Here is a 62,038-nt window from a genome sequence, read left to right on the forward strand (position 1 = left end):
TACTTGAATGATTATATTTGCTGTGATTGCAAACAATAATAAATCTGAAGAAGAATAACGGTATGACCTTTGGTGAATCAATGACTCAGGCCATTTGATAAGTTCCCTCAGGTGTAGTCCTATTATCGGGAGCCAAGCAGCGGGTCTGGGGAACAGAATACCAATTTGCCCGGTTCCCACAATAGACCATGTCAGATGAAGCAAACTTGAGAAAGTTGTCTCAAAACCACTTTGCTTAGAAGTCACAACTAGGAAACATAGGACCCTTTGTCATGTTCAATCACGTGTCATATATATCATCTGGCCATAGGACCGCAGGGAACAAGGGCTCTTTGTCATGTTCCATCACATGTCAAAAATATCATGGGGACATAGGACCATAGGAAACATCGGACCATAGGAAACCCAGGACAGATAGGACCCTTTGTCATGCTCCATCACATGTCATATGAGCCTCCTCAGACAACAGCAGCCTGCGATGAGGAGCCACTAGCGAGGACCAATCCCGGACTTGGACAAGGAACTGTTTAGAATGGTATAGGCTGGCTATTGGCAGGCTAGTTGTTGGGTATGTTGGCAATAAAATCAAGAGAATAACGCTAGGCTTTGTTCTTATTGAGGCAATAATAAAATTGTATAAGATTGGTTTGTTCAGATTTCAAACTATCTCACTATCTAACATTAACATGATACAAATATATACAATTCAACAGTAGAAACTGGTGAGCTGAACTCACAATAGAGAGGTAGCAATGCATTGATGCCTATGAGTATGCCTGATTTGTGGATGTGTCTATTTTATTCTTGGGACACTTTCTAGTTAAATGGAGTTAATATCTGCAGTAGCAAAAGTGACATAGTGCAGGTTTAGATATAACAGATAAAGAATTTGACTGAGTGGAATAAGTTAAAGGAACCAAACTGAAACAATGCAGTGGTCTCTTTAAAGAAAGACATGAGAACCTAAATGTGAGATCTTTACGCCGAAACGTGAATCAAATAAGGTGCATCACGGTCTCTGAGGTTCAGAGAAGACGTGTTGCTGAGTGTGGTCTACAGGCATTACTTTGCAAAACTCGCATGACCACAATGTTCCCGTCAGACTCATCTGTAAGGTCCAACGTCATCTTCACAAGAGGCCGTATATGTTAACATCTTGGTTATATAAAGAGCATCTCAACCACCTTGTGACACATCACTTTTCAGCGTGCTGCGTGCCATCGTGATGTTTCCCTTACACACAGTCCTCTTTATTGTGCTGGCATGTTCCGTGCAAAAAGGTGAGAACATTTTATAACAATATATATACAGTAATGATCAAATAGATATAACTTTATTTTCTGATTCAGAAAAAACATTAACTCTTTGCTTTGTTTTCATTTTAAGCACTTGGAGAGGAAATTATTAACGGAAAAGAAGTCCCACCAAAATCAATGCAGTACATGGTATCTGTGCAAAACAACGGGAAACATTTCTGCGGCGGATTTCTCATCAGAAAAGACATTGTACTTACTGCTGCCCACTGCGACCTCAAGTAGGTGAAATGTAGAAATGATCAGACAACTACAAGATGTTATTAAATGAGGAGGGGAATATTAAAATATTTGCATTTTGAGAAGTCTTGTAAATTAATGGCTGCTTTCATGATTGTATTCAGAAAGAACACCAATGTGACAGTAGTTCTCGGAACCAATGACCTCCGCAATGTCAACGAGAGAACAATGAGATACAAGGTCGAAAAATGTAAACATCCTGACTTTACAAACCTTTTGTCTGGGAATGACATAATGATATTCAAAGTGAGAACAAACTTTTTCTACTTTATCCAAAATCTTATATTAGTTATTTTGTGTGGATAGGTAGATAGTATACAAAATACTTTGGAATAAATATCTTTCGTATATTTTTTTCTTCCGTACCCTTGAAATTAATAAATGAAATGCTTGTTTGTTTGTTTTTAGCTGTCAAGACCATCAAAAATTAAACCAATTAAACTTCCAAAAAATAATATGAAGATCAAAAATAACACCCTATGCCGTGTAGCCGGTTGGGGTTATACCCAAACCGGTGGCTCTACTGTTGATAAACTTAGAGAGGTCGATGTGGCTTCCATAGACCAGAGGAAATGTCAGCTTAAATGGGCCGAGGTTAAAAAAACTCTCCCAGCAAACATTATCTGTGCAGGTGGATCTACGACAAAGGGTGCTTGTAAGGTAGGCCCATATGTGCAATCATATTTTTACTGAATTCATCTTTTCTATTGAGTGGATGATTCAAGCTCACCTCATGCGTCACGTCTGGACTGGAAACGGAAAAATGGATAGTGCCTATGGAAGTTAACGGAGCTTGATTTTGAAAGTTTTGATTACAATCAGAATCTTTGCCAGAAACCTTTCACGGAGATTCTGATTGAAAACAAAACTTTATCAATTTATCCGACTCACACAAGTGTGTGCGTTTCTGAGGTCCAGGCGTGACGCATGAGGTAGGCGTGACTTAGCCACGCTCTAAGATTTGAATGATTGAATTAATTATTATTTTTGATTTTACAGGAGGACTCTGGAGGACCTCTGGTGTGCAACAAGATGGCTGATGGAATTGTGTCGTTTAACTGGAATAGAAACTGTGACTACCCAGATGTACCTAATGTCTACACTGACATAAAAGAGTTCCTGCCATGGATTAGTGACCCCAACAGAAAATGCAAGAACGATTAGTGTGTATTTTTATATATTCAAGCTAAATGTGCAATGTTGTGTTTTCCAGATTTATTAAAGATGTAGACCGTAGGCTATATAGTTGCATTATATTCCAGTTGTATCAGGCAGTGCTTCTTAACAATATACAATAAAACTTCCTCCGCAGCAAACCCTTTTATTTTCTGACTCAGCATCATCATAGAACACCATTAAAAAGTTCTCAAATAAATGGTTAATGCAATCCATATAAATACATCAGTCAGGGCAAAAATAATCTCAGGCATGGATCTTGTTGTCAAAATAACCAACCCACTTTGCATTGGACTAGGCAGCAAGCCTGTGGAAGCACCAAAACCATTGCTGCCGCGCGTTAACATTATCCAACATCTCCATCTGCTGGATTATCCGGTAAAACTCCATTGTTATGTGTTCCAGAACCACAGTCATATATTCCAATCACCTAGAGTTGCTGGAGCATCACATAAAGTTCAGAGAAATATTCAAGGAAAGATGGACAGTTAAACTTGAGAAATGTTATCCAAAGTCCAAGTCTACATACTGTGGTGATATTTGGCTGCTGGCTATCAGCGAAAGACAAAAATATGAATGCTAAAAGATAGTCTCCGTTCAGGCTACGCATTGTGAATGGAGCGTCGCCGAGTCTAATGGCAGAATACCCTTTTTCTCACTAAGGGCAGAGTACTTTTTTGTCACTCCTGTCAGAATACTCTTTTGTCACTTTGGGCAGAGTACTTTTGTGTCACTAATGGCAGGATACTCTTTTCTCATGGTGCATACGTCTTCACCACACTGGTAAAGTAGCCAACACAAAGAAGGCCTTGTGACATCGTCAACATTAATGACAAAATATAAATTAGTTATATTTTTTTACTTTGTCTTTTTAGGGAGTTCAAACAGTATTTGACTCATAGCTAAATACTTGAATAATTATATTTGTTGTAATTGCAAACAATAATAAATCGGAAGAAGAACAACGGTATGACCTTTGGTGATTCAATGACTCCGGCCATTTGATAAGTTCCCTCAGGTGTAGTCCTATGATTGGGAGCCAAGCAGCGGGTCTGGGGAACAGAATACCAATTTGACCGGTTCCCAAAATAGACCATGTCATATGAAGCAAACTTGAGAAACTTGTCTCAAAACCACTTTGCTTAATAGTCACAACTAGGAAACATAGGACCCTTTGTCATGTTCCATCACGTGTCATATATATCATCTGGCCATAGGACCGCAGGGAACAAGGGCCCTTTGTCATGTTCCATCACATGTCAAAAATATCATGGGGACATAGGACCATAGGAAACATCGGACCATAGGAAACCCAGGACACATAGGACCCTTTGTCATGTTCCATCATGTGTCATATGAGCCTCCTCAGACAACAGCAGCCTGCTATGAGGAGCCACTAGCGAGGACCAATCCCAGACCTTGGACAAGGAACTGTTTAGAATGGTATAGGCAGGCTATTGGCAGGCTAGTTGTTGGGTATGTTGGCAATAAAATCAAGAGAATAACACTAGGCGTTGTTCTTATTGAGGCAATAATAAAATTGTATAAGATTGGTTTGTTCAGATTTCAAACTATCTCTAACATTAACATGATACAAATATATACAATTCAACAGTAGAAACTGGTGAGCTGAACTCATAATAGAGGGGGACAACATGTAGCAATGCATTGATGCCTATGAGTATGCCTGATTTGTGGATGTGTCTATTTTATTCTTGGGACACTTTCTAGTTAAATGGAGTAAATATCTGCAGTAGCAAAAGTTACATACTGCAGGTTTAGATATAACAGAAAATAGAATAAAGAAAAAAGAATTAAAGAATATAAAGAATTAGACTGAGTGGAATAAGTTAAAGGAACCAAACTGAAACAATGCAGTGGTCTCTTTAAAGGAAGACATGAGATCCTAAATGTGAGATCTTCACGCCGACACGTGAATCAGATAAGGTGCATCACGTTCTCTGAGGTTCAGAGAAGACATGTTGCTGAGTGTGGTCTACAGGCATTACTTTGCAAAACTCACATGACCACAATGTTCCCGTCAGACTCATCTGTAAGGTCCAACGTCATCTTCACAAGAGGCCGTATATGTTAACATCTAGGGTATATTAAGAGCATCTCAACCACCTTGTGACACATCACTTTTCAGCGTGCTGCGTGCCATCGTGATGTTTCCCTTACACACACTCCTCTTTATTGTGCTGGCATGTTCCATGCAAAAAGGTAAGAACATTTTATAACAATATATATACAGTAATGATCAAATAGATATAACTTTATTTTCTGATTCAGAAAAAACATTAACTCTGTTTTCATTTTAAGCACTTGGAGGGGAAATTATTAACGGAAAAGAAGTCCTGCCAAACTCAATGCAGTACATGGTATCTGTGCAAAACAACAGGAATCATATCTGTGGCGGATTTCTTATCAGAAAAGACATTGTACTTACTGCTGCCCACTGTGACAACAAGTAGGTGAAATGTAGAAATGTTCCGACGTATGCAATTAATGCTCGGAGGGAAATATTTGAATCACACATATTTGTATGGGAATGTATGTGTATCCAAGATATTAATAATTTGATATTTAATTTGTTATTCAGGGATTTGACAGTTGTTCTGGGAACGAATGATCTACGCAAGGTCAAGAAAACAATGAGATACAACGTTGAAAAATGCAAACACGCAGACTTTGACAACATTTCATTGGCGAATGACATAATGACGCTCAAAGTGAGAACATACTTTTCCTACTTTTATCCAAAATCTTATATTTGTTATTTTGTGTAGATATGTAGATGTATACAAAATATTTTGCTTGTACAACTAAATGTTTTATTATTTCTTCTTTTCCTCCGTACCCTTGAAATCAATAATTGTAATGCTTGTTTGTTGGTTTTTAGCTGTCCAGACCATCAGAAATGGAACCAATTCAACTTCCAGATGACAAAATGGATTTAAAAAAAAACACCCAATGCCATGTAGCCGGATGGGGTTCTATCAAAACTAAGGGCCCTAATGTTGATAAACTTAGAAAGGTCAAAGTGGATACTATTGACTGGACGACTTGTCAGCTGAAATGGGGTGGAATACTCCCAGCCAAAACTATCTGTGCAGGTGGATACAGAACGGAGAAAGGTTTTTGCCAGGTATGTGGATTCCATTAAGCATAAGTCCACCCTGCTAACAGATTCTTTGGGTGAATTATTTAGTGTTTTTCAGCAGGATTCTTGTTGTTGGAATAGTATAATTTGAAAACAAGCATACCATAGATTGAAACAAAACCTTTCAATTGATCTTGACTCTCATACAAGTGTGTGCGTTTCTAAGGTCCAGCCGTGATGCATGAGGTTGGCGGGACTTAGCCATTCTAAGATTCTCAGGGTGACTATGATTCATTATTTCACAGGGTGATTCCGGAGGACCTCTGGTGTGCAACAAGATGGCTTTTGGAATTGTATCGTTTAATAACAACGGTACCTGTGACTTGCCAGACATACCTAACATCTACACTGACATAACAAAGTTTCTGCCATGGATTAATAACCCAAAGGGAAAATGCACAATTAATTAGCGTGTATTTGTATATATTAATTAATCTAAATGTGCAATGCTGTGTTTTGTAGATTGTTTGAAGATGTAGACTGTAGGCTATAGAGTTGCATTATATTCCAGTTGTATCAGGCAGTGCTTCTTAACAATATTCAATAAACTTCCTCCACAGCAAACCCTTTTATTTTATGACACAGCATCATCATAGAACACCATTAAAAAGTTCTCAAATAAATGAATAATGCGATCAATATCAGTCACGGCAAAAATTAATCTCAGGAATGGGTCTTGTTGTCAGAATAACCAACCCACTCAACCAACGGCTGAATGGGTTGGTTTGCATTGGACTAGGCAGCAAGCCTGTGGAAGCACCAAAACCATTGCTGCCGTGCGTTAACATTATCCAACATCTCCATCTGATGGATTATCCGGTAAAGCTCCATCGTTGTGTGTTCCAGAACCACAGTGATATATTCCAATCACCTAGAGTTGCTGGAGCATCAAATAAAGTTCAGAGAAATATTCAAGAAAAGATGGACAGTTGAACTTGAGAAATATGTTATCCAAAGTCCTAGTCTACATTCTGTGGTGATCTTTGGCTGCTGGCTATCAGAGAAAGACAGAAGTATTAATGCTAAAGGAAAGTTTCCCTTCAGGCTACACTGTGTGTATGGAGCGTCGCTCAGTCTAATGGCAGAATACCCTTTTTCTCACTAAGGGCAGAGTACTTTTTGTTACTCCTAACAGAATACTCTTTTGCAGTATTATGTGTCACTCCTGTCGGAATACTCTTTTGTCACTAAGAGCAGAGTACTTTTATGTCACTAATGGCAGGATGTTATTTTTTCATGGTGCATACGTCTTAACCACACTGGTGGTAAAGTAGCCATCACAAGGAAGGCCTTGTGACATCATCAACATTAATGTCCAAATTTAAATGAGTTATATTTTTTCACTTTGTCTTTTTAGGGAGTTCAAACAGTAGTTGGCTTATAGCTAAAGACGTGAATAATTATATTTGTTGTTATTGCAAACAATGATAAATCTGAAGAAGAATAAAGCTATAAACTTTGGTGATTCAATGACTCCGGCCATTTGATAAGTTCCCTCAGGTGTAGTCCTATGATTGAGAGCCAAGCAGCGGGTCTGGGGAACAGAATACCAATTTGACTGGCTCCCACAATAGACCATGTCATATTAAAGAAACTTGAGAAACTTATCTCAAATGGTTTAACATGAGGTATGAGGTCTAGCAGGAAGTGGAAGGAAGTGAAACTAGAGCAGACTTCCTGATGTCTAGAAGGTTTATAATTTGTAGGTTTTATAACGTTGAGCAAAGGTCCACATCTGGGGTACACAAAGAGCATCTCGACATCCTCACGCTGTTGTTTATCACCGTGATGTATCGCTTACTCAAACTCCTCTTTATTGTGCTGGCATATTCAGCGGTACAAGGTAGGAATATTTTAAAACAATTTGAATCATTCTTTAATAAATAATAGATTACAGTGTATTTTTGACCGTCAAATGACTTAATTAATATTTTTAATGGATTCAATAATTAACTGAATTTGGTCGAATTATGAAATGTATGTTTGGTTTATTTTCTGGCTTAACAATACAAGTGACAATTGTTTTTGTTTTTCCGTATAAGCACTTGGAGGTTCAATTATTAACGGGAAAGAAGTTTCAGAAAATTTATTGCCATACATGGCTTATGTGGAAGACATTGGGGGACATTACTGTGGTGGATTTCTAATTAAAAAGGACATTGTACTTACTGCTGCCCACTGTGACTTCAAGTAGGTGAAATCTAAAAATCATCCGACATGCAAGTGGTAATTATTGCTGGGAGGGAAATATTTGAATCACACATATTTGTATGGGAATGTATGTGTATGGACTCCAAGATTTAATACATTTATATTTAATTTGTTATTAAGGGAGTTGACGGTTGTTCTGGGAACCAATGACCACCGCAAGGTCAACAAGAGAACAATGAGATACAACGTCGAAAAATGTAAACATCCTGGCTTTATAAACGTTTTGTCTGGAAATGACATAATGATGCTCAAAGTGAGAATTCATTTTAAAGTTTCTTATCATGTATATGATGCAACATGTCCAACAAACATTCATTGGTATATTAATATGCTCCACACAGTACCTTGAAATCAATTCATTGTTTGAATGTTCCTAGCTTTCAAGACCCACCAAGATTCAACCAATTCGCCTTCCAAATAAGAGGACCAAGAGAATCAAAGACAATGCGGAGTGTTTTGTAGCCGGTTGGGGCATCACTGGACGCCGTGCTAGGAACTCTAAACTGAGAGAGGTCGATGTGTCTACTATCAAACGGAAAACCTGTGAGAAGGCATGGCGTAATAAACTGCCAGCCGATATTATCTGTGCAGGTGGATACAGAACAAAGAAAGGTTTTTGCCAGGTATGTGAATTCTATTAAGCATAAGTCCACTTTGCTAATTGATTCTTGGGGTGAATTATTTTGTGGTTTTGATTTTTTTCAGGGGGATTCTGGTGGACCTCTTGAATGCAACAAGATGGCTGTTGGAATAGCATCATTTAACAACCATACCTGTGACTATCCGGATTTACCTAACGTCTACACTGACATAGCAAAGTTTCTGCCATGGATTAATAACCCAAAGAGAAAATGCAAGAATGATTAGTGTGTATTTTTATATATATTCAAGCTAAATGTGCAATGCTGTGTTTTGTAGATTGTTTGAAGATGTAGACCGTAGGCTATATAGCTGCATTATATTCCAGTTGTATCAGGCAGTGCTTCTTAACAATATTTAATAAACTTCCTCCACAGCAAACTCTTTTATTATCTGACTCAGCATCATCATAGAACACCATTAAAAAGTTCTCAAATAAATGGTCAATACGATCAATATAAATACAGTCAGGGCAAAAATAATCTCAGGCAAGGATCTTGTTGTCATAATAACCAACCCACTCAACCAACGGCTGAATGGGTTGGTTTGCATTGGACTAGGCAGCAAGTACGTGGAAGCACCAAAACCATTGCTGCTGGCGTTAACATTATCCAACATCTCCATCTGCTGGATTATCCGGTAAAGCTCCATCGTTATGTGTTCCAGAACCACAGTCATATATTCCAATCACCTAGAGTTGGTGGAGCATCAAATAATGTTCAGAGAAAGATTCATGATCAGATGTAAAGCTGAACTTGGAAAATTTGTCTACATTCTGTGGGTATCTTTGGCGGCTGGCTATTAGCAAAGATCAAAGTATGAATGCTAAAGGATAGTTTCCCATCAGGCTACGCTTTGTGTATGGAGTGTCCCAGAGTTAATGGCAGAATTAGATGGCTACACTACCCCACTGGTGGTAAAGTAGCCAACACATGGAAGGGCTATTAACTTTGTCAACATCAGGCGCGGTTCTAGGTTCTGACTTTTGGGGGGGCTCAGCGCCCAGGAAGCCACAGGGTTAGCTGAATCTCTGAAGCTAAGCAGGTGTGGGCTTGGTTAGCACTGGATGGGAGACCAACTGGGAGCACTGGGTTGCTGCTGGAAGTGGTGTTTGGTGTTGGCCAGTAGGTGGCACTCTTCCCTCTGGCCGAAAACATCATTCCCCGATGCCCCAGTGCAGTGACGGGGACACTGTGCTGTGGAAGGTGCCGTCCTTCGGAGGAGACGTAAAACCGAGGCCCTGACTCACTGAGGTCATAAAAGATCCAAGGGCACTTATCACAAAGAGTAGGGGATTCCCCGGTGTCCTGGCTAAAACTGCCCCTACCAGGCTCATTCAATCTGGCCCCCTAATCATCCCCCTGAATAATTGGCTTATTCATTAATTCCCTCACTCTCCACCTCAAGCTGGTGCATGATGAGCGTTCTGGCGCTGATTGGCTGCCGTGCATCCCCCAAGTGGGTGCTACACACTGGTGGTGGTGAGTGAGGTCCCCCCTTTCACTGTTAAGCGTCTTTGAGTTTCCAGAAAAAAAGAGGCGCTATATATATATTTCTCTGAACTTTATTTGATACTCCATCAACTCCAGGTGATTGGAATATATGACTGTGGTTCTGGAACACATAAAGATGGAGTTATTTCTGGATAATCAAGCAGATGGAGATGTTGGATAATGTTAACGGGCGGCAGCAATGGTTTTAGGCTATATCAATTCAATTAATTATTATTGTTATTATTATTATTATTATTATTATTATTATTATTATTATTATTATTATTATTATTATTATAATCGTAGATGTGATTTCCTGCATTGTGCTGCATTTTAGAGTGACATGGTGGAGATCCTAAATTTATTCTGGTGGGGGGTAAATCTATCTAGGGTCTATCGATCCAACATATTGTACATTTTTTAACAGTCTCAGTTAAACTCATTCCAGAGGAAAGGATTAAACACATTTTGGCTAGTCTCTAGCTCTTAAAGGATAAATAAATTGTTTATAACTCAACCTTTTTATCTGAGTTATAGACAACACTGTTGTAAATGTAGTATTATGTATTATCCATGATTTAACTTTTTTGTCCTGTCCAAGATTATGTGACCTTTATTTTCTTTGTTACTATGCTGTTGCATGTTTAAGCCAATAGATGGCAGTTTGAGCTAAATAATGCAGTTCTAAAGGGATGAAAAGAAAAAAAGATGTGAACTATGATAACAAATTTGAGCTATATTCAATTTCCTTTGGGTAATTTTCACTAAAAAATGACCATATTTTCCCCTTTTTTGTGTACTTGCACATTTACTGAAACATGTTGTGTTTTGAGCCCACCAAAAGAAGGTCTCGCTTCGCCACTGGTCAACATTAATGTCCAAATATAAATGAGTTATATTTTCTTTTTGTATTTTTAGGGAGTTGAAACTGTATTTGCCTAATAGCCAAAGACTTTAATAATTATAATTGTTCTTATTGCAAACAATAATAAATCTGAAGAAGAATAAAGCTATGAACTTTGGTGATTCAATGACTCCGGCCATTTGATAAGTTTCTTCAGTAGTCCTATGATTTGAACCCGAGCAGCGGGTCTGGGGAACAGAATACCAATTTGAACGGTTCCTACAATAGACCATGTCATATTAAGCAAACTTGAGAAACTTGTCTCAAAACCACTATTCTTAATAGTCACAACTAGGAAACATAGGACCCTATATCATGTTCCATCACGTATCATATAGATTAGATTTATTTAATTTCCTTGTTCAACAGAGTTAACAATGAAGTTATGTTTAGAGCATCACCACCACCACTGGCATACAAGCACCTGATAGTATACATAACCCACTATAAAGATAGATCCCCCATATGCTATAGTATATAAATATATTAATAATGAATAATAATAACAATAACCCAAAAGTGCTAGTGCAGTTGAAATGTCAACAGTCCAGTCATAGCTACAATTTGTGAGAGGAAAGAGAATGAGAATGCAGCAATGCAAGTCCATTCCATAGTTATTGTGATGTGTGAGTGTAACGAATGAGTGGTAAGGATGGGGGGGGGGGGGGGGGGGAATAGAGGCTGTTGGTCAGTCTGTTGGTCCTGGAGCGGATGGAACGGTATCTTCGTCCAGAGGGCAGTTGCTGGAAGAGATGCTGGGTGGAACTGGTCCTGTAGGATGTTGTTCACCCAGCGTAGGCAGCGGGAGGTGAAGACTGCGGAGATCTCTGGGAGGCTCATCCCAATGATCCTCCCCGCAGCCTTGACCATTCTGTGCAGGGCCTCCTTTTCTGCCCTGGTGCAGCTGGAGAACCAGTAATCCGTAGGTGAGTACGCTCTCTCCTGCGCAGTGGTAGAAGTTGACCATCAGTCCCTGGGGAAGTTCTGCCCTTTTAAGTTTCCGCAGGTAGAAGAGGCATTGTTGTGCCTTACCCATGGCAGAGGTGATGTTGGTCCTCCAGGACAGGTCGTCGGCCACAGTCACGCCCAGAAACGTGAAGTTGGACACCCTCTCTACCTCCTCCCCTCCGATTAGGAGTGGAGAGTGGCTGAGGTGTCTGGCCCTGCGGAAATCGATGATCACTTCCTTGGTCTTGGTGGTTTTGAGAACCAGGTTGTGATCACTGCACCACTCGACCAGTCTCTCGGCCTCCCTCCTGTAAGAGGTCTCATTTCCTGTGATGAGGCCAAGTACTGTTGTGTCGTCAGCAAATTTTACTATGAGGTTAGATGGAGAAGAGGAGCAGCAGTCGTGAGTGAAAAGAGTGTAGAGAAGTGGGCTGAGCACGCAACCCTGAGGGGCCCCGGTGTTCAAGGGCAGGGTGGGGGAGACGTGCCAATCCTGACATGTTGTGTGCGGTGTGTTAGAAAGTCCAAAATCCAGTTGCATAATGTGGTGTTCAGGCCAAGTTTGTGTAGTTTGCTGTGTAGCTTGTTTGGCAGGAAAGTGTCAAAGGCTGAACTAAAGTCAACAAAAAGGAGTCTCCGATATGTGTTCCTGTGCTCAAGATGTTTTAGTAGATTGTGTAACACAATGGCAATGGCATCCTCTGTTGACCTGTTCTTCCGGTAAGCAAACTGATTATGATCTAATGATGGAGGTATGGAGGCTTTAATGTGTTTCATGACCAGTTTCTCAAAGCATTTTGCAACGATAGAGGTAGGTGCCACAGGCCTGTAGTTGTTCAGACCTGCAACATTTGGTTTCTCGGGAACCGGGACTATTGTTGCTGCCTTGAGACATCCTGGGACCCAGGATGAGGCCAGAGACAGGTTAAAGATGGTGGTGAGAACTGGAGCTAGTTCAGCCGCGCAGTCCTTGAGCATCATTAGGACATAGGACAGCAGGAAACAAGGGCCATTTTTCATGTTCCATCACGTGTCAAAAATATCATGGGGACATAGGACCATAGGAAACAACCGACCATAGGAAACCAAGGACACATAGGATCCTTTGTCAGTAGTAGTAAAAGTTAAATAGTGCAGATTTAGATATAACAGATAAAGAATTTGACTGAGTGGAATTGGGTAAAGGAGCCAAACTGAAACAATGCAGTGGTCTCATTTAAAGGAAGGCATGAGGTCCTAAATGTGAGATCTTCACGCCGACACGTGAGTCAGATAAGGTGCATCACGGTCTCTGAGGTTCAGAGCGGACGTGTTGCTGAGTGTGGTCTACAGGCGTTACTTTGCAAAACTCGCATGACCACAATGTTCCCGTCAGACTCATCTGTAAGGTCCAAAGTCATCTTCACAAGAGGCCGTATATGTTAACATCTAGGTTACATTAAGAGCATCTCAACCACCTTGTGACACATCACTTTTCCACATGCTGCGTGCCATCGTGATGTTTCCCTTACACACACTCCTCTTTATTGTGCTGGCATGTTCAGTGCAAAAAGGTAAGAACATTTTATAACAATATATACACAATTATGATCAAATAAATGATATACGAAAGATTATTATTGATTGGGAAATTACCAATAGTGCAACAGTAATCTACATTATCCCAAAATGTACCGTACATATTATAATGTATATGTTTGTGTATAGCTTTATTTTATACCTTTACTATCTCCGTTTGTTTACCCCTCTCTCTCTCTCGTTCTTTGGAATTTTTTGTTTCAACTCCTCAGATTGTCTTTCTTTCGTGTCTCTGGCTGAACCTAGATGATCTCACTCAGGTTAGGAGGCCCGTCTGAAACCGACACAGCAGAAGAGAGAGGGAGTAGGTCGCAGGTCAAGAAAAGCAGATGTGTGGTTTTTTGTTTTGGAAAAAAGAGGCAGACTTCAGTTTACTATCATTTTCCACTCAAACTAAGTCGGAGTGGGATTTCTGTGAGGTGGACAAGGTGATGCCGAGCCTATGACATCTGGCGTTTGACGCAATGTACCCATCAGGCATTCAATTCCCATATCAGATGAAACTAATGATTTAAACGACCAGTTCTCGGTGGTGGACCCCGACACACACACACACACACACACACCCACACACACACACACACACACACACACACTCCACCAGCTCAAAACCTCCTCCCACCGTTTCTACAGCTTTCACTAGAAGGTCGGCTACTGTAAGTACTCCCTTAGAGAAGACAAGTTTTTATTGCAAGAACAGTGGTCACTTCATTGCCGATTGCCCTGTCTTGAGTAAGAAACAAGAGTCTTATAAGCCTGTTGCCTTACTAAAAACGGTGAAAAATTGTGCCATCACCCAAAACATGGACCAACCCGCTCAAAAGAGTGAGCTGCCTGGTTCTTCGTCTTTCCTTATGGATGGTTTTGTTTCTCTTGTCACTGATCCTTCAACCAAGCAACCGATTAAGATTCGGAGAGATAGTGGAGCTTTTCAGTCTTTGATTCTACAGGACCTCCTACCGTTTACTGACCAGTCTAAGTTGGGTTCCAGTGTCCTCGTCCAAGGGTTTCGGAGGGGGGGGGGGAGTATCTGTCTCTGCCTTGCATAACCTTACACTTGAAACTAGTCTTGTTTCTGGGGAGGTAGCTGTAGCGGTGTGTCCAAGCATTCCCATTAAAGGGGTGTCCTTCATCTTGGGAAATGACCTAGCCGGTGGTAGGGTGCTTGCGGCTCCTGAGGTTGTTCCTTTTCCTTTAGTGTCAAAACGCCCAGATGATCTTGAGAAGCAATACCCAGAAGCATTCCCTGTTTGTGTTACTACCCTTGCCATGTCAAAGAAGAAGAAGAAACAAGACAAAGAAGCTGATTCTGATATTGCACTGTTTGACACATTTTTGGCGAAGGGTGACATGTTGGGAAATGTTTCCCTCTTGCGACGAGCTCAAGTGTGAGCAGGGGAGAGATACAACCTTATCTTCTCTTTTTGACGAGGTTGTTCCTGATGATGAGATGACAGCTCTTGTCTTGTTGCTATTTTGTAAACAATGGTGTGTTAATAAGAAAGTGGGCTTCTCCGAAACTGTCCTGTCATGGTGATTGGAGTAATGTGTTTCAAGTGGTAGTGCCAAGTGTCTATCGTCAGGATGTCTTGCAGTTGGGCCATGATCATTGTCTTGCTGGTCATATGGGGATTAAGAAAACTTTAGACAGAGTGCTGAGACATTTCTTTAGGCCTGGTGTGAAATCTGATGTTGCTGAGCATTGTAGAACATGTCATGTGTGCCAAACTATTGGTAAGCCCAACCAGAAGATTTCCCCAGCTCCTTTACATCCTATCCTTGCCATAGGAGAGCCTTTTGAGCGTATCTTGATTGATTGTGTTGGTCCCCTTCCTCGTACCAAATCAGGTAACCAGTACTTATTGACAATCATGTGTACGGCTACCCGGTTTCCTGACGCTATCCCTCTACGTAGAATCACCGCTTCAGCCATTTCCAAGGCCCTTATTAAGTTCTTTACAGTGTTTGGCCTGCCAAGAGTTATCCAGACCGACCGGGGTTCGAATTTTATGTCCCGTGTGTTCTCTCAGGTTCTCCAGCAGTTGTCTATTGAGCACCAGACTTCATCTGCTTGCCATCCAGAGTCTCAAGGAGCCCTTGAGCGGTTTCATCAGACCCTAAAGTCCATGTTGCGAGCCTACTGTAAGGAGTTTGAGAGAGATTGGGATGAGGTAACCCCTTTGCTCCTCTTTGCAGCTAGAGAGGTCACTCAAGAGTCCCTTGGCTTTAGTACAGCTGAACTGGTGTTCGGTCATACTGTGAGGGGCCCTTTGAAACTATTGAAAGAGAGATGGTTGGCAAACCAGTCCCCCTCCACAAATTTGCTAGACTTTCTTTGTCATTTTCGGTCAAAGCTTAACAAGGCATGTGAGCTGGCGAGGCAGAACTTGAGGACGGATGAAGGGGTGGTATAACCAAAGGGCAAAGCATCGAGCTTTCTCTCCTGGTGACAAGGTGTTGGTGCTGCTGCCACTTCCGGGGTCTGCTTTGCAAGCTCGATTTAGCGGTCCATATGTGATTGGGCGTCGGGTTGGTGAGTTGGATTCTTTGATAAAGACTCCAGAACGAAAGCGTAAAACACGTCTCTGTCATGTTAATCTGTTGAAACAGTACTGTGAGAGGAGCCAGGCTGGGCTTGGGTGTGAAGACGGTTGCTGTCCTGAGCACTTCGATTCCTGTGGGTGAAAAGGACATTGAAGGTGTTGTTGAATGTGGGGTCTCTCGTGCTAGGCTTCCAAACTCAGAAATCGTAGCCAATTCGGAGGTCCATCTGTCTTATCTAGAGTCATCACATCGGTCCGACGTTATTGAGGTTATTTGTAAACATCCTGCCCTGTTCTCTGATGTGCCTACTTGTACAAATGTTCTCCAGCATGACATTGATGTCGGGGATGCTGCACCTATTAGGCAACACCCTTACAGGGTAAATCCTGACAAACGCCAGCTGATGAGTAAAGAAGTGGATTGCATGTTACACCATGGCATTGCAGAACCTAGTGCTAGCCCATGGAGCTCCCCCTGTTTGGTGGTTGATAAGTCACATCGCACACCTCGTTTTTGTACTGATCTTCGCAAGGTAAACTCTGTCCCAAAGCCTGATTGCTATCCTCCTGACAGAGTAGGGTCTGCAGCTTTCGTCACTAAGTTAGACCTCCTCAAAGGCTACTGACAGGTCCCTCTTACTCAGAGAGCTCGTGAAATCTCTGCCTTTGTGACTCCAGATGACTTCTGTCAGTATACAGTTATGGCTTTTGGAATGCGAAATGCACCTGCCACATTCCAGCGGCTTGTTAACCTGGTGTTAAAAGGGGTTGCAGATTGTGAAGCATACCTTGACGACATTGTTATTTATAGCTCCACCTGGTCTCGGCACATAGCTCAGGTGGAGGAAGTGTTTGGTAGGCTGGCTGCTGCCAATTTGACTGTGAACCTTGCCAAGTGTGAGTTTGGACAGACGACTGTGACGTACCTAGGGAAGGTTGTTAGGCGGGGGGAAGTCTGTCCTATTGGCACTAAAGTAGAGGCCATTTGCTGTTTCGGCGTTCCTACTTCTCGGCGTGAGCTGAAACGGTTTCTTGGCATGGCAGGTTATTACAGAAGTTTTTGCAGGAACTTTGCTACTGCGGCTGCCCCCTTAACTAGCTTACTTAGCCCAAAGGTCCATTTTGTTTGGACAGAGATGTGTCAGTTGGCATGTGAGAATCTGAAGGTCCTGTTGGTTAGTGCCCCAGTCCTGGCTGCCCCTGACTTTAAAAGGCCATTTAAACTGGCTATCGATGCTAGTGATGCTGGGGTTGGTGCTGCCCTACTTCAAGACGACTCGTTAGGGGTTGAGCATCCCGTTTGTTATTTTTCAAAGAAGTTTGACATTCATCAGAAGCATTATTCTACAATTGAGAAAGAGGCCTTGACCCTTATTTCTGCTCCGGACCATTTCGATGTGTATGTCTCTTCCAGTCAGGTCCTGGTGGTCTACACCGACCATAACCCACTTGTGTTCATCAGCAGAATGAGGAACTCCAACCACCGGCTGATGTGATGGAGTTTGTTTCTGCAGGGCTTTAACCTGGAAATGAAGCACAACCGTGGAAGGGACAATGTGCTCGCAGATGCCCTTTCAAGGTTGTGAGTGTCAGAAGCATATGTGATACAGCTTTTCATTTATTTTGTTGTTTGTTTGATTTTGTGTAACTTGGCGATTGCCTAGAACAACAGTTTGGAGGGGGAGGGTGTTATGTGCAGATCTGCTCCCTGTTTTGCAGTGCTCCTGGAGCTCCTCCTTCAGCCCCTCCTTCTCCTCGTTACCTGGCACCTGCTGTTGCCTTTAAAGCCTGGGAGGCTTCACTCACTCTGGGGGCTCCAGCCAGGGCCAGCAGCATGGTCCCCATTCACCAGTTTGATTAACCTTTGCTACAATAAACCCAGTTTTCTTATATTCAATCCTTGTTTGTCTACTTCATGTTACTTCCCTCGAGCCGGGTCGTAACAACACACACACACACACACACACACACACACACACACACACACACACAATGCCTATTTATCTAAATGGCCCAGTTTAAGTCATTTCTAAGTCGTTTATGATCAATAGTGGTTCACGGTGGACCTGACTAGAGACTTAAGTATATAACATTAATCAGGTGGAAAGTCCACTTTATTTAAATCACTGACCTTCAACCAGGTGCAGACGAATGCGCTGTAAGCTATACCATGGGTAAAGCTTCACAGGCACAGGCCACTCCCAGAGGAATGGCACATTAAACATCTGACCTGGAACCAAAATATTACCCATGATTTGATCCACAAACATATTAATTCGAGCTTGAACGCCAATTTTTCGTGTTGACACATCTTTCCTAGCCGTCTAGATTTATAAAAACAAACAGGGAGGAAACATGGCAGGGCCAAGCGGAGCAGCACCTGCCCTCCTCACACTTTATGTTTCGTTGGCTGACAGGCTCCAGGACTCACGTCCTGCTTAGTCCACATGCTCGTGTTTGAGCAGCAAAAGTTGCCCCGACCAGTAGCTACAGTGGCTCCTACAGCGCACTCCTAACTCATTAACATTTACATTCAGGGCATTTAGCAGACGCTTTTATCCAAGGTGACTTACAATGAGTACATTTATCAGAAGAAAGAGAAACAACAATTTATCGCTGTTGGTAAAGTAAGGATGTTCATAGAACCAAGTGGCAAGCACTAACAATTATTAGGTTAACTTATTCCCTGTTTACAACAAAAAAAACTCCTGTCACTTCCATTCTCCAGGGCTGTTGTCTGACACAGTCCTTTGCCATCGTGATTGTGTGGCAGACAGACAAACAAACGTTGGTGTTTGACACCAAGATCTGTCTGCCTTGTTCTGGGTGTTGTGTGGTATTTTCTCTTGACACGCTTGTCGCGTTGAGAGTGAAGGAAAGTTGGAGGGAGGGAAAAGAATGAGGGATGGGCGGGGGGGGGGGGGGGGGGGGGTATGGGGGGAGGAGGCAGGATTGATGAGACAATGTTATCTTCCTCCATTGAGATCTGCTTCTTCGTGAGTGCTCCAAAAGGGAGCTCCGATGATCTGATAGGAGGCCATGGCAGGGAGCCTTTGAAGACGACAATGGGAGAGTCAAGCTGGGAGGCGTGTCCCAGAGAGAGATACGTGGACATGAGTAATTAGTCTCTATTCAGAAGAAGCCAGCGGCAGGACCCTAGGGTCATCCACATGATATCACCCCCTTCTGTGTGCCTCTATACACATAGCGAGAGAGAGGGAGGGAGAAAAACAGAGGGAGCGGGCAAGTCTAATAACGGTGACTAAAACCAGATCAAGCGAGCCACATGCAGACCAATATGGGATTTACTACAGGTGCCCGGAGGAGACAATTAGCCCGGACGCTTGCCAGCGCCTTCATGACTGAAGTGGTCTAAAGGCTGCTTATGTGGGCTTACTCTCTGCGTCCCTCAGTAAACACGGGCCATCACTAGGACGCCGTGTTGTTACAGTGCGTACAGCTGGAGCGAGGGAAGAACCTCTACAGTTGCAGACTAACAGTGTCTGCGTAACGCCCAAACACAGAGTGTTTGGGCGGGTGTCGGGTATTCGAAGCAGACGGATCCTATGCAGGCGAGGCCAGCATTGTTATGCAGGAGGGCAGAGGATGAGAGGGCCCACCGAGTGAAAGGAGTTACTTCAGCGTCACGCTCAAGTCTTTTCTGGGGCAGGATTCCCTCCGAGGCTGTGGTTGACTTGTGCAGGCGGCCTGAAAGCAGGACTCCACATCACACCTCTTGTGATCATAGCAGCAAAAAGAACAAAAGCATTACCATCCCTGCTTTTGCTACTATGACAACAAGAACCATAACGACTTCTACTACTACTGCTATGACTACATGCTATGACTTTCAGTATTACTCCTTTAAATTTACCACACGATGCCCATGGTCTTGTGTCTTGACAGACACTTGAGGTCTTAAATGGAATAATGCATCATTCACTGCCATCCTCACAACACTGTCTCTCGCGGGGTTCAAAGTCAGGAGAGAGAGAGAGAAAGAGAGAGTAAAGCCCAGAGATCTATAGACGCATAGGGGTCACAAAATGATCCGGCACCAAAACATGTGTATGTGTGTGTATGTGTGTGTGTAAGGGGGATAACTATCTGCCCCCCCCTCACCCCCCATGATCAGAAAGGTCCAGAAACAGGGGGTTCAGAGTGCTGTGATCAATCATGCCGGTACACCTGGTGGATGGTACCTGTGGGACGGGATAGCATGGCAAGCTTGAGAGGATTTCTTCTACTGTCAAAATAGATAGCAGCCCGACGGACCACGACAAAGAGCCTGCTGCTCTCTCCCCCGCCCCCTCCCTCTCTCTCTCTCCGCCCCTCTCTCTCTCTCAAAGTCTTTGCGTGCCATCTTCCAATTGTTGTACACACATGTAGGCTTTTTTCCCCCTGCTAAAGCCGCCACCTCTCTTTGTGTGACTCAGACACACAATGCGTCGCGGTGCACCTCAGACATGTGGCGTCTAGTGCCTGCTTCTACATTTCGCTTAACACAGAGAGAGAGATCAGGGAGTTAATCAGGGGGTTAATCAGGGAGCTGCGATCGATCGCCGAGCACAGATAAGCTGAGTGGATTCACTTGATGCGGTAAACCGAACAATAGGGCGTACTTCAACCCTCAACTCCTGAATCCCCCTTTTAAACACGAACGAGATATGAAGTGATGACAGGTCACTATGGCGATGGTATCTCGAAGAGGTTGTATTTATGGAATGAGGATAACCGTAGAGTGGGGGGGAATGCACACCTGATCAGTACGATATCCAACAGCCCTCTGGTCTGACTCTCCCCCTCCCCCCCCTGTTCCAGGTTAAATACAGCCCCAACTGCAAGTTCAAGGAGCGCATCGAGGAGAACGGCTACAACATGTACTCCTCCTCTCCGCGCTGGAAGCAAGGCGGCAGGCAGATGTTCGTGTCCCTCAACAGGCGGGGGAAGCCACAACGGGGTCACAAGTCTCTCAGGAGACACCCTTCCACCCACTTCCTGCCCATGCTCCTCTCGTAGCCCGACTGAACTTTAGCCCGGCGGATCTGGTCGGCTGAGCGCCGCACCTCTCGCTAGTGTCGCAGTAGTGATGATGAAGGTTGTCCTACCGTCTATCGTTTTATTCTTTCCTCCTGTGTCTCGTACGTAAGTAAGTAAAATCTATTCATAAGGCACATTTAAAAACAGTTTTCACTGGCCAAAGTGCCCTACATGGTGCAAAAAAGTATATAAAAGAACGCATACCACATCTAGACAGTACAAGAAAAACATAAAAATAAACAACATATCACAATAAGGGAGGAAAGGCCATGGAGAAGAGGTGTGTTTTGAGCCTAGATGTAAAAATGGTGACGGAAGGAGCCTCCTAATTGAAGGCGGCAGTTCGTTCTAAAGGCGGGGGGCAGCCACAGCAAAAGCCCTGTCACCCCTCTGTTTTAAAGACTTCTGTTTTGTCATTGTTAATTTGGAGGAAGTTACTTACCATCCAAACTTTTACCTCCTCATGGCAGTCAAGGACGGTCTGGAGCGAGTCTGCAGATCTGAGAGGAAGGTATAATTGCGAGTCATCGGCATGAAAGTGAAATGAGATGTTATGCTTCCTGATTATATTACCTAGAGGGAGCATGTATAGGCAGAAGGGGACAGGGCCTAAAATGGACCCCTGGGGGACCCCACAGGACACAGGGGCAGAGGTTTGAGGAGAACTGGTCGATAGACAATGTGAAAGACCTATTGCTAAGATAAGAGGAAAACCATTTAAGAGCTGTGCTACTTATACCAACCCACTGCTCTAGGCGCGACAAGAGGGTGTTGTGGTCGACAGTGTCAAAGGCGGCACTGAGGTCTAATAAGAACAAAATGGCATTTTCTCCAGAGTCTAGAGTGAGGAGCAGGTCATTCTTTACTTTCAACAAGGCTGTCTCAGTGCTGTGACGTGATTTAAAACCTGATTGGATGGGTTCCAAAATCTCGGTATGGTTTGAAAAGGGCAATAGTTGTGATAAAACCACCTTTTCCAGGATTCTGGAAATAAAACGTAATTTTGAGATAGGGCGGTAGTTTCTTGGACATTTTGCATCCAGGTTATGTTTTTAAAGCATTGGCTGGACAACCGCGTGCTTTAAACTTGCTGGAACTAAACCCCTGGTCAGGCAAGAGTTGAGGTCGAGGATGACCTGAATAGTTGGGCTGATGGAGTCAAAGGCGTCTTTCATTATTTGGGAGGGGACAGCATCGTTACGAGAAGTTGAAGGCTTCATGACGCTAACAATGTCCCTCAGTTCCTCTAGTGACACTGGTAGGAAATGGTCAAAAAGAGCTGAAGGCCTAACGCCTAAGTGATGCAGGGGAGTTACTGGTGATGAGGGGGTGAAAGACGTGTACGTTTGTTTGCTGTTGGTAATATGTACGTGTGTGTGTGTGTGTGTGTGTGTGTGTGTGTGTGTGTGTGTGTGTGTGTGTGTGTGTGTGTGTGTGTGTGTGTGTGTGTGTGTGTGTGTGTGTGTGTGAGTGAGTGAGTGAGATCACATCACAGTCGGGGTTGGTATATCAATGTTTTAAATATTTTTTTTCCATTGACCACCTTTTAGTAAAGAAAAAAAAGGTCTAATGATATGACATTATCCAATATTATAGAGTTACAGTGAACCTGAGGTTTTTTTCTGTCCAATACTTTTGTTTGTTCTGTATTCAAAATATATTCAAACTTGAACATAGCCTCAGTTGGATTCAGCATTCAGAATCCGTTCTGAAAGACTATAAGATTGTGACGATCAGAGTGTGTGATGAATCGAGCTTTCCAGGCTCGACATCAGCAAAGAGTGATCTTTTATCCGCTACGAACGATCGATCACGATCAACCAGAAGATCCTTCGGTCTGCATCATCCGAATAATCAAATCAATCCCTAAGCGGTAGGGAAAGCTCCAACACACACAGCGATCGGAGGATGCCAGAGGAGACAGCGGAGACCACTGCAACTGCAAACGTTTCCCAACGTCACCACTCGGAATAGCCAATCAGAAAGCGACGAACTGCACACAGACGGACCTTACACAGAGTGGGCCAGGGATCCACCTCCGGCAAACGTCTCCTCATTCGATCACAGAGACGACGGTAACACAATAGGGCGCCGGTGATGTTACTGGGGTAGTTTGAACCTGATGGGTGCTGCGTGTGGTCGTCTGTAGCACACGCTTCCTCTCACCTCCAGCACTCAGCAGATAACACTTACGTGGCCGCGGGGGCTGTAGGAAACAACCGTCAATTCGTCCACATCCGATTGATGCCGTCGGTTGAAGATTTAGTAGTGAGCTAATGCGTTATCCTATTAAAAGCGTTTTGTATGCATTATAGAGGCCGTAGATAGGGTAACCATGAACTCAGTTACAACTACTAGCAACTGCATTCCAATCCGGTCTATATTGACACTCTACTAATCCTATTTTTAGCCTGTTCTCTTGATTGTCACGAAGTCCCCCACCTTTTCTCCTCTCCTCCTGACTCTTCCGCTTGCCAAGAATCTCTCCTTTCTTCTTGGCCTGGAGGTGAGACTGAATGTTGATCTCTGTTCCAGGGGCAGCAAATGGGAGCCTGTAATTAGCATTGTTTTACCTCTGTCCTGTCAGTGCGCTCGCCAGCAAAACAAGAAGAATCCTTTGGCAGTCCTAATCGAAAGCCGCTGCCTTTGATCAAACAGCAAAAGGAAAAACCCAAATACTGTGCAAAATCAACCTGGAATGTCCTGCAGATAGTACGGTAAGGACAATGGATGTTGTCAATCAGTCAATCAGTGAACATCTAATCCTAGTTAGACGTGTTTATACTATAACCACAGGTGTGGTTGTGAGTGCAGTAAGCATATGGCTATGGACAGGTGTACGTGAATGACTCAGAGACAGTGTTGTGCAAAGTTATCGCTTCAAATGTGAATAAGAGGTTTCACGTCGCAAGTTATGATATCATTTTGAAGATTTATTTCACAGGCTTTCAACCAAACGTCATTCTCTATATTATAATAATATAATGATAATATAATAACATTAATGACATTATAACCATCTGTGTGTTTTGGAGGTTAAATCGGCAACAGCAAAAAATATGCATTTGCTGTGAAAACAAAAAATACCCTCCACTTGAACTGCGAAACGGCGACTGTAAGACCGAAACTGATTGTGGGAGTCCTTGGCCCTGTCCACGTAGACAGGGCCACAGGTCATGGTGCCCACTGGTTCTCACTGACCACCCACCCAAGAGCTCCGGTATGCCCTGTGTAGTCACCATCTCTCAGTTACGGAAAATAACTGTGGTGGGTGGGAAAGAAAGGAAGGAGGGAAGGAAGAGAGGAAGGAACCAAGGAAGGATGGAGGGGGGGGGGGGGCACACAAGGTGTGTCATCCTCTTCTTGCAAAATTCAGCCACACAATCCATTTCTCATCACAAGAGGTGGTGAGTGTGCATGCTTGTGTGCACACAAGTGTGTGTGTGTGTGTGTGTGTGTGTGTGTGTGTGTGTGTGTGTGTGTGTGTGTGTGTGTGTGTGTGTGTGTGTGTGTGTGTGTGTGTGTGTGTGTGTGTGTACACGCATAGATAAGATAAGATAAGATTAAAACCCAGAGTCTGTCATTTGAATCACGAGGATTAGCTAACTTCCATTGAAAGAAACAATAAAAGCCTCCCACGGAACCAAACCCCCAGCATGTTTTGATGAACATGTCCATGTTCATGTCCTGCATCTGAATCTGGTGTCAGTCTCAGGGCTGGGAGTCCCTCGATGTCTTGGCAGCGTCAGGCTGAGGCCTTCTCATGAGTGGATTAGCGGCCACTTCTAAAACCAACTGGCTGGACATGAGACAGGTCTGCTGAGTGGCACACGCGCCACATTAGCGCTAAATCCTAGCCATGCCATGCCGCAGGTATGCTGCCCTGACTAGGCGAGCCCTATGTGTTCGGCATACTCCACATGCCTGGGGCTGTGAGGGCCACAAAGGGCCCGCATGTAGGACACCCGCACCGGGTAATGGTTACAAGACAAACGTTGTACCCTGTAGGCATCTAGCTAGGTTCTACCAGGTGTTATCTATCCTGATAGCACGAGGTCATCATGAATCATCATAAGGGTGATTAATATGAGGTAGGAGGTCTAGTGTGAAGTGGAAGGAAGTGAACCTCACGCAGACTTCCTGCAGCCTAGAAAGTTTGTATAAAATACCTTCTTTGTCTAACGTTGAGCAAAGGTCCATATCTGGGGTATTCCAAGAGCATCTCAACATCCTGACACTGTTGTGTGCCTTCGTGATGAATCGCTTACACAAACTCCTCTTCATTGTGCTGGCATGTTCAGCGAAACAAGGTAAGAATATTTTATAACAATGTGAATTATTCTTTCATAAATAATAGAATAGAGTGTATTTTTGACCGTCAAATGACATAATTAATATTTTTAATAAATACAATATTAACTGAATTTGGTACAAATTATGAAATGAATATTTGGTTTATTTTCTGGCTTACTAATATTAATGACAATTGTTTTTGTGTAAACGATTGGAGGGAAAATTATTCACGGGAGAGAAGTCCTGCCAAATTCATTGACGTATATGGCTTCTGTGCAACACAATGGGAAACATATCTGTAGCGGATTTCAAATTGAAAAGGACATTGTACTTACTGCTGCCCACTGCGACCTCAAGTAGGTGAAATGTAGAAATTATCCAACATGCAAGTGGTGATTAATGCTCAGAGGGAAATATTTGAATCACACATATTTTTATGGGAATGTATGTGTATGGACGCCAAGATTTAATAAATTGATATTTAATTTGTTATTCAGGGAGCTGACGGTTGTTCTGGGAACCAATGACCTCCGCAAGGTCAATAAGAGAACAATGAGATACAAAGTCAAAAAATGTAAACATCCTGACTATATAGACGTTTCGTCTGGGAATGACATAATGATGCTCAACGTGAGAACATTCTTTTCCTATAATAATCCAACATCTTATATTTGTTATTTGGTGTAGATATGTAGATGTATACAAAATATTTTGCTTGTACAACGAAATGTTTTATTTTATTTCTTCCTCCGTACCCTTGAAATCAATAATTGTAATGCTTGTTTGTTGGTTTTTAGCTGTCCAGACCATCAGAAATGGAACCAATTCAATTTTCAAATGGCAATAAGGAGATTAAACATAACACATTTACCTTAACATTTACATTTAGAGCATTTAGCAGACGCTTTTATCCAAAGCGACTTGCAATAAGTGCATTTGTTACAATAAGTACATTTGTCATAAGAAGTGAAACAATATATCGCTGTCGGTACAGTAAAGATGTTCATAGAACCAAGTGCAAGTATTACAATCGCTAGGCTAACCCATTCCCCGTGTAAAGCAACGATAGCAGCTACTGTAGATGCTACACAATTAAGTACCTTGAATAAGTGCAATGTACAAGTGCCAGGACGTACAACATTCAATGGTGGCTGTGCATTGGTTTCTATGCAGAGTCGAGGTGAACTCTGAACAGGTGAGTTTTGAGTCTTTTGCGGAAGCTGGTGAGCGACTCTGCGATCCTGACATCGGTAGGGAGCTCGTTCCACCACTGAGGTCCCAAAACAGAGAAAAGTTGTGACTTCGCTGATCGACCTTTGCTTGCTCTTAGCGATGGCGGTACCAGACGTCCAGCTGAGGTAGTTGAGCGGAGGGATCGAGCTGGGGTGTGTGGCTTTACTAATGCTTGGAGGTAGGCAGGGGCAGTTCCATCGACTGCCTTGTATGCCAGTACCATCATCTTGAATCTGATGCGAGCTATTACAGGGAGCCAGTGGAGGTGCCGTGCCGTGCCGTGCCGGCAACACCCCATGCCGTGTAGCCGGATGGGGTTCTATCAAAACTAAGGGCCCTACTGTTGATAAACTTAGAGAGGTCGAAATGGCTACTATTGACCGGAGGACTTGTCAGCGGGAATGGGCAACACTCCCAGCCAAAACTATCTGTGCAGGTGGATACAAAATGGAGAAAGGTTTTTGCCAGGTATGTGAATTCCATTTAGCATAAGTCCACTTCGCTAACAGATTCTTTGGGTGAATTATTTTGTGTTTTCGATTTTTCAGGGGGATTCTGGTGGACCTCTTGTATCCAATAAGATCGCTTTTGGAATAGTTTAATTTAATTACAACGATACCGTAGATTGAAAACAAAACTTTTTCAATTGATCTGACTCCCATACAAGTGTGTGCGTTGTAAAGGCCCAGCCTTGACGCATGTGGCGAGCGGGATTTAGCCACTCTAAGATTCTCACGGTGAATTTGATTTATTATTTTACAGGGTGATTCCGGAGGACCTCTAGTGTGCAGCAAGACGGCTGTTGGAATTGTGTCGTTTAACTGGAAAACAAACTGTGACTACCCAAATGTACCTAATGTCTACACTGACATAAAAGAGTTCCTGCCATGGATTAGTGACCCCAACAGAAAATGCAAGAACGATAAGTGTGTATTTTTATGTATTCAATCTAAATGTGCAATGTTGTGTTTTGTAGATTGTTTGAAGATGTAGACCGTAGGCTATATAGTTGCATTATATTCTAGTTGTATCAGGCAGTACTTCTTTACAATATTCAATAAACTTCCTCCACAGCAAACCCTTTTATTTTCTGACTCAGCATCATCATAGAACACCATTAAAAAGTTCTCAAATAAATGGTTAATGCGATCCATATAAATACATCAGTCAGGGCAAAAATAATCTCAGTCATGGATCTTGTTGTCAGAATAACCAACCCACTCAACCAACGGCTGAGCGGGTTGGTTTGCATTGGACTAGGCAGCAAGCCTGTGGAAGCCCAAAACCATTGCTGCCGCTCAATCTTTGTGTTCCAGAACCACAGTCATATATTAAAATCACATAGAGTTGGTGGAGCATCAAATAAAGTTCAGAGAAAGATTCAAGAAAAGATGGACAGCTGAACTTGGGAAATTTGGTAACCAATGTCCTAGTCTACATTCGGTGGTGATCTTTGGCTGCTGGTTATCAGCGAAAGACAAACGTATGAATGCCAAAGAATAGTTTCCCATCAGGCTACGCTGTGTGTATGGAGCGTCCCGAGTCTAATGGCAGAATTAGATGGCTACTTTACCACACTGGTGGTAAAGTAGCCATCACAAGGAAGGGCTTTTCACTTCGTCAACATTAATGTCCAAATTATTTAAATTATTTAAATTATTTATTTTTTTACTTCGTCTTTTTAGGGAGTTCAAACAGTCCTAAAAATACTTCAGTTGAAAACATTTGGCTGACAGCTACAGACTTTAATAATTATATTTATTGTTATTGCAAGCAATAATAAGGCAGAAGAAGAATAAAGCTATGATGGTGATTCAATGACTCGGGCCATTTGTTAAGTTCCTCAAGTGTAGTCCTATGATTGAGAGCCAAGCAGCGGGGCTGGGGAACAGAATATCAGTTTGACCGGTTCCCATAATAGACCATGTCACATTAAGCAAATACAGACTTGTCAAAAAAAATAAAATAATAACTTTTATCCTGAAGCAAGTGCAAATGCAGTACAAAACAGACTTTCTGTGAGAAAAGAAAGGTTAGAAACTTGTCTCAAACCACTATTCTTAATAGCCACAACTAGGAACCACATTCCGGCAAAATACAACACAACAAACATTTGTAAAGATACAGCAAGAAGTGAGGGGGACAGAGGTAATAAATAGGCATGAGGACCGTAGCAGAGGTGCGGATTCAGGATACCATTCACCAGTAGAAACTGGAGGGCTGAACTCATAATAGGGGAGACAACATGTAGCAATACATTGATGCCTATGAGTATGCCTGTGGATACCTGTGGATGTGTCTGTTTTATTCTTGGGAAACATTTTAGTTAAATGGAGTAAATAGCCACAGTAGTTAAAGTTACATAGTGCAGGTTTAGCTATAACAGATAAAGAATGAGGGTGGAATTAGTTAAAAGAACCAAACTGAAACAATGCAGCAGTCCCTTTCAAAAGGAAGACATGTGAGATTTTAACACTGACACATGAGTCAGATACGGTGCACAGAGGTCTCTGTAGTTCAGAGCGGACGTGTTGCTGGGTGTGGTCGACAGGCATTACTGTGCAAAACTTGCACGACCACAATGTTCCCGTCATCTGTAAGGTCCAATGTCATCTTCACAAGAGGTTGTATGCATTAAAATTGTGGTTATATTAAGAGCATCTCGCCCTCCTTTTGACACATCACTTTACAGAGTGCTGAGTGCCATCGTGATGTTTCGCTTACACACACTACTCTTTATTGTGTTGGCATGTTCCGTGCAAAAAGGTAAGAACATTTTATAACAATATACCTACACGGTAATGATCAATTAGATAACACACAATTATTGTGTAGTATTGTTTATTGGGAAATTACCAATAGTGCAACAGTTATCTGCATTATCCCAAATAGTGGGATCGGATGCATGTGTAATTTTTCTCAGTCATTTCAGATTGGTGTTAAAGTTTGGTTTTCACTTCTAAGTTGAAGTTTAGGGTCTATAGAACAATTTCAGTCTGAGTGTCAAACACACAGATAATAGAATGGCCTATAGGGGGCACCGCAAAATATGTAAACTGCTACAACTTTTGATTAGATTAACCAAATTTAACATATGAGGTATGTATGGATTCAGAATTAAAAGGACAAACTGGTATGCTAAGCATTTGGCGACCAGATTAAAATTAAATACACTTTAGCCCAAAATATTAAATGGACACAAGCAAAATTATGCTTTTTTGTCTGAAAATATCCTCAGTTGCTAAGGAATTTTACTTTTTAATGTTATTTCATTAAGTGAAGACTGTGGTGATTAAACTGGAATTGAAATGTTCCTCACTCTTCTATTCTATGCCCTAGGGGGTGCCGCAAAATGTAGTAACAGCCCTAATCTTTGTATGTATGGATTTAGGATCAGGAGTCCCAACTTTTTTCATCAATCAATCAATCAAGCCATGAAGCTATAATTCTATTCACAAGAAATTTTCACTAAAGAACTTTATATATGGAAGAAAGTAAATCAATAACAATAAGAAGAGAAACAATAGTTTTTCCGGCATTCAAAAAATTAACAGAGGACCCTAGGGGTCTGAGAACTTCACTCTACAATTATAACCAGCAGCGGCTGGTGAATCTTATTTTAGGGGGGGCTAAAAGTTTGTAAACCAAACCCCATGTAGGAGGCACTGGGGGCATCCTTCCCCCGAAGATTTTTTGTTGATTTTCACATACAAACTAAGTATTCTGGTGCATTCTGACAAAATAATAAAGACAAAAGAGAACATTTCCTCACAAAGACGAATGGAGCCGTGGAACTTAGTTTTAACTTAATTGATTTGCCTTGTAGAATTCAGCAAGATTAAAAGTGCAAATACATCAATAATAATTGGGAATTATACACAAGAGAGAATGTGATTCTAAAATGGGTGAGTTACGGCCAACCTATTGTGTTGGTAACTTCACTCATAAATCTATCTACAGTCAAGTATGCATTTAGACAAATACGATAAAAAAATCAATATAATATGTGCAACCTTTTATGCGTGGTTGTTGAAGACACACTGAAGGCATGATGCCACCATAGGTTTGCAGAGAACTATATACAATATACACACTGAAGGCATGATGCCACCATAGGTTTGCAGAGAACTATATACAATATACACACTGAAGGCATGATGCCACCATAGGTTTGCAGAGAACTATATACAATATACACACTGAAGGCATGATGCCACCATAGGTTTGCAGAGAACTATATACAATCTACACTTGAAAGGGGTGGGGAGGTGGTGTGGGGTTGTGAGGGCCGCTGTAACCCAGTGTCCATCCTCACAGGAAGCGGGGGTGGGGGACAGAGAGAGTGAGAGACAGAGACAGAGAGAGTGTTAGAAATGAGACGTGTTCGCACTGTAACGACTGCCAACCGCACTGTTTTTATCACAAACATTATGAAGCAAGCATCATGTCCCGAATAAATTCAATATCAGGCCTCGAATCACAACAAATAGAATGCAGGGAGACAGCAGGCAATGGAGAAACGAAATGATTTTCCAAAATCACATCCGAGGTACAGTCCAGAGATACAGCACCAAGTTACAGCAATTAATAAGGCTCTATAAACAATTAGATAAGTAGGCTACAAACATGTTCTGATGGCAAAAAGTTTCTCACACACACACACACACACACACACAAACAAACAAAACGTGTTCGCACTGTAACGACTGCCAACCGCACTGTTTTTATCACAAACATTATGAAGCAAGCATCATGTCCCGAATACAATCAATATCAGGGCTGCTTGGGCCTACCTTATTTGAAGAGAAGCTCACATCGACGGCCTTTCTGAGTCGCAACCAGGTTAATCACCATGCCATTGAAGTCCGGTGACTTTTGGATGAGGTCCCGCTCAACAGACAGCATCGCTAGGGCGTTAAGCCCATCTCGTCCCGTGGCACTTTGGAGAAATGTTTCGATCCTCTTCCGTGTACTGGAGCACCTCTCTTGACTCTGCCGATGACACAGGGGTTGCAACTCGTTTGGGCTAGTCTTAGACGTGTACTTGGTAACATGTGCGTTTGACAGGTGATCTGCTAACTGGCTGTCTTAAAAAAAAGATAACTGGTCAACGAGGTCCAAAAACACGGCCCGCTGGAGTGAGGTTGCCGGTTCCTCAGAGCCCCTGAGGGCTAGCTCGTGCGCCCCACAGAACCTCATGCAGTCCACAATCCGTGACAGCGAATGTCTGTTTTTCTTCACCTGCTCGTTGTGTCTCTGTGTACTGAGATGCGGTGGCCGTCATCCAGCTGGCAATATTTACTTTCCCAACATTGAAAGCTTCACAGTTTCCAATGTGAGTTGCACTGCATTCGTGTTTCTTTACTTTACAGGACACATGTTTTAAATCCGCAACCCCTTGTTGGGTCCAAGCTGTGTCTCCTCCGAACAGCACGCAAGGGAAACGGAAGAGAGCGCTCCTAGCTAAGCTAGCCGTTAGCCAGTCTTTCCTTTCGAACCAAGAGGTGCAAAATGAACGATTTTGTCGCGTGTCCTTTTGTTTTATCTGAACATCGTTTGGCCGATGTGCCCCCAGTCTTTTTATTACTTTTTTTTCTTCTAAAGACATCAACGAAAACGGATGAGTCAGTAGATAGTCCACTTCGTTAGGTAAATTAGCGCTCGCCATTGTGGTCAGGGTTTTTTTTTTTTTCACTTTTTTCACTTTTTCTAACAGGGACCGTCACCAGTGAGAGTCACTGTCACTGTTGGTCTGGGCTATATTCATTTAGCCCAAATGGTCTCTAAATCAAGGGGGTATGTCATAACACCTGTCAATCACGATTGGACGACACCGATTGGATGCTGATTTTCTTAAGCGTGGGCTTAGAAAAATCAGCCCAGACAGATCGTCTGGGCTGACTTTTCTAAGCCCACACAACATATCTATATGTATCTCCTGCGTTTTTGTGATTTTTTGGTGCTGTTGCTTCTCCGTTGCACCAAAATCAACCAATTCTAAGTTGTAGTAATTATTATCTTTTAATATTTTCATTAATTTAATAGTGTTCTCATGTTTATTCTAAAAGATAGGGAGGGCTTAGCCCCACTAGCCCATTGATACCAGCCGTCCCTGATTATAACTATGGTTTACCTCTTTGATTTATTCTATGTCAGTCTTAGAAGTGCTGACGTGCACTTGCACAGACGTGTGCACTTTAATCTTGCCTTCATGCACTTCATGCACAAGAACTGGCAGGTCGACTTGTACAAGTACTTGTACAAGTCGACCTGCCTTGTACAAGCGCACTTCACATCTAGTTGGAATATGTCTTTGGCAAGTGGTAGCGTAGTCCAAATGGGAAGAAGTTTGCTGTACTCTTCTTTCCACCCATGGTCAGTGGGGTTGTTGACAGGCATTGTTGACCTAAATGAATGAATAAATAAATGAATAAATAAAAGCATGATTTTTTTTGTGATTATATAGTACAATACTCAAATCCATACAGATGTATACTTACATGTGGGCTGTCGTCCAGATGCTTGCTTGGAAGACACTCCTTTTGAGATATAGATCCAAAGCATCCATTGTTGGGGGGATTCTTTCAACATCCCTCGTCTTCTGTGAGAATAGCCACATTCAAAGAAGATCAACATCATTTTCCTCATTTGATTAACTGGAGTACAACCTACAGACAAAGTTTATTGCAACTTCTTTCAGCCTTGTAGAGGTTTGGAATGGAGTCTCAAAGATAGTTGCGAACTCCTCTGTCAAGTGTGTAACTTCGTGCATCAATTTGTAGCAGGATCGCTTACCCCTGAACTTGAAAGAAGATGTGCTGTCTGATCCAGTGCATGCGTGGAAGAGAGCCATGGCTTTACATGTTTCTGTGCCCAGTATTGTGGCGAGAGTGTTCAGGGAGATCATTCTTGATGTCTTTCCAGTTTTGAAGCAGATCCAGATTTCTGTAGTTGCATTCAAAGCCTTGATATGATGGAAATTACTCAGCAGGATTACGACAACATCTGTGTCTCCAGTATAAACCATCCCAACTGATGCTGTTTGGAGGGCATGGAGAAGATGCACTAGGACATGAGTGTCAGCTTCCTCGTAGTTGCAGCGATCCATTGGAGGACTGTTTCATGGTGGACGCAATCATATGCTGTTATGAAGACATCTTTGTCATCTAGGAATTGTCCATTTGTTACAAGCGCAGTTGACAGGAATGAAAACAGTTCTGTCTTATTATCGTTATTTGCCAGAAATGCCTGCCAATCTCTTGGGACTTTGGCAGTGCCAGAGATGCGTTGTTGGGTGCCTGATCCTCGGTTTCTCTTGTTCCTCCGTTGATTGCCAAAGAACGATACTGGTCCCAGACGATGTCCACTCGTGTTGATCTTTTCAAGTCACATTGTACTCTTGGGAAAATGGAACCATAAAGATCTGGTGCAACGATCTCCTCATTGTCAGATATTCCTCCACTCACAGGAATTCCCAGGATGTAAAACTACTTGTGGCGAAAAAAATCTTCCAAATTGCCGCTCCAGCTTTCCAGCACAATGAAAGCTTTCCCATAAAGCTCTGCATGATGTTTGAAGTGCTGCATTCTCAGTTTAGCTGCCGTCTTCTTGCGTGTTTTCTTCTCATGGAACAACATCAAGTTGTTTCGCTTGATCAGAGCTGTCAGTGGTGTGTCATGTGAGTCCAGCAGATTATTTTTGAAGTTGTTGTACTGCTCTTGTCCCATTGACTCAACTTTAAGGACCGATGCTGCAGCGGCTGCAGACTCGCAGCTTGTTATCTAAAGTAACCAGGTCTTTACTGCTCTCCTCAAAGGGATTCCCATTGCTGAGCAACAGCTCCATCAGGTTTTTGGTGTGACGTTGAAAACGCTGCTGTGATGCTGATCCTTCCTCATGATGAGGACGCCATTCGGAGTCATCACTGTCATTTACAGTGGTAAACTCCTCCAGGACACGGCTGATTTCCGGACCCAGTCACAATCCAGCGTTCCAACATGTCCGGGTTCTCTGTGAGGCCAATTATGCCACCCACTCCTTTCACCCTTTTGTTGGCTTGCTCGTGTGCTTGTTCAATCGGCATCGCTGAAAAACGCTGCTTGCTGCGAGTTACCGTCGGATGTCCCTTTTCAAACTCTGCCCGGATACTATCTGGGAGACAGTCCATGTCCTTTATAAAGACTGGAAGCCACCGGGTATAGTTATGATGGTCGAGAGCAAAGAACAGAGGAACAAGCTTCTGCAGGGTTGTGACCATGAGTTTGATCTTCCGTTTGTGATGTGCTCGTATGAACATGAAGATACTCTGTTGGTACTTGTACACAAGGAGCCAGAAGGAGAATGTTGGGCTCTCATGGGCAACTCTCTGAACCCAGTCCTCAAGGACCATCCTGGTTCAGCTTTCCTCATAGGCTCGCTTTAGAAGGCTGTGAAGTACCACAACAGTAACTCGATGGGCATATCTTGTTCTCATCACATTGGATGCCTTCAGAAATGATGTGGCTGCTGCCACTGAATTCACTAGCCCAGCTTCTTTCAGGGCTTCAGGCCATCCAGATCCACGCAGAAGATCTCCCATGGTACTCCACAAAGCGATTTCAATGTGGAGCCCACCTAACATAACCACAAACTTGTCTTCTCCAAAAGATGTCAGGGAAGGTCCGCTGCATTTTTTTTGCTAGGTCATAGAGGGGTTGGTCCACTGCCATCACAGAGACCTGCAAGTTGGGTGCTTCATATCACGTAGGCTATATGCAGCCATATTTGTGTATGGGTATCTTTGTAGCTATCTTTGTGCTATAGGGATATTCTGAACACCAATCTTAAATCCATTTGAGTAATTACAGAGCCTTTATTTACAATAACTTTAAAAATCTTGTTTCATAGCAACTTTGAGGACATTTAAACTATCTTAAAAAAAAACATAATTTTGCTTGTGTCCATTTAATATATTGGGCTAAAAGTGTATTAATTTTTTAATCTGGTCACCAAATGCTTGGCAAACCTGTTTCACCTTTTAATTCTGAATCCATACATACCTCATATGTTAAAATTGGATAATCTAATCAAAAGTTGTAGCAGTTTACATATTTTACGGCGCCCCCTAGAGGCCATTTTTTATCTGTGTGTTTGACACTCGGGCTCAAATTGTTCTATAGACCCTAAACTTCAGCTTGGAAGTGAAAACCAAACTTTAACACCAATTTGAAATGACTGAGCCTTAAACGACCCCACAAAAAATGTAACATACATAATATAATGTATAAGTGTATAGCTTTATTTTCTGCCTTTGAAAAAACATTAACTCTTTGCTTTGTTTAAATTTTAAGCACTTGGAGGGGAAATTATTGAAGGAAAAGAAGTCCCGCCAAATTCATTGCAGTACATGGCTTCTGTGCAAAACAACGGGAAACATTTCTGTGGCGGATTTCTAATTAAGAAGGACATTGTACTTACTGCTGCCCACTGTTTCATCAAGTAGGTGACATGTAGAAATGATCGGACAACTGCAAGATGTATAATGGCAGGTGGGGAATATTCAAATATTTGCATTTTTAAGATAATAATATATATGAATGGCTGCTTTCATCACTGTATTCAGGAAGAATTCAAATTTGACGGTAGTTCTCGGAACCAATGACCTCCGCAAGGTCAATGAGAGAACAATGAGATACAAGGTTGAAAAATGTAAACATCCTGGCTTTTTAAACGTTTCGTTTGGGAATGACATAATGATGCTCAAAGTGAGAACATACTTTTTCTACTTTTAATCTTATATTTGTTATTTCGTGTGGATAGTAAATGTATACCAAATATTTTGCTTGTACAAAAAAATGTTTGATTTTATTTTTTATCTCCGTACCCTTGAAATCAATAATTGTAATGCTTGTTTATTTGTTTTTAGCTGTCCAGACCATCAAAAATAAAACCAATTAAACTTCCAAATGGCAAAATGAAGATCAAAAATAACGCCCCATGCCGTGTAGCCGGATGGGGTTCTATCAAAACTAAGGGCCCTACTGTTGATAAACTTAGAGAGGTCGAAGTGGCTACTATTGACCGGAGGACTTGTCAGCGGGAATGGGCAACTCTCCCGGCCAAATCTATCTGTGCAGGTGGATACAAAATGAAGAAAGGTTTTTGCCAGGTATGTGAATTCCATTTGGCATAAGTCCACTTTGCTAATAGATTCTTTGGGTGAATTATTTTGCGGTTTGGATTTTTTCAGGGGGATTCTGGTGGACCTCTTGTATGCAATACGATGGCTGTTGGAATAGTATCATATACCGGCGTTACCTGTGACTACCCACATCTACCTAATGTTTACACTGACATAACAAAGTTCCTGCCATGGATTAGTGACCCCAAACCAAAATGCAAGATTGATTAGTGTGAATTTTTATATGCAAACTTCCTGCACAGCAAACCCTTTTATTTTCTGACTCAGCATCATCATAGAACACCATTAAAAAGTTCTCAAATAACGGTTGATGCGATCCATATAAATACATCAGTCAGGGCCAGTGGCGGTTCTAGACAAATTTTACTAGGGGGGCCAAAGAGTGAGGGGCACAAAAAAAAGGCACAAAATGATATTTAAAGATTTATTTATTTTATTTTCAAATCAGTAAAATACAAAGAAAACTTCCCTGTATGGCCCAATAAAACAAACCAGCTCAACTGTACTGCATGGCTTTTTAACTTAACCACTCAATTTATGGAGCTCATGCCCTAAATCCTGAAGCTAAAGGAGGTAGGGCCGTAGAAAAATGAAAAATACAGTACAGGGTACAAATACAGTGTTTCAATTCAATGTGAACAAACCTCCAGGGTACAACAAAGGGTATAAAAATGTGACATTACCTATTAATGTAAACACTACACTACAACAACAGGATACGGCGGTTGTGCTGTCTGGCAAAACGGTCCACAAATGCATCCAGATCCAGAGCCTTGGCCCTTCTGGACTCTATGCTCAGGACACCAAGATCACTGAGTCTCATGTCAGTAGTGGTGGACCGCAGGAAGGTTTTGATCAGTTTCAGTGTGGAGAAACTGCGTTCGCAAGAGGCTGAGCTTACAGGAAGGGTTACGGCAATCTTGCACAGTCTAAAGAGTTCAAAGAAAACTTCCCTGTATGGCTCAATAAAACAAACCAGCTCAACTGTATTGCATGGCTTTGTAATTTCACCACTCTGTATTTTTCTGTCCAAAACTCTCTTAAATTGATGGAGCTCATGCCCTAAATCATCAATGTCTGCATTGTACAAACGGCCAAATGAAAAAACATTTGTCTCCTTTAAAAAGGCATCACTCTGGGGGTTGAGAGACTGTATGCTTGTCATGAGCTCACAGTTGGTATTGGAGAAACGTCTGTTCAACTCCTTGAGCATGCTGTCAATTACAGGATAGAAAAATGATGTGCAAAACATAGCTTTGTCATGTTCTACCTCCCTCTGACCAACAGTGCTTAGTGTGCAGTAGCCACTGAGCCTAGTGCTCAGCATTGTCTGACGTTTTGCCACTGATGGTGCAGAATCACAGTGCTCACAAATAGTCAATGCTTCATCCCACAACTTATCAAAGAAAGACTCCTGCCTGTGGTCTTTCAATGTCTGGACTAAAGCATTTACCAAGTCAACAGCTCTAGCCAGATCAACAGTTTGTGACTGTAACATGTCAGACAGTAGTTTTGTCTCCCCAAACAACTTACTAAGAGTGACAAGGTGCACAACAAATTGTAGGTCAATTTGAGGCAGAAGACCTCGGGCCTCAACAGTTCTTTCACCGTGGCGTTCTTGAGCAATCTGTTGCAGTAGTCGTTTAAGGGCAGGTAGAGTGTCAATTATGTTGCGTAGTGCTAGAAATCGGCATGCCCAACGTGTGTCGCTTAAACGTTGCAACTCTCTTGTTTTGCCATACATTTCTTTTTGGAGAGAGAGCCATTTTGGGTGCACATATGAGCCAGAGGTAAAAATATAAAGGCTCTGTAACAAAGAAAAAAACTCCTCTGTTTCTGGGACATTTTTGACTACATCAACTAACACTAAATTGAGACAGTGTGCACTATAATGAATGTAGAAGGCAAATTTAGCCTGTTCTTTGATCGTTGCCTGAACCCCTGAATGTTTACCGCTCATAACGGCAGCGCCATCGTATGCTTGGCCTACAAGGTTATTTTTGTAGTTCAGGCCGTAACTTTCCAGTAAGTTCACTATTTTTCCAGTTAGGCTTGCTGCATCTAACCTCTCTGCAGATTCAAAATGGAGAAAACTCTCCTTAATGGCCCCATTGTAATAGTACCTGAGTGTGAAAGAAATCTGTTCACTTTTTGAAACATCCTTTGTTTCATCTGCCATGATGCTGAAAACCTCACTGTTCTTCACTTCTTCTATGATTTCAGAACGAACCATTTCTGCCAAACAACCCAAAACCTCATTCTGGATGATCTTGCTTGTGTACTTTGCATTGTTAATAGAAGTTAATCTTCTCTTAACAAGTGGGTCGTGGTTAGCAACTGTGCTAAGAATTTCCCTAAAGTTTCCTTTGTTATTGGACTCTTCAGATTCATCATGCCCTCTTTGTGCTATGTTTTGTGTAGCTGTAAGTAACAGCACTTCCCCAATTGTTTTAATGTATGCCCGATTTTCTTGTACTTGTTTAGTGTGTTCTCTGTTAAGGATATCTGCTAGTGTTGCATCATTTTTAACAGCACTTTGATAATCCCGCCATGCTATCATCGCACACTTGTGTCGCTCAGACTTTGCATGAACTGAAAACCCTGCCTTTCTCATAGTTGCATTTTTCCAGTTTCTAAACCCAGGGGTTGAAACAAAAACAGTGTCAGGGGCCTTTGGTGTGCTAAAATGTCTACATGCATAGCAATATGTAGAGTCCATTATGACAGAATACTCAAGCCATGGATGAAGAGTATACCAGTTTTGCCTGAAGCACCGTCTTCTGTCCCCCATCAAAGTGGTTGGGAATATATTCAAGTTCGGCTGTACTGGTGCATCATTCTTGGACTTGCTGATATCTGTAGAAAGATGTACAGTAAACATAGAGCACAACTACAACATTTATTTACTTACGCATGTATATCTGCATGTAGTTCAAGTTTGTGCCATATTGGCACAAATTGAATTTACAGCAGAAAGCATAATTTTAAGGATACACTGTAGAACTACAATGAAATTGTAATTGCACTACTTTGCAAACAGAAATAACCTTCTTCATCACAAACCTGCAGTACTTGATCCACATGGATTTACTTGCTGTACCTCTGGCTGTTTCTCTCTCTGTCTCTGTATGTTTTCTTCCTCCTCACCCTCTTCTTCATCCTTCTCACTCTCTGAAATTTCCCTCTCTGTGTCAGAGCCCTCACGTTCATCACATGCCCTCTCTCCAACCTCCTCCGACTCTCCCTCTTCCTGCTCCTCAGCTCTCTCAATACCTTGACTTGTTTTTCTCACTGCTGTTTCTTTCACTTTTTTGTTTACTGGGGCAAAAAAGGATGCTATATTCTTTCCTCGTTTCATGATAGCTGCTATTAGAAGAAAAAATCGTAGGGGCATGCATTACACTTCGTTGCATAACCATCTCTCCCTACTTAACACGGGAAGATCAACAAGAACAACAAGTCACATAAAAGATTAAATCGTTTTGCTTACCTTCGACTTTTGCAACAGGAGAAATCGTAGCTCCTTTCTATCTCCAGGAGTATTTGCTGAGCTCGCATTCACCGAGCAGCAGCAACACAGTGTTTGGGTGCGCCGTTTGGGTGCGCCGCTCTAATTTACCCGTGTAGAACGTGCAGCAACAATGTTTGGGTGCGCCGTTTGGGTGCGCCGCTCTAATTTACCCGTGTATAACGTTGCGTCGCATTAGTTCCGCTTTTGGCACTCGCGTGTAAAATCATAATCAATTCATAATTGTTTTATTTGGTCAGCACGGTGGGGCCACAGGGGGGGCCAGGGACATGTCCACAGGGGCACGGGCCCCCGTGGGCCCCCGTGTAGAACCGCCATTGGTCAGGGCAAAATAATCTCAGGCATGGATCTTGCTGTCAGAATAACCAACCCACTCAACCAACGGCTGAATGGGTGGGTTTGCATTGGACTAGGCAGCAAGCCTGTGGAAGCCCAAAACCATTGCTGCCGCCCGTTAACATTATCCAACATCTCCATCTGCTGGATTATTCGGAAAAAGCTCCATCTTTATGTGTTCCAGAACCACAGTGATATATTGGTGGAGCATCAAATAAAGTTCAGATAAAAGATTCATGATCAGAAGGACAGTTGAACTTGGGAAATGTGTTATCCAAAGTCCCAGTCTACATTCTGCGGGTATCTTTGGATGCTGGCTATCAGCGAAAGACAAAAGTATGAATGCCAAAGGATAGTTTCCCATCAGGCTGCGCTTTTTGTATGGAGCGTCCCGAGTCTAATGGCAGAATATTATTTTGTCACTATTGGCAGATTACTCTCTAGTTAAATGGATTAAATAGCTGCAGTAGTAAAGGTTACATAGTGCAGGTTTAGATATAACAGATGAAGAATTAGACTGAGCGGAATTAGTTAAAGGAACCAAACTGAAACAATGCAGTGGTCTCATTTAAAGGAAGGCATGAGGTCTTAAATGTGAGATCTTCGCGCCGACACGTGAGTCAGATAAGGTGCATCACGGTCTCTGTGGTTCAGAGACGACGTTTTGCTGAGTGTGGTCTACAGGCATTACTTTGCAAAACTCGCATGACCACAATGTTCCCGTCAGACTCATCTGTAAAGTCCAACGTCATCTTCACAAAAGGCTGTATGTTACATCTTGGTTATATCAAGAGCATCTCAACCTGCTTGTGACACATCACTTTTCAGTGCTGAGTGCCATCGTGATGTTTCGCTTACACACACTCCTCTTTATTGTGCTGGCAGGTTCCGTGCAAAAGGGTAAGAACATTTTATTACAATCTATACACAGTAATGATCAAATAGATAATACATGCATTGTGTATTATTATTGATTGGGAAATTGCCAATAGTGCAACAGTTATCTACATTATCCCCAAATATATCGTTCATATTATAATGTATATGTTTGTCTTTGCGTATAGCTTTATTTTCTGGCTTTGAAAAAACATTAACTCTTTGCTTTGTTTAAATTTTAAGCACTTGGAGGGGAAATTATTGAAGGAAAAGAAGTCCCGCCAAATTCATTGCAGTACATGGCTTCTGTGCAAAACAACGGGAAACATTTCTGTGGCGGATTTCTAATTAAGAAGGACATTGTACTTACTGCTGCCCACTGTTTCATCAAGTAGGTGACATGTAGAAATGATCGGACAACTGCAAGATGTATAATGGCAGGTGGGGAATATTCAAATATTTGCATTTTTAAGATAATAATATATATGAATGGCTGCTTTCATCACTGTATTCAGGAAGAATTCAAATTTGACGGTAGTTCTCGGAACCAATGACCTCCGCAAGGTCAATGAGAGAACAATGAGATACAAGGTTGAAAAATGTAAACATCCTGGCTTTTTAAACGTTTCGTTTGGGAATGACATAATGATGCTCAAAGTGAGAACATACTTTTTCTACTTTTAATCTTATATTTGTTATTTCGTGTGGATAGTAAATGTATACCAAATATTTTGCTTGTACAAAAAAATGTTTGATTTTATTTTTTATCTCCGTACCCTTGAAATCAATAATTGTAATGCTTGTTTATTTGTTTTTAGCTGTCCAGACCATCAAAAATAAAACCAATTAAACTTCCAAATGGCAAAATGAAGATCAAAAATAACGCCCCATGCCGTGTAGCCGGATGGGGTTCTATCAAAACTAAGGGCCCTACTGTTGATAAACTTAGAGAGGTCGAAGTGGCTACTATTGACCGGAGGACTTGTCAGCGGGAATGGGCAACTCTCCCGGCCAAATCTATCTGTGCAGGTGGATACAAAACGAAGAAAGGTTTTTGCCAGGTATGTGAATTCCATTTGGCATAAGTCCACTTTGCTAATAGATTCTTTGGGTGAATTATTTTGTGGTTTGGATTTTTTCAGGGGGATTCTGGTGGACCTCTTGTATGCAATACGATGGCTGTTGGAATAGTATCATATACCGGCGTTACCTGTGTCTACCCACATCTACCTAATGTTTACACTGACATAACAAAGTTCCTGCCATGGATTAGTGACCCCAAACCAAAATGCAAGATTGATTAGTGTGAATTTTTATATGCAAACTAAATGTGCAATGATGTGTTTTGTAGATTGTTTGAAGATGTAGACCGTAGGCTATATAGTTGCATTATATTCTAGTTGTATCAGGCAGTGCTTCTTAACAATATTCAATAAACTTCCTGCACAGCAAACCCTTTTATTTTCTGACTCAGCATCATCATAGAACACCATTAAAAAGTTCTCAAATAACGGTTGATGCGATCCATATAAATACATCAGTCAGGGCAAAATAATCTCAGGCATGGATCTTGCTGTCAGAATAACCAACCCACTCAACCAACGGCTGAATGGGTGGGTTTGCATTGGACTAGGCAGCAAGCCTGTGGAAGCCCAAAACCATTGCTGCCGCCCGTTAACATTATCCAACATCTCCATCTGCTGGATTATTCGGAAAAAGCTCCATCTTTATGTGTTCCAGAACCACAGTGATATATTGGTGGAGCATCAAATAAAGTTCAGATAAAAGATTCATGATCAGAAGGACAGTTGAACTTGGGAAATGTGTTATCCAAAGTCCCAGTCTACATTCTGCGGGTATCTTTGGATGCTGGCTATCAGCGAAAGACAAAAGTATGAATGCCAAAGGATAGTTTCCCATCAGGCTGCGCTTTTTGTATGGAGCGTCCCGAGTCTAATGGCAGAATATTATTTTGTCACTATTGGCAGATTACTCTCTAGTTAAATGGATTAAATAGCTGCAGTAGTAAAGGTTACATAGTGCAGGTTTAGATATAACAGATAAAGAATTAGACTGAGCGGAATTAGTTAAAGGAACCAAACTGAAACAATGCAGTGGTCTCATTTAAAGGAAGGCATGAGGTCTTAAATGTGAGATCTTCGCGCCGACACGTGAGTCAGATAAGGTGCATCACGGTCTCTGTGGTTCAGAGACGACGTTTTGCTGAGTGTGGTCTACAGGCATTACTTTGCAAAACTCGCATGACCACAATGTTCCCGTCAGACTCATCTGTAAAGTCCAACGTCATCTTCACAAAAGGCTGTATGTTACATCTTGGTTATATCAAGAGCATCTCAACCTGCTTGTGACACATCACTTTTCAGTGCTGAGTGCCATCGTGATGTTTCGCTTACACACACTCCTCTTTATTGTGCTGGCAGGTTCCGTGCAAAAGGGTAAGAACATTTTATTACAATCTATACACAGTAATGATCAAATAGATAATACATGCATTGTGTATTATTATTGATTGGGAAATTGCCAATAGTGCAACAGTTATCTACATTATCCCCAAATATATCGTTCATATTATGATGTATATGTTTGTCTTTGTGTATAGCTTTATTTTCTGGCTTAGAAAAAACATGAACTCTTTGCTTTGTTTTAATTTTAAGCACTTGGAGGGGAAATTATTGAAGGAGAAGAAGTCCCACCAAATTCATTTCAGTTCATGGCTTCTGTGCAAAACAATGGGAAGCATTTCTGTGGCGGATTTCTAATCAGGAAGGACATTGTACTTACTGCTGCCCACTGTTTCATCAAGTAGGTTAAATGTATAAATGATCGGACAACTGCAAGATGTAGGCCTATATAATGGCAGTTGGGGAATATTCAAATATTTGCATTTTTAAGATAATAATATATATGAATGGCTGCTATCATCACTGTATTCAGGAAGAAGTCCAATGTGACAGTAGTTCTCGGAACCCATGACCTCAGCAAGGTCAACGAGAGAACAATGAGATACAACGTCAAAAAATGCAAACACGCAGACTTTGACAACTCTTCATTGGCGAGTGATATAACGATGCTCAAAGTGAGAAAATACTTTTTCTACTTTTTATCTTATATTTGTTATATTGTATAGGTAGATGTATACCAAATATTTTGCTTGTACAACGAAATGTTTTGTGTTTTTCTTTTCCTCCGTACCCTTGAAATCAATAATTTCTATGTTTTCTTTTTTTTTTAGCTGTCAAGACCATCAAAAATAAAACCAATTAAACTTCCAAATAAGAAGATGAAGATCAAACATAACACCACATGCCTTGTAGCCGGATGGGGTTATATCAAAAGTGGGGGCCCTAGAGTTGCTAAACTAAGAGAGGCCGATGTGGCTACTATTGACCGGAGGACTTGTCAGCGGAAATGGGCAGCAGCTGAAAAAAAGGTTGTTCTCCCAGCAAACATTATCTGTGCAGGTGGATATGGGACAAAGAAAGGTGCTTGTCAGGTAGGACCAAAATTGATCCAAACATATTTTATCACAAATTCATCTTTGCTATTGATTGGATAATTCACGCCCGCCTCATGCGTCACGTCTGGACCTGAGACGGAAAAATGTATAGTGCCTATATGTGGGAGTCAATGGAGCTTTATTTTAAAAGTTTCGATTTTAATCAGAATCTTTGCCAGAAACCTGTCACGGAGAATCCGATTGAAAACGAAACTCCAATTAATGGGACTCATACAAGCGTTTCTGAGGTCCAGGCGTGACGCATGAGGTGGGCGTGACTTAGCTACGCTCTAAGATTCGAATGAATGAGTGAATTATTATTTTTTATTTTACAGGGGGACTCTGGAGGACCTCTCGTGTGCAACAAGATGGCTGTTGGAATTGTATCGTTTAACTTTCACGGAAACTGTCAATACCCAAATGTACCTAACATATATACTGACATATCCAAGTTTGTTGCATGGATTGATTACCCCAAAAAACGATGTCAGATTTGATGTGTGTATGCATTTAGGCAAATGTTATATCCACTGTTTCTATTTTATATCTAGTCGAGATAAGTAGGCCTTTCGGAACATGAAAAATAAACACCATTCATTCATAGGAAACATTCGTGTTTTCTGATTCAACTTGTTATTATGGAATTAGGCTATCGTCACAGAGTAGATGGTACGAAGATTATAATGGTTGAGACAGGGTTTTGATTACCATGCACAATTTATCTAAAAAAAGAGACAATGAAGTCAAGCTTAACGAGCAAGTTGGTGCTGAGTTGTATTAGACTAGTACGCGCAATGGAACATTGTTTAAGCCAAAAACTATAGACGCCTCGAAACTCTACGTTTCCCCTCTCCAACAGCTCCATCTGCTGGACTGTCCAAAAAGTGCACTGGCCTTTGGGTTCCAATTCCCAATAACCCTCTTTTTATATTTTCACATGCCTATTACAAAAATAAACTATCATACACATTCGAAACACATTGTGAGTACTAACATTTACCCATACAATTGAGTTGACCTGTCTGAATGAGCACATTCGGGTGATTGCTGTTCTTAAACAGTCCCTGTATAAAATAGCATAACCCGGTGGTCAATTCAACGCACCGAGTAGACCGCATACTATACGATTCAATGTCGTCTATTTCGGGACACCAATTCCCAGAGTTCAGTGCGAACGTGTCCACTACAGCTGCATGGAGAGGCGCTGGGTAGTGTAGTTTTTCCGCCCGCCCTACCATTTTCCATATGCTTCGCGAGGTTTTGCATGGGCGGGTTGTGTGTGGCTACATTTCTCAGCAAGACCTGCTAAACGATATTGCTATGAAATCAGCATAAAGGTAACAGATATGTCAATAAGAGCATGCGTTACGTCTTTAACAATGGATCTATCGTTTCATTTCACCATCGAATACACACAAATCAGGTGTAGCTGCTGCTACTTTTTAACATCTGCATTGAGGTGGAGAATGGACAGAGCAGAATTATTGATAACCTATTGCTATAGCTCATTGTAGGTGTGTTGTCCTCAGTACAGGTAAGGTAGGCTGCTGTAGTGAATATAAACTGTTATAACATGTATTCAACCCTGCGTGGTGGCTAATAGTATCAAGACAATAGCTGCGGCAAGTCTAGCCGGTACATATTTTTTTCTAGATCCAGAACGTTTATGACAGAGTTGTGAAACACCCACTATCTATTCAATTTCATTATGTTACAGACACATGACTCTATGGGATTTAGAGTGATCGATTATTGCCCCTCGTTGACACGTCGAGGTATATTGTCCTGCCTTTAGATACGCGTTTGGATCAAACGGTGACCTCCATAGATAGGTAGTTTAAGAGAATCACCAGGAAGTTATTCCTCCATGCTAAGCCATTGGCAGATCGGCTTGTCAGTCCCTGCTGCGTAGACCACATCTCACTTCAACTGGAGGCCTTGTGCCCTAGCCGATATCTGAAGCATTGCAACAGTGAGTTCCATTCCAGTCAAAATTGAACGTCTACCTTCTCCCCATTTTTAGTTGCCTTTGAATTTCTAGAGGCATGTCCAAGAAAAGGGGCAGGTATGTAGAAACACAACACAATACAATACAAAACAAAACTATACAGCCATACAGTATATTATGTTGCCACAACTGTTTATGTATTTTAGCATAGGCCTACAAATTGTATCATTATTACTACTACTACTACTACTACTACTACTACATACAATGGTAGTAACAATATTAATAACATACCTAATACATACATATACATATATTTATTACATAAAATTATGAATGAGTTATTATTGTTATCATTGTTATGCACTTGTAAATGAAAAACTAAGCATATTTATTTGCATTCTATATGGTGTATTCTGAGATGTTACATTTACACCCAATTACATTTTCAATTAAGTTCCTTTTTTTTCCTGATGGATGATAAACACTTCATTTGTTTTCAATTTGGTGTCAGACCATTACAGTTATTAAGTTAATCCATAAAGTTCCCAAGAATGGGGCATATAATGACACATAGAAAATAATTATAAACAAACTTTGTTAATAATTATAAACAGAAATTGCATGTAGTCAAGAGTACACACATGTGTAGTCAAGAGTACACACATGCTGTAAGGATATCCCTCTTCCCCCCCAAGAAAGCGGAGCAGCGGTGAACTGAGTGACACGTTAACCCCCGACCCCAACTGCATTCTGGGACTACGCATCCAGCACAACTGGCGTGAAAAGGGGAACCAGAGCAAATGGAAGGGCACCGTGCTGGACCGGCTCACCGTTAACCCCTCTCTGTTCATGGTTAAGTATGACGGATTTGACTGCGTCTACGGGATCGAGCTCTTCAAGGACGAGAGGGTGTCAAATCTACAAGTACTTACAGAGAAAGTCGGTGAGTGGCACGCTTTCCACTCAGTCAGAACCCTCGCTGGATACTGTTTGTGTCGTGTTTGGTTACAGAATCTAATTAGTTCACGGGATGCTCTGCACGCATGCGCACAGACACACACAAACACACACAGACGCACGCACACACAAACAACGGCTGTGTACAATAATAGCACTCAAATCAAATAATCAAGAACAGTATACACATGCATATATCCACACGTAATATAGAGAGAGAAATTGAAGGCCATACGGCATAAACAAGGTAATATTGGCCTCCTCTGTGTTGCCTCACAGTGAACAACAAGATCAAAGTACCTCACGGGGCTGAGGAGTTGGTCGGCAAAGCTGTGGAGCATCTCTTTGAAAAAGAAGATGGCGAGAAGAACGAGTGGAGGGGCATGGTCCTCTCGCGAGCCCCCATCATGACCAACTGGTATTACATCACCTACGAGAAGGACCCCGTGCTTTATATGTACCAGCTGTGGGACGACTACGCCGACGGAGACCTGAGGATTCTACCTGAAGCAGGTACCAGTAACCACACATTAAAGGGGCAGCAGATAGGGTTCAGTGGCCCCTAGGGGTGAGGTTGCAGATTGCAGCCCGTCCCCCCCTCGCCTTTCCCCTTCCAGCGTCGTAGGACCATCTAGCCTGTCCAAAAGGATCTCCTCGTCCACGGCAGCATTGAAGTGTCACATGATGTGGTTCCTTGATAGATTTGTAATTAGTCATTTGTTGTTTAGGCTGTCAACCTGCAGGTCACAGCTTGCGAGTAACATAACAATCCAAAGATGAGATAGCGTCCTCTACGGAGGCGTTGGTCCATTCTGGGCTACCATTGGATTATGGCGATTGAACATGGCATGTAAACAAAGAGAGAGGTATGGGTTGGCCAGCTTTTAATATTTGTAGAATAAATCCGTTGGAGGATGTGATTTTAATGAAATCATTCTCGTTGACGTTACTCAACAAGATCAGGGGAGGCAGGACATTAGAAGTGGCTAAGGGTGTTTCCCACCCCAAAAGCTCCTGAGTTCGATCCCTAATGCCTTATAAATGTAGGCGTACGTGAAGTGTCTGACCTCTACATTGCTCTTCAATGACCTGTATATGACCCCACTGCAAGTCACTGGATAAAAGCCTCTGGTAAACAGCTCAAACACAGAAACTAACTCTGTCATCCCTCCCTCGTTCCTCTCCTCAGAGAACAAGCATCTGTTGCCTGCAGACAGGAAGCCCGGGGAGGAGACGGAGAGCCTGGTAGGTAAGCAGGTAGAGTATGTTACTGACAAGGGTGTGAAGAGAACAGGCCTGGTCATCTACCAGGTGCCGGCCAAGCCCTCCGTGTACTACATCAAGTACGACGATGACTTTCACATCCACGTGTACGACCTGGTGAAGACCACCTAGACGGCAAGAGACACTTTACCTCCCTTTCCCTCCCGAGAGGGGCTTGTCTCTCGTTGTTATGTTTTGTTTTAAAGCCTTTATGGGGATTAACATAATCATATGATGAATCATTGTACAAAATAAAAGCTTTTTTTGTTTGCACAGCAACGCTGTAGCATTGCTATGCTTGACTATTGTGCAAACAACACCTGACATAATGATATAAATGCTGTGGATACCTCCTAGTAACCAACAGTTACAAACCTGCAGTTTCGGTCAGATACTTTAATAATACATTATCTCCAAAGTAATAAGATGTTTACAGTTATGCAAAGAAATCGTGTCGAAGCAATTTTCTCATTGCTAACATCAATGACATAATGTGCTTGATTTGCTCAAAGGATAACTTAGATTTTGAAAACTTGGGGACCAGTGAGAAGTAAGATATGTAGCTGCATCTGATAAATTGCCCCTACCAACACAATATGGTTTGTCCTTATGCAGGTCTTTTATTCTCTCTCGTTTGTTCATTTTTTATTTTCTTTCGCTTTCTTTATGTTACTTGTTCTTATTTGCAACTCCATGGACGGCCGACTATTTAATGGATACTTGCTTATTTGGTTGCAAAAATATGTCCCATATGCAGTCTGACGCCGAACCAACTCTCACTCTGTGTGGTCGATGGCAGGTTTCTGCCGAGATGCCATTGGTCGTTAAAAGCACAAGGAACATACGTTTCTATTGTGCATGTTGCCATTTGCTACATTTATCCATTAACTTTAAATATCATTAAGTGCCTTCAGGCTAATCACGCTGCAATATATATATATATATATATATATATATATATACACACATACATACTTGCGCTACTGCTAACTTACTAGCTTTACCACTTGGTTTTTCATTGTCCCACATAGTAAATGTGACTTGAGTTAAAAAAAAATCACAAACATCAGTTTGTATTAGAGAACATGTGCAATGATGCTTTACTGTAAATGCAGTATACAATTGATTTTCAAGGATAACATGCTGAGTCATTGGTTATGTCTGATTGTTGGTGACAAAAGGAGCACTCATTATATTGTGTATAGTTCATATTTGTTTAGGTTATGGTACTCTTGACCTGTTTGACCCAACATGCTTATTAGAGCCAATGCTGCAAATTAAGCATCACTTTACACGCATGAAGTAAATTTGTAACAGTTATTTGTTACAGACTAGTCCATACATTTTACAGTATTTAATCTGTAATTTATCTCTGAAATGTATTGTAATGTTGCCTGTTGTGATCAACCTGTATGTGAATATTTCACACCAGCTTTTCTCAAAACAGATATGTAGTATAAAGTAAAGTTAGGACATAAAGTCACAATATATGACAGTTATCATCAAACTACATAAGCGGTAAATATTGGGCAGGAGTCTCTTACTCATCAGAAGGGTATTATTAAAAGTATTATTATAATGGATCATATCATGGTTTAAGGAATATATGTGTGCCACTCCTCCAGGCTATTCTGTGTACGCCTCAGTTAAGTAGTGAGTTCATAGGTATACAGTGGTTTCATGCTTTTCTATTATGTGGCTGTTCAAAATTTGCATGTGTCATTAGGAAGAAACTTGTGGACATAAACAAATTTCAACCATGGTCGTGGAAGAATGAAAATGTCTACAATAATCTGGAGTTATTAAAAACCTGGATTTAAAATAACAAAAAATAGGTGTATATTTAATTTAAACAAGTGAATGTGTTTCAAAAAAAGAAATTGTGATTATAATGGAGGAATGTTGCCACAACTTGTTTCTCTGGTGTGATGTTGAGTGGATATTCAAAAGGCAGTGTGCGGTCTTCATTCTTTAAATATCCTTCCCTCTTGTACTGAAGTTGCAGCATCGACAGGCAATTTGTGTCAAAATTCTGTCATAAATAAAGTTTTTGCACATTTCCTTTTCTCTCCAAAGTATCTGAAGGCTTTGCAATAAACAGTGAAATTAACATTACGTTTAACATCATACATGCAAACAAGAACGACTAACTATTTATGGCACTATAAAAAAATTGAAGCCCTTTCAAGCACTTAACTATGATGAATAATTCACTCCCAACTGGTTGATCAATTGAGGAATATTTATTTTACAACCGGAAATGGTGAGACTGAATATATACAAGTGCTCTCTTCATAAACGAGTTGGGACAGTGGGCACAACAAATCAAAACAGAGTTAATGATAAAACATGAGCCTGCTACATACAATTAACATATACAGTTAGAAGTATGTTATGTGTATTTTGCAATATTATTTATCAGACTAAATAAGACAAACATTCAAAACCTCTTTTCATCCAAGGCAGTTTAATAGGAAAATAATTGTTGGTGTTTGTCATACTTTTGTTTTGCTGATGTCGAATTTTCAATGTCTCATCTTCCGCAATGAGAATAGAACTTAAAGCTGTTGCTCCATTTCTGAAGTGTGAAATGTGATCCAAAACCCATTCACAAATTATAAAATAACTAATAAATATGTTACTATTTTAGTTTGTTGTGCTGGTTCATTTGGCAAGATCTTTTAGATACTGGAATCCTTGACTGGTATAGTCGCATATTTTTGTGGGCCCCTCCGAAAGTGTGGAAAATGTTGTACGCACTCCTGAAAAAAGACATACAAATCAGACAATACTGGAACAACCTATTATTTTTTATACATATTTTCAAAAAACAATCGATACGAACCGCATTAAAAACAATTTGTCACACAACAAGTCGGACTAGGCAAAATCTCTCAAGAAACAGAGCTCAAATCTTACCTGAGTTCCATGCTTGACGAGGGGAAAACTCAATTGTGGGCAAAGCAGGGATTTGAGCCTTTGAGGAGAGAAAAGCATCATTGTTCACACAATGCTAATCAGAGGTATAAACCAAATCAGCTAGATGAAACCAAGGTTTAATCGTATACAGCAAGACCTCGGGACGTAAGTTTGTACTTATTTCCTTCCCTATTGAATTTCTCTCGATTAGACAAACCATCCATTACATCATGCATGTGTCAACAACTATTATGCTACAATAACAAAAACTAAAAGATAATTAAGAAAATGATAGAACATTTAAACTCTATCTAGCTAAATCAAGTTAATTATATTCTCTGGTGAAATATGGCAACTGCCAAAACGATGTAAAGAACATGATGCGCTCATGATCATCATTCAACTCCATGTGTATGCCATGCGCGTCTGTTTGTTTACCTCCATCCCAAAGTACTTCATCCACTCGTTGATGGCAGGGGGGATGGCGGTCTTTGCCCTCCCCAGGACCTCGGTTCCCTGTTGACTGCTTCCCAGGAGCCCGGAGTCATACACAACATACAAGGCCCCTCCAGCCACAGCGACCTTGCTGGTCAACCTGCACGAACGAACCAACCAACACGGCTGTTATCTGAAACACCAAGGCTGTACAGATGATCCAACACTGTACATACTGTACGTCTGGGTCTCCAAACATCGCAGATAGTGAGCTTACATCACAGTTAATAATTAGTGACCTTATACCATGATCATTTCACTTAGCTTCAAGGAGGTGGTTGTGGTTGCAACGGTTATATTTGGGTGTCCTATGTGACCTTACAACTAATAACAACGTGGAAAGCTTGCAGCCCGTTTAGCTCCCTCTGTGAGCCCTGTGTTATCGACTAGCTAGCAGGCTAATGCTAATGCGCGCACACAGACGCACACACACTCACTGATGCAGGACGGCAATATGGTACAATAAAGTGGTGGTACTCACTTCAACACGGGCAGGATCTTGGATGCCATTGTATCAAAATGACCCTATGTCGTTTGAACCCGATGTCGTTTTTCTCACCGGTGATACACTGCGAAGGACCTAAAGTGGGCGATAGCTGGACATTACATTGAAGGGCAACTGTGTACTGTTAACCACGGTGTGTGAATAAAGGTTGTTTGAAGGCTGCGCGGTGGACTGTGTTTAAGAACTGCAGATTCGTTAAACTGTTTTAAATTAACCCCGCGTCAAAATAAATTGACTTCTCAATAAAAAATATAATATGGAGAAAGGGGTGTACTCTGTTATTGATTATAGGATTGTTTAATAGTTTATACAAAATCATAAATGAATGGGTTGTCTATAAGAACTAGAACGACACTACCTATTTATTTTTTATTCCGCATGTCTCAAAAATGTATACAGAGCCTAAAAGTGAACTACTTTCCTCACTAACTCACACTCCCACACTATCATGGAGAATGGGATAATGACCGCGCATGGAAATTAATTTAGGGAAATGTAGAAATAGGCCTATAAAACCTGTTACAGCTCCAGCTACATGCTGTACTAAAAGCCTTTTAACATCATCCTTAATGCTGGGATTTTCCACAATATAGTGGAACCAAGGACTGATAACTAGTAACATCAACCACGGTTAAAGCCTCCACATGTTTATAAATAGCAGACTCGTTGCTGCCTTATGGAAAAAAGGAAGAAAATCCTCAGAAAACGTCAAATGGGCTTGATAAGACATTTTCCTCATGCCATTCAGCAAAAGCATACAGCCATACATATACCTTCTGCATGGATATTTCCAGACCTGGGCCCTGCCAGTGATCCTCAGCACACACACACACACGCACACACACACACACACACACACACACACACACACACACACACACACACACACACACACACACACACACACACACACACACACACACACACACACACACACACACACACACACACACACACAGCTTTATGTCTACACAGCAGCAACACAAAACCTTAACAGAGCTGGGGACAACCTCAGAAGCAAGGCAAGGCCCTAGACCATCAGAGGAAATGTCAAACTGGACATCCCATTTAAAATGTAGAATAAGTAGGCCTAGTGGAACCGATGGACTTCTAAGGCGGTGGAGTCTGGGGTCCACTCACCAACCAAGACTTTAAAACATCGGACAAACAGCAAAGTGAGACTCTGCATGCAGAATTCTGTAAATAAATACTCAGAGAGAGTCCATCGTAAATCACCAAATAACCCACGCCGGACACAATTCGGCCTGTACTTACTAACAATCAAAATCTCTTAAAGGAGAGGGGTTGACATTTCAAAACTTAATTGAAACGAAGTTATCCAGACACTCTCCTTTACAAAGCCATCACTGATAGAGAGAGTCCCCTCAGTCAGCTGGTCCTGGAACTAACTAACAGCAACACATCTCAGAGCCCCGGGCTGCCTGGCTTCGCACAATGATGAAGATAAAGAGAAGGACTGGACCCGTTGGAAAGAATTGACCAGAAAAGTTTTGTGCTATTTTTTGTAATTAGACGTTATTTTATTAGAATTTGACGGGAAGAATTAACCTTGAAAAACTCGTCTGAGGCTGCGCGGGTCTAACTGTGACGCAAAACGTCTAAAAAAAACGAAAAAACCCCGACCTGCTGCCACACCACAGGCCCCACCTCACCAGAGGCCCGCTAGTGTGGTGGGCGGGGCCAACACAGTGGGCGTGAACGCACCTTGACTCGCAGTTCACTGACTACTTTCTCACAACGCTCATGACGCAACTGTCACAGTGCCTGGGATTCCCAGTTCTTCCCAACAATTCGATTCAATATTTTCTAACAATATAACCCTTAAATAAGAGAGATCACTTTTATTTACAATGATAACTTTTACCAAGCTCTTCTTAGCCAGTGTAAGTGTTGTGCTGATTGCTAATAGATGGAATGCTCCTACTTTTGATCCAGGTAAGTAAAACGTGTTTATCTGGGAATGACAAGTGACTTAACACACAATGTATAGTTATTTGAATCCTGGATGATTAGAAGTAAAAAGTTCCACAAGTATCATTCATATGATATCCTGAACTTGTCCATCTTACGAAAGTGAAATCAGGTTGAACCACCTCAGCTTTGGGAAATGGGTATGCCTGTAAGTAAAAGAGAATACTCAGGCATGTCTGTCATTAAGACGTGAATTTATGGGAGTCTGAACTTAGGGGATCAGCTCTTCAACTGTTTTGTAATCTTCAATGTATTCCATTTTCTAACCCTCACACACTAGATATTGTGAAAGATTTTTTGCAGCAATCTGAAGGATTACCATTCTGGTCAGCCTATAGGGTTGTAATGCATTCCTATTCTTTAGGGGAAAATAGTATTTCTCAACTGGCATGAGAAAGTAAGCCCATATGAATACATTATTAACGACGATCAAAGTAATCAATTGCTCTCTCTCCACAGTGCCACACTAAATTGGGTTATGACACTCAATAGGGCATTGCAAGTCATAGTATAGTTATAGTGCAGTAATACTATACTACACAATGAGGTGGCGGCATGGAGTAGATAATTGATTGAGATGCTAACGACCTTGATTAGGATACGATTTGGTTTATCCTCGTGTCTACAGCCAGGTCAATGAGAGTTTTGTTTATTAATTCACCACGTGAAGAATGGTGGAAGTAACTGAGATGCCTTCTTTCATTGAGAATGAAAGATGTGTTTGAAAGACACCACAGGGGTTTAACTGATTAAGTCATGCATATATGTTATGGTATAACCAATTCATTACAGGCTTATCCTTATCATGTAGAAAATTCAGGCTTACCATGAGTAAATTATCATTTGACCATCAAATCCATTTTGAGTGAAGAATGAAGTGATTGATCGTGTCATCTTATGATATGCCTTACGTAAGCTTCTAAAAGGGTCGCACCCCAACTGATACCAGCTTGGAATAGCATCAATCCCGTCCTTTAACTCAGTTGTTGGGACCATAATATTGCGTGTGTGTATGCGTGTGTGTGTGTGTGTGTGTGTGTGTGTGTGTGTGTGTGTGTGTGTCTGCGTGTGTGTGCGTGTGTGCGTGCGTGCGTGCGTGTGTGTGTGTGTCTGTGTGTGTCCCCTGTGAAATTAACTCTCAAGGACGATTTCTTTCTAATTTATTGCATTTAAGGCATCAATGTTGAAACAAACATTGTCATTGGCTGTAATTGCATTTTTCCTAATCATAATGTGAGAAGTCAGGAGTGGAAGATGTTTAATGTTCCAATATATTTTATAAAAGGCAAAGTCTAGGGCTTGTTTCAAAAACATATCCTATGCCTCAGCTAAGTAAGACATAATTTTATTCGAAATGATTGTAAATCCAATTGGTATGTTAACTTTTTATGGCATTTAGTTAATATAGGGTGGGTGGTCTAGACTGCTAATTGTATATAGTGATTATGATACACACTACAGGACATAAGAGACACCCCTTTCTAGAGATGTTCTGATCTTTTTTTTTCCTTCCTGATACCGATTCCGATTCCTGAACTTGAGCATTGGCCGATACCAAATCTATACCGACACAGCATCTAGCATTGTAACTACCAATAGCACTTATTCGTATTGAAGAGTTCTCTTATCTTTATCTTCTACATGTTTTTCCAACTTTTGATGGCACGTAGGTCGGAACTGATGCATTTACCATTATGACTTTCCAACTTTGACCGTTAACGAACGCAGCATAACACTGCACGTGTTTGTGATGTTCTATGCCTATGTAATAAATGAGCTAGTCACGTGATGGTATCAAATAGGTGCATAGGGGTATCAGAGGAAGTTCTGATACTGGTATCACCGTTGTAACAACTCCACCCCTTTCCAGCGATATGTAAAACATTCCTCATTGTAAATGCATTTGCTGTTGAACCAGATATCCCTTGGAGGATATCTTACGCAATGTGGCAAATACATTAAATCAACCATGTCTTGTTGTGATATGTCTCAGAATCTCTGAAGGGGGCCAGGGTGCTGGTGACGGGAGCCAGCACAGGTATCGGTGAGCAAATGGCATATCACTATGCCCGCTTTGGGGCCCAGATAGTGATCACTGCAAGGAGGGAGCACGTACTGAAACAGGTCATTTTAGCACACGATTTAAACATACACACCCACACATGCCTACACACAAACAGAAGATCTGCTTTGCTTTACATACAAGCATGCATGCATGTGCGCAAGCACACACACACACTCAAAATTACAATCACACACACACACACACACACAACACAATCACACACACACACACACACACACACACGCAGACGCACATGCACACGCGCGCACACACACACACACACACACACACACACACACACACTCACACACACACACACACACAAACACACACATGCACACACACACACACCCCCCACCCACACACACACACACACACCCACACACACACAGATGATCTGTTTGGCCTTACATTCACACATGCATGCATGTGCGCAAGCACACACACACTCACAATCACACACACACACACACACACACACACACACACACACACACATACACTCACAGGGGGATGGACCCTTCTATGTGACACGTGTGACAAATAGTTCAAAGACGGTGATTGACTCCACATATTTCCCTGTTCCTGCGTGTGATTGGTCGGCAGGTGGCCGAGCGGTGTCTGAGTCTGGGGGCTCAGAAGGCACTCTACATATCAGCCGATATGTCCAGCGAGTCTGACCCGGTTAAAGCTCTTAGCTTCGCCGTGGACCAGCTGGGAGGACTGGATTACCTGGTCCTCAACCACATCGGCCCGAGCCCCTTCAGCATGTGGGACGGGGACGTGGAGCACACCAGGTGGATCATGAAGGTAACTGGGTCCACTGGTTAGTCTCCACTGGTGGATTCTAGAAAAGGGTGGGGGGGAGGATTTATTTGAGCGTTGCCGAATTAATTTAACCTTCCAGCAGAGGGTGCTATAATGTATTCGCCTGGAACCAATCTGCATCTAGCATGTTGTGTTTTCGGTTCGGCCACGTTCCTTTAAGAAGCAATGATGGAACAATGCATATCGAATCCTCGAGCAAACAATCCCTCGTGGATTCATCCAAGTAATTACTCTGAACTTGTGTCTTTGTGTGTGTATGATGTGTGTGTGTGTGTGCGGGTGTGTGTGTGTGTGTGTGTGTGTGTGTGTGTGTGTGTGTGTGTGTGTGTGTGTGTGTGTGTGTGTGTGTGTGTGTGTGTGTATGCACCTTTTCAAAGGTGAATTTCTTCAGCTATGTCCAGATGGCCTGGAAGGGCCTGGAGGCTCTGGAGAAGAGTAAAGGATCGCTCGTCATCGTCTCTTCTCTTTTAGGTGGGAAACGTTGACTTTCAGAATTCATTCATTCATTCATTCATGCAACAGGATGGGTGGCGTGAGTGTAAGTGGAGTCTGCATCGTACCATTCTTGTAAATAAAGAGGTACAGGCAGCATTTCTTTTTCGTAGAAAATATCAGTTATAGGATGGGATTTTCTTGATAAAATTATTGAAATCACTTTCGATCAGCATCGATACAGATATTACCCTGCTTTTTTCAGCTAGTTTGAATGTTAAACATTGAGACTTTAACATACTACTAAAGAGGAAAACACAATCATATCATTTCTAACTTGTATCTCAAGCCCATGTCAAGAACTATTGTAGGTCTATTCATTTAATGCACTAGATATAAAAGGATAGTGATTCTATATTATCCATTTACCTTTTTGAAATTTTAAGTCGATTGGAAACATACAAAGCACTGGGAAAGAGAGAAATGTCCTGTATGACGTTACAGGTAAGATGGCCAGTCCGTTTGTGGCTCCCTACACCTCCACCAAGTTTGCCTTGAACGGCTTCTTTGGATCCCTGCAACATGAGCTGGCCATGAGGAACAGCAACGTGTCCCTCACCATATGCACACTGGGACTCATCGACACGGAGTCAGCCATGGAGAAAGTCAAGTGGGTGAAGTGTTACCTTTTACTTCCAAGTGAATGATTCAAATAAGGTTGATGAGTCGCTGGCGAAGCCGGGTGGAACAGAAACGGCTTCATTCTTTGAGTCAGAAAGTTGCCCCCTTGGCCCTATGTTCCACAAGCCTGTGATGGACTGTATGTAAATGATGTCCTTTATGTGAAATGATTTGATTAAAAAAAAAGCTATGATATTATATATATATTTTTTTTTCTTTTTCATTTAAGGATTGGGTTCTATGTGAATAAAGTGCCGCTGTGAATAATAATACCTCGCAACCGTTCTATTTTTAAAGTTTAAATTCAAACATGAACTAAGTCCAAACTCAGGTTTGATTGTACGAACATCCAAAGGGAAAGCGGTGTGTGCTTCTGCACATTGTCAGCGTTGACCTAGATTGCCTCTGTCTTGTCGTCACACCTTTTCTGTGGATCCTGCAGGGGAAAGACTGACGTGCCAGCATACCCGGCCGCAGACGCCGCCTTGAGCATGATCGTTGCGGGTGCAACGCGTGAGCCTGAGGATTACTACCCATGGTTCACCTTCTATGTCGCCATCACCAAGGACTGGTTTCCCAGCATCACACGCTACACCATGCGCAACAGTTACACATACGAGCCCTGATTGCAGGTTCGTTAGACAAATGATCATGTGGTGTTTACATTTTGTTGGACGAGGTCATTCAAAGCGACCTACGCTGATTTCCAGTACATATATGCCCACACATATACACCTACACACATAAGCCTAGACATATAGGCCTACATACAAGGGCGTATGAACCGGGGGGGACGGAGGGGAAGTGTCCCCTCCAATATTGGGGACAGGCGCATTTGTCCTACCTAAAAATTATACCGGGGGGAGAAAAATATTTTATTTTATTTTGAAAGCGCAACACAGCGTCTTGTCACCGCTTCTTATTCTAAAAAACTGGATGATTGAGCAATTAAAGAATTGATTTGATATTTATCAGTTCATTAGTGCCATTCAAAATGTGTTTTCCTTTACATTTACAAATGTATCTTTTTAGTAGAATAAAATATATTTGTGAATTTTTTCAGTGTAGTTAATTTATGACATATTTCTGTTCAAACCATTAACGGATCCGTCAGGTTTCCGATATGTGTCCCCCCCAATGTTAAACTCATTCCTACGCCCCTGCCTACATACATAGGCCAAGAAATTTAGGCCTATGCACACGATCCAACCCAGCATCTGTGGGGTGGGGGTCAGTCAACTGTTTCAACCGTTTTAACTGTTTTAATGTATTTTATTATGTGCATTGTCATGTATTGTAAGAGCCTGTGCCAAATACAAATATCCACTACTTGGAATTCATTTTTTTCTGTTCATTCATTATAGCGTCTTCTTCCTCATCATACTTTAAAAATGTACCAGTTTTCCATTGAGGTGGTCTTCTTACATGTTAGAAATTGATGTGGACAGAAATGTGTTACATAGAAATGGGAAATGAATTAGTAACCGAAGGACATAGCAATAGTGCTTATTTTATCATAACCGTAGCGCACCCCAAAGATAACACAAGAAAACAACAAAGGAACAGAGAAAAGTACTAATTATGTCCACATGGGGGCAGTCGTCTCAAAGTAATGAGGTGCCATCGCTCAATCCATTATTTCGGGCCTAGAACCTCTTTGTAGCCTTTAGCCCCTTGTTGTAAAACCTCAAATCAATTCAACTGAGGATTAGTTTAATCCCGTCCTTAAAAATATGACTCTGCGCCATGATGGATTTGAAAATGTTACGGTAAGCTGCTTGCATTCTACGATAATTTGTAGTGTGTGTGAATGAAACCTTTGACCAGAACTAACCACAACAAGCTTGCTTAATAACAGCCATTTTGAGTGGGTAACTTCCACTTCAACTCACTTAACCTTACTTTTACTTTACATATTATACCATAGCAAAGAAAACTCTATGATAGACACCATTCTACTCCATACCATAGCCCACCATACCACAGCAGTTCAGAATAGTCCAGGGCTAAACAGTATAAAATTATTGCATAAACAAACAACACATCGCCTTGACCTCAACGTTTGCGATGGCAAATATAAAACAAACATTTGCATTAAAATAAATAATAAAAAAATAAAAAATCAAACAATGATGTTCCTCAAGCCACTTCCTCGTGTGGCCCTGCCTTTGAATAATTTGCCGTATTTCTTTATTGACCTTACTGATACCAGCAGAAAGCCATCGCAGTAGACATTATGGCGTGCCTCTCCGGGGACTCTGGGGGGGAATCTGAGGAGCACGAGGAATGGTGAAGATGGAATCATTCTATCTGGAGAGGCATCTGAAGGAATCTTTTTTTTCCTTTTCTGTCTCTCTCTCTTTCTGTCTGTTTGTCTCTTTCTCTCCCTCTTTCCTTCTCTCTCTGTCTGTTTCTCTCTTTCTCTCCCTCTTTCCTTCTCTCTCTGTCTGTTTCTCTCTGTCTCTCCCTCTTTCCTTCTCCCTCTGTCTGTTTCTCTCTGTCTCTCCCTCTTTCCTTCTCTCTGTCTGTTTCTCTCTGTCTCTCCCCCTTTCCTTCTCCCTCTGTGTTTCTCTCTGTCTCTCCCTTTTTCCTTCTCCCTCTGTCTGTTTCTCTCTGTCTCTCCCTCTTTCCTTCTCCCTCTGTCTGTTTCTCTCTGTCTCTCCCTCGTTCCTCCTCTCACACACAGAACTATGCTGGGGCCTCCTGGGTGAGGGAGCAGGCAGGCCTGGGAGAGCAGC

At 41.8% G+C, this 62,038-nt stretch overlaps 9 protein-coding genes and 1 long non-coding RNA gene across 11 annotated transcripts; 9 read left to right on the forward strand and 1 right to left on the reverse strand.

The window, feature by feature from the left end:
* The first annotated feature begins 1,180 nt into the window (after positions 1 to 1,180).
* On the forward strand, positions 1,181 to 3,627 carry LOC307078646 (granzyme G-like). The gene is made up of 5 exons (XM_079740572.1): positions 1,181 to 1,280; positions 1,387 to 1,534; positions 1,658 to 1,799; positions 1,962 to 2,213; positions 2,553 to 3,627. Exons 1-5 carry the CDS (start codon positions 1,226 to 1,228, stop codon positions 2,715 to 2,717), a joined length of 762 nt encoding a protein of 253 aa, XP_079596698.1. The 5' UTR covers positions 1,181 to 1,225; the 3' UTR covers positions 2,718 to 3,627.
* Positions 3,628 to 4,801: 1,174 nt separating this feature from the next.
* On the forward strand, positions 4,802 to 9,111 carry LOC307078649 (duodenase-1-like). 2 transcript variants are annotated; one of them, XM_079740576.1, is made up of 5 exons: positions 4,802 to 4,952; positions 5,052 to 5,199; positions 5,332 to 5,461; positions 5,632 to 5,877; positions 8,809 to 9,111. In XM_079740576.1, exons 1-5 carry the CDS (start codon positions 4,898 to 4,900, stop codon positions 8,968 to 8,970), a joined length of 741 nt encoding a protein of 246 aa, XP_079596702.1. In that variant the 5' UTR covers positions 4,802 to 4,897; the 3' UTR covers positions 8,971 to 9,111. The 2 variants fall into 2 exon arrangements, with proteins under 2 accessions (XP_079596702.1, XP_079596701.1); XM_079740575.1 differs by lacking the exon at positions 8,809 to 9,111 and adding an exon at positions 6,138 to 7,357.
* LOC307078651 lies at positions 7,590 to 8,621 on the forward strand. Its single transcript, XR_013812002.1, has 4 exons — positions 7,590 to 7,735; positions 7,935 to 8,082; positions 8,224 to 8,356; positions 8,481 to 8,621. It is a non-coding gene; the product is annotated as an uncharacterized lncRNA (long non-coding RNA).
* A 15,996-nt stretch (positions 9,112 to 25,107) lies between the features above and the next one.
* LOC307078322 (mast cell protease 3-like) lies at positions 25,108 to 28,109 on the forward strand (the record flags this gene model as incomplete). The annotated part of the gene is made up of 8 exons (XM_079740065.1): positions 25,108 to 25,121; positions 25,443 to 25,558; positions 25,750 to 25,897; positions 26,039 to 26,171; positions 26,339 to 26,406; positions 27,068 to 27,242; positions 27,537 to 27,700; positions 28,091 to 28,109. The coding sequence occupies 8 exons, from the start codon at positions 25,108 to 25,110 to the stop codon at positions 28,107 to 28,109; spliced, it is 837 nt and encodes a 278-aa protein (XP_079596191.1).
* A 1,347-nt stretch (positions 28,110 to 29,456) lies between these two features.
* LOC307078648 (granzyme B-like) lies at positions 29,457 to 37,287 on the forward strand. The gene is made up of 5 exons (XM_079740574.1): positions 29,457 to 29,540; positions 36,104 to 36,251; positions 36,376 to 36,517; positions 36,679 to 36,921; positions 37,003 to 37,287. The coding sequence occupies exons 1-5, from the start codon at positions 29,486 to 29,488 to the stop codon at positions 37,162 to 37,164; spliced, it is 750 nt and encodes a 249-aa protein (XP_079596700.1). The 5' UTR covers positions 29,457 to 29,485; the 3' UTR covers positions 37,165 to 37,287.
* A 3,586-nt stretch (positions 37,288 to 40,873) lies between these two features.
* LOC307078647 (granzyme B-like) lies at positions 40,874 to 43,148 on the forward strand. The gene is made up of 5 exons (XM_079740573.1): positions 40,874 to 41,719; positions 41,939 to 42,086; positions 42,211 to 42,352; positions 42,514 to 42,756; positions 42,838 to 43,148. Exons 1-5 carry the CDS (start codon positions 41,665 to 41,667, stop codon positions 42,997 to 42,999), a joined length of 750 nt encoding a protein of 249 aa, XP_079596699.1. The 5' UTR covers positions 40,874 to 41,664; the 3' UTR covers positions 43,000 to 43,148.
* Positions 43,149 to 43,944: 796 nt separating this feature from the next.
* On the forward strand, positions 43,945 to 45,986 carry LOC307078650 (duodenase-1-like). The gene is made up of 5 exons (XM_079740577.1): positions 43,945 to 44,151; positions 44,371 to 44,518; positions 44,651 to 44,792; positions 44,949 to 45,209; positions 45,548 to 45,986. Exons 1-5 carry the CDS (start codon positions 44,097 to 44,099, stop codon positions 45,707 to 45,709), a joined length of 768 nt encoding a protein of 255 aa, XP_079596703.1. The 5' UTR covers positions 43,945 to 44,096; the 3' UTR covers positions 45,710 to 45,986.
* Positions 45,987 to 46,459: 473 nt separating this feature from the next.
* Positions 46,460 to 52,032, forward strand: LOC307078037 (spindlin-Z-like). The gene is made up of 5 exons (XM_079739608.1): positions 46,460 to 46,549; positions 47,236 to 47,277; positions 47,859 to 48,106; positions 48,400 to 48,633; positions 49,310 to 52,032. Exons 2-5 carry the CDS (start codon positions 47,258 to 47,260, stop codon positions 49,513 to 49,515), a joined length of 708 nt encoding a protein of 235 aa, XP_079595734.1. The 5' UTR covers positions 46,460 to 46,549; positions 47,236 to 47,257; the 3' UTR covers positions 49,516 to 52,032.
* Positions 51,834 to 53,418, reverse strand: micos13 (mitochondrial contact site and cristae organizing system subunit 13). The gene is made up of 4 exons (XM_079739609.1): positions 53,279 to 53,418; positions 52,741 to 52,897; positions 52,303 to 52,360; positions 51,834 to 52,145 (listed from the first exon to the last, which is right to left on the reverse strand). Exons 1-4 carry the CDS (start codon positions 53,305 to 53,307, stop codon positions 52,048 to 52,050), a joined length of 342 nt encoding a protein of 113 aa, XP_079595735.1. The 5' UTR covers positions 53,308 to 53,418; the 3' UTR covers positions 51,834 to 52,047.
* Positions 53,419 to 55,143: 1,725 nt separating this feature from the next.
* On the forward strand, positions 55,144 to 60,161 carry hsd11b1la (hydroxysteroid (11-beta) dehydrogenase 1-like a). The gene is made up of 6 exons (XM_079739499.1): positions 55,144 to 55,258; positions 57,288 to 57,418; positions 57,966 to 58,169; positions 58,565 to 58,658; positions 59,124 to 59,289; positions 59,743 to 60,161. Exons 1-6 carry the CDS (start codon positions 55,174 to 55,176, stop codon positions 59,924 to 59,926), a joined length of 864 nt encoding a protein of 287 aa, XP_079595625.1. The 5' UTR covers positions 55,144 to 55,173; the 3' UTR covers positions 59,927 to 60,161.
* Positions 60,162 to 62,038: the final 1,877 nt, after the last annotated feature.

The sequence above is a fragment of the Pollachius pollachius genome, assembly GCF_949987615.1.
Source record: "Pollachius pollachius genome assembly, chromosome: 7".
In the NCBI taxonomy this organism is placed as follows: Eukaryota; Metazoa; Chordata; class Actinopteri; order Gadiformes; family Gadidae; genus Pollachius; species Pollachius pollachius.

Coding starts and splice junctions, on each gene's coding strand:
- LOC307078648 (XM_079740574.1), top strand. CDS start 29,486: ATGTTTCGCTTACACACACTACTCTTTATTGTGTTGGCATGTTCCGTG. Junction 36,252..36,375: donor GCTGCCCACTGTTTCATCAA/GTAGGTGACATG, acceptor CACTGTATTCAG/GAAGAATTCAAATTTGACGG. Junction 36,922..37,002: donor TGAAGAAAGGTTTTTGCCAG/GTATGTGAATTC, acceptor GGATTTTTTCAG/GGGGATTCTGGTGGACCTCT.
- LOC307078650 (XM_079740577.1), top strand. CDS start 44,097: ATGTTTCGCTTACACACACTCCTCTTTATTGTGCTGGCAGGTTCCGTG. Junction 44,519..44,650: donor GCTGCCCACTGTTTCATCAA/GTAGGTTAAATG, acceptor CACTGTATTCAG/GAAGAAGTCCAATGTGACAG. Junction 45,210..45,547: donor CAAAGAAAGGTGCTTGTCAG/GTAGGACCAAAA, acceptor TTTATTTTACAG/GGGGACTCTGGAGGACCTCT.
- micos13 (XM_079739609.1), bottom strand. CDS start 53,307: ATGGCATCCAAGATCCTGCCCGTGTTGAA. Junction 52,361..52,740: donor TGAAGTACTTTGGGATGGAG/GTAAACAAACAG, acceptor CTCTCCTCAAAG/GCTCAAATCCCTGCTTTGCC. Junction 52,146..52,302: donor TCGTCAAGCATGGAACTCAG/GTAAGATTTGAG, acceptor GTCTTTTTTCAG/GAGTGCGTACAACATTTTCC.
- LOC307078646 (XM_079740572.1), top strand. CDS start 1,226: ATGTTTCCCTTACACACAGTCCTCTTTATTGTGCTGGCATGTTCCGTG. Junction 1,535..1,657: donor GCTGCCCACTGCGACCTCAA/GTAGGTGAAATG, acceptor GATTGTATTCAG/AAAGAACACCAATGTGACAG. Junction 1,800..1,961: donor ATGACATAATGATATTCAAA/GTGAGAACAAAC, acceptor GTTTGTTTTTAG/CTGTCAAGACCATCAAAAAT.
- hsd11b1la (XM_079739499.1), top strand. CDS start 55,174: ATGATAACTTTTACCAAGCTCTTCTTAGCCAGTGTAAGTGTTGTGCTG. Junction 55,259..57,287: donor TGCTCCTACTTTTGATCCAG/GTAAGTAAAACG, acceptor GATATGTCTCAG/AATCTCTGAAGGGGGCCAGG. Junction 58,659..59,123: donor CATCGTCTCTTCTCTTTTAG/GTGGGAAACGTT, acceptor ATGACGTTACAG/GTAAGATGGCCAGTCCGTTT.
- LOC307078647 (XM_079740573.1), top strand. CDS start 41,665: ATGTTTCGCTTACACACACTCCTCTTTATTGTGCTGGCAGGTTCCGTG. Junction 42,087..42,210: donor GCTGCCCACTGTTTCATCAA/GTAGGTGACATG, acceptor CACTGTATTCAG/GAAGAATTCAAATTTGACGG. Junction 42,757..42,837: donor CGAAGAAAGGTTTTTGCCAG/GTATGTGAATTC, acceptor GGATTTTTTCAG/GGGGATTCTGGTGGACCTCT.
- LOC307078649 (XM_079740575.1), top strand. CDS start 4,898: ATGTTTCCCTTACACACACTCCTCTTTATTGTGCTGGCATGTTCCATG. Junction 5,200..5,331: donor GCTGCCCACTGTGACAACAA/GTAGGTGAAATG, acceptor TTTGTTATTCAG/GGATTTGACAGTTGTTCTGG. Junction 5,462..5,631: donor ATGACATAATGACGCTCAAA/GTGAGAACATAC, acceptor GTTGGTTTTTAG/CTGTCCAGACCATCAGAAAT.
- LOC307078037 (XM_079739608.1), top strand. CDS start 47,258: ATGTCCAAGAAAAGGGGCAG. Junction 48,107..48,399: donor AGTACTTACAGAGAAAGTCG/GTGAGTGGCACG, acceptor GTTGCCTCACAG/TGAACAACAAGATCAAAGTA. Junction 48,634..49,309: donor GAGGATTCTACCTGAAGCAG/GTACCAGTAACC, acceptor TCCTCTCCTCAG/AGAACAAGCATCTGTTGCCT.